The 72,089-nt window shown below is 41.8% G+C and overlaps 1 protein-coding gene across 4 annotated transcripts; it reads right to left on the reverse strand.

Moving 5' to 3' along the window:
• Window positions 1-28,797: 28,797 nt before the first annotated feature.
• Window positions 28,798-58,228, reverse strand: osr1 (odd-skipped related transcription factor 1). Of its 4 annotated transcripts, none has more exons than XM_008118150.3 (3): window positions 58,039-58,228; window positions 35,659-36,339; window positions 28,798-29,933 (listed from the first exon to the last, which is right to left on the reverse strand). In XM_008118150.3, the coding sequence occupies exons 2-3, from the start codon at window positions 36,303-36,305 to the stop codon at window positions 29,798-29,800; spliced, it is 783 nt and encodes a 260-aa protein (XP_008116357.1). In that variant the 5' UTR covers window positions 36,306-36,339; window positions 58,039-58,228; the 3' UTR covers window positions 28,798-29,797. The 4 variants fall into 4 exon arrangements, with proteins under 4 accessions (XP_008116357.1, XP_008116364.1, XP_008116370.1 ...); XM_008118157.3 differs by having other exon boundaries at window positions 58,043-58,177; XM_008118163.3 differs by lacking the exon at window positions 58,039-58,228 and adding an exon at window positions 45,952-46,164.
• Window positions 58,229-72,089: the final 13,861 nt, after the last annotated feature.

Below are 72,089 nucleotides of genomic sequence, written 5' to 3' on the forward strand. Positions count from 1 at the left end.
TATCCTCACTCTTTTAGAATTCAATATTTAATTAACATTTTTTCCAAGTCACCAAAACTGTCTCATTGAAATCAGTAGGACATATTTCAAGCTAGTCATGTATAGGACTATAGTATTTGATACATAGGAGTCATGTATTCACATCAAATCTAATCACTGATGCTAGATTATATGGTATTTACTTATTTAAAATAGAGATGGCTAGATAAATGGCTATTCTCCTTTGTAGAGATCAATATCTTCTCAAGCCAGTTTGGAGAAATAAGAAAACATATGGAAGTAAAGAATAAATATGTTAAGAGAATTAACATATTTAGCATTTCAAATCAATGTTGAGGAAGTCAATATAAGGAGGGCTATTTTTTCCACATGTGGTGGGTCTGTAAGTTGGAAAAAAGTTATTGATCTAAAATCTACATGTTAATAAAATGATTTTGCAGGGTATTGTGGATAAAGAAATTGATTAGGAATACAGATTATTTCTTTGATTGATAATAACAGCAAGAGTATTGTTTGCTCAAACCTGGATGTGAACTGAAGCATCAATGACAGAAAAATGGCTTGTTAAATTTTCTGAGTTAGTCTGATTTCCCAAAATTTTAAAGATAAACCAAATGATTTTTTAATATTGGAAATTATTTGTGGATTTTCTGAGCAATAAGAAATCTAACAATGTGTTTACGATTATAATTACTAGAAATTCTAGAAGGATTATTTAGTTGTGCCTGTAATAATATTTTCCTTTTTTTCCTTTTTTTCTGTATAGTTAGGATGGCAAAGTCCAAGCCCCGTTGTGTTTAAGCTATATGTCTTGTTTTCCTTTTCCCCTTCCTTTTCTTTTTCTCTTTTTTCTTTTCTCTATTTCTTTATTTTATGAATGGTTATTATTTTGATTCTGACTGTCAATTAGAGTGTCTCTGTTAAAAAGAAATCAGTTTTAAAAAGAACTCCCAAAATACTGTGATTTTTTATTACAGGAAAGTAGAGCTGCCAATGAGCAAAGTCCAGCTTTTTTCTTCCATCTTAGCAACTTTCCTTCCATTGTACTATTTTACAAAAAATCAGAAATGATAATAAGATAATAAATGTCATGCTTGTGCTTTTGGCCGGGGGTGGAGAAAGAAAAAGACATAATGTGGACACATCACAACCCTATGTCACAGCTAAAGTCCTGTACTCCTCCATGTTTTCACCTTTCAAATTCATTTCCAATGCTGTAAGAAAGGGATAGAGAGAAAGAAGACATCTAAAGGAACCAAAAAGTTTCCTCTCCAGACAGTGGAATTGCAACTCAACTCCAGCTTAGCCACAATTATTTTAATACCGTAAAACCACCAGACTTTGCTTGTCTTGAACATGTCTGCATTTTCCCATGTGCAAGAAGACTCTCACGGTGGATTGGAAAATAGTAATCATCCATCTCCAGAAGCAATATCTGCTTTGAACCAAAATAATAGTAAGACACCTAACAGTGTTCTTGAAGTAGAAACAGGAATGGAGCAGTTCTTCAGATGTTGATGGACTGCAAAACTTCTAATTCTACCCAGCATAGCCAATGGTGAGCAAAGCTGGGACCCAACAACATCGGGAGGGGCACATGATTCCCATTCTTGCTTTAATAGGGAGGAACTCTGTGCATAGCATTCCATGCTAGTAACAAGAATGCAATGAATAAAGACATATAGGCAAGCCCCGAGGTCTGACTTACAAATGACCCATAGTTACGAATGGGGTGAGATAACACAAAGTGAGTGAAAACTACCCCTAGTAAGGGAAATTCACTCCTTAAAGAGTTATTATCGTGGGGAAAAGGTGTCTCCACTGAAGCTTTACCGCCAGTCCTTGTTTCCACGACAAGCCACATTTTTCAAAATCCAATTATCACGGGGACAAAAAGTGAGGTGAAATCTTCTGAACAGGGTCACACAGCAAAAATAAAAGCACCACAGAGGGCCCGTCCAGACAGTACCTTTATCCCAGGAGCTCCCACAGAAAACAGGAGGGTGGCCAGACGCCGTTCCCTGTAAACCCAGTTGCAATTAGTACAAAAGGCAAAAAATGCAAAATTTCCAGGTGCAGGAATATCGCAGTTTTCAGCCAAATATCCAGATCTTCATATGTCTGTATGTCCCTGCAATTGGAAATCACAGATTATTATTTTTTAGATCTGGGCTTGTTCTCAGGTTTTAGATGTTTGTTCCTGATTGGTCAGTTCCTAAAAAAGAAGGTGACACTTGAGTAGAAGGCAAAAACTTTGTCCTGGAAGAGGAACTTTTTCCTTCAGCTGTTTAATGAAGTTTGTGGCAGAAAAATGAAGTTCCTGGGGTGCAACAAGTACTTTCACATTAAGTAGTACACAATGAAACAAGAACAGACACTTTCAAATCAGGAACAGAATGATATTTTTGCTGTAATTAGTCAGACCTTGTTGAATGGCCATCTGTGCAGACAGGTTTTGTAGTGTACTTGTGGCAGGGAACAACAGGATGATGTTGCCGGGTTATATATGTTGGTTCCTCATTAGGTGTATACTGACAACATGGGTACAGTTTAGTAAATGGCAAAAACTTTCTACTGGCTGTTGGGACATGAATGTGCTGTAGAGAAATGTAAATACTGAGAGCCAAGGTCATGCAGGTGGCTAATAGGAACAGCCATGTATAACCCAGGAACCCTATTGTTCCATGCCACAAGTACACAACCAAATCTGTCTGGACAGATGGCCAGGCAGCCAGGCTCTAAAAAGTGTTAATAATGACAAAGTTCTGTTCCTGGCCTGAAAGTGTGTGTTCCTGTTTCATTGTGCAGTGCTGACTTGGGGAATTTTGTTCCTACCCCATGAGATTTGTTTGTGTGGCAGATACTTCATGAAACATCTGGAGGGCACAGCTTTTCTGGTCAGGATAAAGAACAGAACCTTTGCAGATATCCACATATCTGTATATCCACATACTGTATCAATATATCTGCATCCCAGGCCTTTTTTAAAAAAAGCTGCTGAGGTTTCCAGTGAAAGTCTTGCGGTGGCCATCTTGGAAGCCTCTAAATCTCAGAACAAAGCAGCAAGTCTGGACAACAGAGGCAGAAATCCCAGGACTAAGAGGTCTGTATGTGGACATCTTCTGAAGTCCTGGGATGTTTTGCCCCTGTTTAAAACTCGTGATTTAGTACTGCCTGGAAGTGTCCAGAGGTGTTAACCCTTCCCTATGCTATCTAAAGTGAACAAATATATATGTTTGGCCAGAATTAGACTTAAAATATACTTGTTCCAACTTACATTCAAATTCAGCTTAAAAACAAATTTACTGAACCTATCTTGTTTGTAACTTGGGGACTGCCTGTATATAACTGCTTCTAAATCTTCCTGATAACATAAAAGCACATCTTTAAAGGTGAATCTACTTCACGTTCAATTTTATTCAAATGGAATCAGCACAGATTTGACAACTGTGTCATCTTTCTCCAGAAAATTCCTAATTCTTACTGAAATCTAAATATTAAATTTGAGCAATTATAACTATCAGCTAATATTTTTTTAAAAATCAAATAGTTTCATATTGCAGAAGCTAGACAACCTCCCACAAAAGTGTATGAAAGAAAGCCCTTGAAGTGTATCAGTTCTCTGCGGTTTGTATAGTCCTGGCCTCAAGCTGGTTCCAGGATTTTCCTTTGTCATATTTTGCACACATCAGCTAATATGCTACTGAATCTAAGGCAAATTGCAGCTGAAAACCAAAAACAGAATGATAAAGAAATACTTCTCAAGCTTTCAATGTAAGGAACCAGCACTGAAAGCTAACATTTGTGCCCGCTGAATCCAGGTGAGAAGGGAACAAGTTTTTCTGCTGCTTCAGAGACTAGGACACAGAGCAGTAGTCTCTATCTTCTGCAAAAAAAAAAAAGTCTCAGTAAATAACTTTGTTATTTATTGGAATGAATAATACATTACTGTATTCACTAAGTAGCTATTGTGAAGAATGCACCAGCAATTTCAGAGCTATAGAAAAGGGACCTTTTTTTTTCTTCCCCCCCCCCTTTTTTTTTTTTTTTTTTTTTTTTGAGTACTGCTCCCAGAGTCTCCTATCTAACATGGCCACTCTGGCTGGGATTTGTCATTCTCAGAAGTAATATTTCCAAACAATCTTTTTGCCAGCTATCACAGAAAACCTTTTTGATTCTACCTTCCATTTTCTTTTAAAGGGGCTTTTCTGTGTCAGAAGGGACTGGAATGTCTGCATCTCTGAAGTACGGATATAGAAAGGAGTAGGGAATCTGTAGTCCATTCTAATATTTTGAAACCCTGTTCTCATCATCCCTACATAACGTAGTCAGTCGTAAGAGATTATGGAATTTGAAGTCCAAAACATTTGGAGAGCTGCACATTTCTTACCACTGTATAGTTTACAAATGCAAACCAGTTCTTGTGGGAGACATTATGGGAATCACTGTATAGCTATATGTGCCAATTTTTTAAACCTCAATGCTGGTGGAAGGAAAGTCTTTGGAGGTTTGTTTGTTTCACTTTGTCCTTCAGTACAGAGTTTCTGAAATCTTAGATGTCTCCCAGGCCAGTCAGATAAATGGGTTTGTATTGTAATATATTATTCCAATTACACATGGGAAGATTTTCTCAGCTTTTGGGGAGCTGGGATAGGGGAAATAGGGATCATGGCATCTGAAGGATCAAAATCAGCTGCTCCAGATGATTTCTTAAAAGCTTCCAACTTGTCATCTCTACTTACATTTAGCAAGTTTCCAGTGAACGATTGGTTGCTCCATGCAGGCTGATTTATATGGAAAAGGAAACATATTCGTATTAAGCATATAATGAGGACCATGGAACATTATTCTACATTTGCTGGCAGCCACAAGGGGTTTGGCAACTGGCTTGAAAATGACCCTACCATTCATGGCTTAAACACATGTGATAGCTGGCCCAGTCATTGCCCAACTGCTGATCTGTTGGAACATTGGACACAAGATAGAGATTCATTGTGGTTCTTCATTCAGGTGCATGAAGTGCTTCAGAAAAAAGGTCAGTTAATTTTTGGCAGTAACCAATTCTCCTTTTAGGAATGCTAGGTCTCAATTATTAAGAAATAGACAAAAAGACACAGCTTAAGGACTACTTTTTATTTTTATTTTTTTAATAAAAAAAAACCTAAATAGAGACCCCATTTTTCAGTCTGGAAAATATTTAGTTCTTATTGCCACCTAAATCAAAAGCTCTTACTTAAACCCAACAAGTTAGCCTACTTTTCATCTGTTTTTTCCCCCTGCACATAACTAAATTTCTCCTAGTTAGGCTGTCCTTCAAGAATCGCAGAACTGTAGAGATTAGATACTAAACGGTAATTTCAAAATTAATGTGAAAGAATAACATCTCATCTATCTTGGAAGTGAAGATAAGGAATGATATAGTCTGTGGTCAATATTTCAGATGAAGGCAATGTTAAACCACCTCTGACTATTCCTTTCCTAGGAAGAAATAATGAAATTCTTGAAGTCACTGGAGGTTAAAAAGCAACTTAAAGCCACATAGGCTTACACTTTTGTCAAAAGTATGGAAATAACATTTTATTTGTCACAAGTTTTTTTCATGTCTAGTTACTTTTTTGATGGTAATAGTCAAGAGTGTTCACTAGTGTTGTGCTTTTGTATGGAATTGCTGTTCGTTTTGTGTAGTTTCATTCGTGTCACCTCATTTTCATATTTGGTTCCCGCTAACGAAAATGGACCACCTATATGACACAAATTTTCATCTGGCTAATGAAAAACATGAACATTTTTGTGCCATTGGAGGCAATGGGAAGGCTTCTGAGGCTCATCCCTCCCCCTAGATTTTTGGGCTAGAGGGGTGAAAATCACCACACACAGAGGGCATTTCGATCGCTTTTAGCCCACCAACTTTTAAAACGTTTGGATCTTCCTCAGAGTACAATTGTTATTATTGTTATTATTATTATTAACACCCATTGGCACACATCAGATGTAATGCGGAGTCTTTCCTCTCCCAGGCTCAGCTTAGATTCCCAGAGTAGCTAGTGACTTTCATTTTTGTGTCATCTCTCGTTTCCTATGAAAATGTCATCATTTGTTTTGTGTAGACAAATGGTTGAAACAAAACAATAGCACTAAGGAAACGAAGGAAAAAAACTTGTGCACATATCTAGTGTTCACTAACTGTCCATGTAACATAGCAAGTTTCCCATCAGTTACCTATTACTGAGCATATTCGGAGGAACAGCTACACTGTATAATTAATGCAGTTTGACACTACTTAAACTATCATGACTCAGTGCTATGGAATCCCAAGAGCTGTAGTTTTGCAAGGTCTTCAGCCTTCTTTGCCACAAAGCAATCCTGTGTTTATTCTTGTGCCCGGTCTCCAGGACATTTTATTATGCATGTATATGAGATATTCCATTCCAAAATTTAAAATAAAATACAAAATGCTTCTGGTCCAAAACTCTTTAGATAAGGGATACTCAACCTAACTATAACCAATTCTAAAAGTTAAAATTTATGAATTTTGAAATGTTTCTGTACTTCTTAGCTACCCCGTCTTCGGAGTGTTATGTGAGGACAGTCAACGAAATTTGAAGCCTAGTCTCCAGAGTCATAGCTCAACATTCAGACCACTGTGCAACACTGATTTTATCCTTTTTCCCCTGAAAGTCTTTTTGTCTTTAACAGCATGCTAAAAACAAAAAGAGGCAGGTAGAATATGATCACCTATCCACTGTGAATACCTCTTCCCATCAAATTTGGCCAGTTCAGACGTGGAAAATATACTGCAATCCTCAGCATTCCTCACCATTGGCTCTACTGACTAGGATGGGTAGGGTGCTGGGACATGTTGTTAAGCAACCTCTTGATGGCCTCATGGTTCTCTCCTCTGTTATAAAATGTTAACATGAGGAAAATTAGCTGATTTGAATGGCAGTATAATTAAAGTCTTGATCCCATTGAACTCCTTAGATAAGCATTTCATGTGTTCCCACTTGAGGCTAGAAGATTATTGGATAATCTTCATGAGAATAATTGTACCGGTCCTGATGTGTTTAACAGTTGGTGGTTTCTGTCTTCCCTGTGGTGTAATGTTTCAAGTGATGCACTGTTGTAACCCAGCATTTTGCCAAAAGTTGGTCCCATAAAACAAAGTTGCCTGGCCTTTGTGGGTTTTCTCGGTTTCAATAAAGCTTTGTAATTGGCAGTTAGCAAAATGAGTCTATGATAGGAATGAGATTACTCTTGTGATGTATAATTTGTTCCTTGTAAAATACATTAATCACTGCCATAATGATATACCTAGCAAATTGCATCCTATTTAAAGGGTGTGTCCTTTGAAACATGTATGTTCTCATTGGTGTCTCCAAGAAATGAAATGCTCCGAGACAAGCTTGCGGCTTGTTTCTCTGTGTGTGGCGTGTCATTAAAAATGGAGCACTCAAAACACAATACAAAGATGATGACAGTTGAGTGGCCTTTGATAATGTTTTCCATTGCAAAGGTAACTCTTTTTGTTGTTGCTTTCAGTAGAAGTGTTCCATTTTACACCTTGGTATATATATATATATATATATATATATATATATATATCACTATTTCAATCCTACTTAATTATTTTTCCTCTAAATCCCCTTCCTCCTCCCTACAATAAAACAAAAGATATGTTTCAAAAAAAATAAATTAAGAAAGTTTAAAATGGAGTTCCTGCCTCCCCTCTCAAAAACATATTAAGTGCATTCTTGTGTTGTTCCTCTTATCACACTAAACATAAGATCTCACCTTTCATCTTCTAATTTCATGTATTTCATGTAAATCTTCAAACCCCACAAGTAACGGCACATTCTCTTTCTTTTAAATATAATTAATAAAAGGTTCTTTTTCTGCCATTTCTAGCATTTTTATTATCCAGTTTTCTCAAGAAGGAAAAATTGCAATCTTCCACTTTTGGGCATAAAGTATTCTTGCTGCCAAAATGATGTAGTGCAGTATTTTAGTGTTCAGCTTTTGATTCTGTTCAATCCCAATAAGAACAAGTTTGGGTTACATTCACAAATAATGGGGGGTATATGGAACAACATGGGCAGTCTGCTATGATACTCCTACTTCTTGAAGGATCTTAACCTAAATGTGTTAATTGACTTATCTCTTTGAGACCCTGGAAATAGTGCCTGATTTTTTTTTCAATCTCATTTTCATGAGATACTGCATCATGAAAATGATCTACTGGCACAAGATATTCATTTTTCAGCACTTATTGTAAAAAAAAATGCTGCATTTTTATGCAAATTGTCTGGCTTCATGTTAGAGCCATAACAAATGCATACATTTTCTTTACATGTGCATATGCTCTTTTGGGCACCATAGGAGCCAACATTATCCTCCTCCCTTTGCAACACTCAGTGTCCCCACCTTCAGAAAGCCACTGCATGGATATTTTGTACAGATTAGGTAGAATCATAGAAGCAGCTGGCTACATTCCTATAACCAGACATGAAAGAATGAGATCAATATTGAGATCTACTGGCGACTTCTGGTGGTTTCAGGGCTGCTGTTATCATTTTGTGGGGACATAGCCAGACTCTTCTAAAATCTTGCCTCCTTTTCATAAAGCAGCAAATGACCATGCTTCAGAGACAATTATGTTAAGTTATAGGGTTGGTATGTGGCTTAGCTGTGTGCTCAACACTGATCCATGCAGTATTGCAGATACCTGATGGATTGTACAAGACACATTGATTTTCTAGTCAAAATGGGGTGTTTTTTTGTGTGTGCAAATGATTTTTTAAAAAGTCAATGTGCAAATAAATAAATAAAGACAAAGCACAAAATGCTTGCAATCTCATTCAGCAGGGAGAAAACTTCAAGTTATTAATTCTAGCAAGAATGACACAGGGGAAGGATTACATTCCTAACAGAGTTGCCAGTTAGAATAAACACAGTCCTGGAATAGGTAGACCCATAGTCTGATCAGGCTAAGAGGCAGCTTTTAAGGAGGTAAGTCATTGCCTCACACCTGTTCTTTAAAGAAAACACTCCCAAATAAGCATATTACTAAAGCCATGGCATGTCAAGTTAAATGCTGTATACAAATAGAATTAAGGATTAGCACAATTTTCACAGTAATTACAATGGATACATTTGTTTACTTCATTGCTGTAGATTGACATGGACAACTTAGCATAACTTCCCATCTGGACACTGATAGTTCTTCTTAACTCAATTCAATTAGTTAGATTGGGAGATGCTACTGGGACCATAGCCAAGGATCTTGTTTACAAGGGGGGGAAAGGGTATAATCAATAAAGCTAGTCCACAGCAAGCAATCTGTAGATTTCAGCAGGTAATTGAGTCCCCACTGATCTTGTTAGATCTCAACTCCCATCATCGCCAAGCCAGAAAAGCCAATACGGAAGGATGAATATAGTTGCGATCCAGAAGCATCTGATAAACCTTATATTACCAAGCCCTGCTCTCCTAAAAAAGAGTTTTCAGATCTCTGAAGTTCAGATGGGTACCTAGAATTGCAGCAGTTTGCTCAAGATCAAGACATTTCATATGACATCTTCCACTTCCCACATTGGAAAAAAATGGACAGCATTATACCTATTCTGTTTTAGTGAGCATCTGTAGGACTTTTGAGCTAAAATAGGTATATAAATATTGCTTGGATGCCTAAGATTGACAAGTCACTTGATTGTTCTGGTGAGTTGTGGGTAGAAAACAGTCCACACCTGGCATTTTTGCAGCTGTATGAATTGCAGATCATGATGACTAGTTGGGTTATAATCCCAAGAACATAAAGCACACACATTCTCTTTCTTGTTCAAGGCATTCCAGCTTCTCAGAGGTCAATGAGATTCTATATCCAACTTAAGTTTCTCATTAAGGTAAGGTAAGGGGAGCTGGAAAGAAAGTTGCAAAGTAATTTGAAAGGCTTTCATGTATGTTTGAAAAATGATTGGGCCCGTATACAGCCACTTTCCTTTTTTATATGGCCTAGATTAACCAAATAAATTTGTTTTGAAACATTTTCCTATTAACTGAAGTTTCCCAGAGGTAGCCTGATATTTGCATTCAGGACTATCAGTAGCAGCTACAATACAATGTAGGCCTAATATACCAACCGCTGCAGCAAAAGAGCTGCTGGGGAAATCAGGCACATGTTCCTTGCAGATGTTTGACCTGAGGCTATTCGTTCTACCTACAATGAACTCACTGGGGATCTGCAGGCACTAAGTTCAGCAGCCACATATAAATGAGCTATCAGCAAGGTTTCCCACTAGAGGTAGCTTGCAGTTTAAAAGTGCTGAGCTTTTTTTAGATTTGGCAATAAGTTGCCCCAGGACAGTGATCATCATCATCATCATCATCATCATCATCATCATCATCATCATCAGTAATGAATTGTTGTTGGTTAGATGATTGGTTGATCTTTTTTTAGCATAAGACTCAGAACCTTGGATAGTTACTTTATAAATTCAGTTTAAAACCCGATATGCCTATAAATCAGTGCACATATGGATGGATGGATGGATGGATGGATAGAAATGTTAGCTGTGAACATTCTCTTCCAAGTCACAATAAATTTGCAGAATCTGGATGAGAATTATGCATCCTTCTAGTTTACAATTGTTGAACAGCAACACCCAAGAATTCTCCCCATTTGTTATGCTGGCTAGAATCCAACAAACCTGGATGATCTCATGATCCCCACCCCGGTCTTACATGAAAAGTGCCTGCATTCTATTAAGTTTGGTGAGGTCTAAATGAATGAGCAAAATACTGTTGCCAAAATTCAGCAAAGAAGCCAAAACTAACTCCAGATAAACATGAAATGATGTCTCAGGGCTGACTCAAGGGATAAGATATTTCCTGAGTTGCTGTGCATTCTCTGGACTGTATGGCCATGTTCCAGAAGCATTCTCTCCTGATGTTTCACCCACATCTATGACAGGTATTCTCAGAAGTTGTGAGGTCCGTTGGAAACTAGGCAAGTGGGGTTTATATATCTGTGGAAAGTCCAGGGAGAAAGAAATCTTTTCTGTTGGAGTCAAGGGTGAATGTTTCAATAGATCACCTTGATTAGCATTTAATGGCCTTGCAGATTCAAAACCTGCCTGCTTCCTGCCTGAGGGAATCCTTTGTTGGGAGGTGTTAGCTGGCCCTGATTGTTTCATGTCTGGAAGTCCCTTATATTCAGGGGAATTCCTGCCATAGCTGTCAGGAGAAAATGCTTCTGGACCATGGCCATACAGCCCAGAAAACTCACAAGAACTCAGTGATTCTGGCCATGAAAGCCTTCGACAACACAAGATATTTCCTTCAAGGTCAATGTCTCATGGCAGAATTAAATATTTTCCTCACTGGTTTATTTCATAGAGCAAATGTCCCAGTGGCAGAAGACAGTTGCATAGAGGGACAGGGTACTTCAGAGGGGCTCCTGTATGCCAGTGCAAAGGCATTCCATATAGCTGTTTGATGTTATCCTGCTTCAAGCAGAGATGAAAAAAAGATCAAAGATGAGGTGGAGGACATAAACATTACAAATGAGAGACATCATTGTCTCTGCTCCTTGTAGTAATGGTTTTAATATCACTCAGTACTGCAGCCAAAGAAGTGTATTTAGATCTAGAAAAGCTCATGCTAAAGTAAAAACTAATTAGTCTTAAAGGGTTTGTCATAAAGGTATTGTTGTTTTTCTTCTCCCCTTATCATCCTTGTCATTAGATAATATCTTTTCCTTCTTTCCATTTGCCATCAAATGGAAATGAACTGTCCCTTACTATGTTAAAAAATAGGACATTTACTTTGTTGTTGTTTTTTTAAAAAAAGAACATACTGATGCTTGTTAGTGATGGTTGTTTTTTCAGTTCAGACATTTAAGTTTTGACTACCACTTCTTTGTGATTCTCTTGATAGCCTCATTTTTCAGAGTATTTCAAAACTGTGCTATGCATCTACAGAGGAAAGCAAACAGCTGGAAGTCAACACTTCCCAAAAGCTGTATACTGCCTGTCAAAGATGCTGTCTGGGCAAAAGCAGAACACCAGTCTTCTGCCTGGACTTCTGCCTCCGCTAGCAAAGACTCCAACAAATGAGCACTGTTTGAATCATCCTCTTAGCGCCGTCTGGCAGAATCCTCAATTCCGTGAAGATGAAGTATTTCAAAGGACACAAAGGCTAATTGCTGGTTTATTTTCTGCTGTAAAAATTTGACAAGAACAGTGTTCCCTTCCCAACTGAGCCATGGTAGACAGACACATAGAGGAGGACAGGGTGGGATGCCAAGAAGAAAGCCCTAGACAGGAAGCCAATGTGGCCCCGTCTGGCCTACTTGCATCAAATCTACTTGTTGTACTTGTTGTTTATGATATCCCACAAAGAAGTCAAGTTGGGTGAAAGAGTTGACATCAAAACAGTCCCTGGACAGCCAAAGTATCTTTCACAAAACATGGAAAAGCTAATTAATTAGTTACAAGTGCACTAGACTTCGCATACTTATAAACTGTAATGATGTCAATGATATCACCTAACTTGACTTTTCCATAGGCTCCAACATTCCCCAGAGAAAAGCTGAGCAGACCACAAGGACAAAAAATGGAAAGAGGAATGAGGAAAGAAAAACTGGGGCATCTGAAAAGCAGCTGAAAGGAGGGATGGCGGAGGATGTATCAGCTGGAAAATAGTAGCAGTAGTAGTAGTAGTAGTAGTAGTAGTATGTTGTTGTTGTTGTTGTTGTTGTTGTTGCTGCTGCTGCTGCTGCTGCTGTTGCTGTTGTGCCTTCAAGTCATTTCAATTTATAAAAATCCTAAAGTGGTCTTCTTGGTAAGATTTGTTCATAGGAGGTTTGCCTTTGAGTGTGTCATATCCGGTGGGTTTCCATGGCTGAATAGGAACTCAAACTCTGGCTTCCAAAGCCATAGTCCAGTGCTTTAACTGCTACAGAACAGTGGCTCGCATGAATATCACACGATATTGTAAGTTATTATAGCTGATAATTTATTTATTTTAAAAAAAATCATTTTCCATTTGCCAAAAATAGCTTCAGCAATGCTCTTTTGTTATTTAAAAAGATTTGAATACTGTACTATAAACCACTGGCCTGTGGTAGAAAATATACCTTTCTTCTGTCCATCTTTTTATCTCAACACCCAGATCAGAGCATGAAATAGTAACACAAACAACATTAGGAGTCATCCCATATTAGACTTATAACCTAATATGAAAATCTAACTTGCTTTGCATATATGTTTAATGCACCGTGTCCTTATTTCAAGGATTTCAGTGTACTGCTGTATAGACCATGAAGTTTACATTCTTTGTAATATACACTGCATACTTGGATAATTCACAATTATAAACTCATCTCAAAAGTGCAGGCATATTTTGAAACCATCAAAGTATTAGTTCAAAAAATTCCAATAAAATACAAACAATCTGTGTTTTCAGGGGGAAAATCATTTCTAAAATTTGGAGCAGGATTTTTATTCTGAAGCATCAAAAATAGGTAAGATTGACAAAGAGATAAGGTGGATTGTTCCCCCCAAAAATATCAAAACTCCCCAGACAGATCCATCTGACAGCTGTGTGTGAAGGTGGAAAAGAACTTTCCAAAGTCTGATTAGCAGTTGTACAGAGATGGAATTCTGCCCTGCATTCAAACTGAACTAACTCCATAGAACCTAATATTTCATTGTGTCTGGCACAGAAAATCATTGGTATTTTAGTACATTGCAAACTAAATTAATAATAAACAACACTTCTTCAAATATGCAAACACAACTACTGAAAAATATTTTAAGAGATATGCTTCCATATCTGAATGAGAAAGTTTGGCTAGACCATGGGTGGAAACTTGCCAATATATACTGGAAGAAATCCTTTAAAACTTTCTTCCTGTGGGCAGGTCTAGGGCCAGACCAGCTGGATGTCTGGTTACTTGTCTTCCCACCATCCTTCCCTGGCCACTCAATAGGTAGGTGGGATACTCGAACAGAACAAAGAAGATGGCTAAGGAAGGGAGGTATCAGAGAACTTCTCCATCTGTCTTGATGTAAATATTAAATATTCAAATTTCTTACTGTGTCCATCACTAACTGGATGACAGCCGATGTATTCTTTCATGTCAAACTTAGATTTTAGATCATTCTTCATGTCTCTAATGATCAAAAGGAGTCAATTCCCCTGAGTTTTTCTCAAAGCTACCTCTTAGGAAGAGGTTTTTTTTTTGTGAACCACTGTTATCTGACCTACCTGCTTCTTCATCCAGTTTACCCATGCATTTTCTGTCCATTGCTGAACTTTTCTTATGCTGCCATTGTAACTTTTGATTCAAGTTTACTCAAAAGTCTTCCGCAGTCTGCTATCCTCTAGATCAGTGGTTCTCAACCTGTGAGTCCCCAGGTGTTTTGTCCTACAATTCCCAGAAATTCCAGCCAGTTTACCAGCTGTTTGGATTTCTAGGAGTTGAAGGCCAAAACATCTGGGGACCCACAGGTTGAGAACCACTGCTCTAGATATACTGGAGTATCATTTTCATTCTGTCAATACATCGTGCCCATTGCTGTTACTGTTTTAACTGATTATCAAATGCATTTAATGTTAGCTTAACACAGCTTCAGACTTCCATAAAGTCAGGCCTCCCTTCTGAAATATCTTCCATGTCCTAGACTCTCACATGGTATGACATGCCAATAAATTGACAAAATGAATCCTCTGGAAATTGGGACGGGGAATGAATTTCACATGAAGAAGACTACAGGAAAATGTGTAGAAAAGGATTGATGGGTCCTCCCAACCTCCTTTTTTCCCTCCATCTAAAATGACGCCAGATAAAAATTATGGCCAACTAAGTGTTACTATTTAAAAGTCTGTGAGTGAAAGCAAAGAAACAAGGTACATGTATAGATAATGGTTGGAGTCTGAAGTTTGAAAAATTGTAACTGGAAACAGGACAAAAATGATCTGGACAGCAAGAATAAGTCACTGCTGGAGCAGCCCACCAAAGGAAACAGTAAATTCATCATCACTTGCGATCTTGAGAAATTGAGACTGGCTTGCTTTCTGAAAGATATGCTCTATTTCAAGCACAAATTGTTGGACTCAATAATATTCACTTGCATCTTGGAAAGACAACTAATTCCTTCCAGGGGAAAACTGCAGAGAGAAAATTCCACCACCTGCATTGAAGAAGGAGGGCAGACTAGATCCTCTGATGATTTAAGATAGCTGAAGAAATTGTACAAATAAACAATAACTTTCTGGGAGAGGGGGCTTACTTTACATTGTCTTCACATCCTTCCTTTCTATGCCTACTAATTTTATTTTTTGGAATAGGCTCCATAACACAGTAACCGGTCTAGAATATTGGCAGACATCTGCACTAAAACTGCTTAAGTGTATTATTTGGCTTTAAGATTCTCAGACTCCTGAAAAGTGGGATGGGAAACCCAACTAGCTTGGAGAGGTACATCTCTTTGTTACAACAGAAAGAAGCAGGAAGGTTCCCCTTTGGATTTCTATAATTTGAAAAGACTTGAAAGCTCCCAGGAACAAAATGAGACATAGAACACTGCTTTTTGAAAATAATGATAGAAAGAATGGATCTTGAGATTCTGGGCCTTGCACCTTGCTTGGGAGGTATGCCCCATCTTGCCATGTCTACAGATGTTCACATTGTCCTCGACTCAGCCATTTTCTCTTTAGCTACCTTACCTCACAGGATTTCCAGGAGGAGAAAATATGTGGGAGGGTGAGTGGAGAACATGTAGACTGCCCTGAACTGTTAGAAAGAAGAGTAGAAATAAAGTTGCATGACTTCACTTCACTGGGAAACATTTTTTTCTTCTATTGGGTCCTGAATTAATTCAGCAGATTAATTTGTCTTAGCTTTTGGATTCAGGCTCATTTATGACTTGAATGGAATATTCACAGCTTTGCCAGAGGCTGGTATTCTGTGCTAGGCTTGCAAGAGCATCGGGCCAGGTTCATCAGGTCAAATGTTTGGTCCTGGAATGTAAATCCTGCTGTCAGATTAAATTGGCTTTCACCCAAGCAGCATTTGGTTGTAACAAGTTTATGGATCTCAGCCGACCTGCGGAAGAAATCTCATCCTCTAAATTTACTTGTGTGCCTTTTATGTTGCTTCTTTATAAAGGAACGTCAAGCAGAGGACAGATAAAAACTGGAAACTATTTTAATCTATGTCCAAGCGGAGGAGGTGTCCAGCTGCAGACCCACTTGGAGAAATGTTTCTTTTGAAATCAAGGGAAGGCTATCTTTATTTTAGCAGCAAGCCAAATCTGCAAGTGAATGCTGCAAATATTTGTCCAGAGTCAGCCAATTGACTTCAGCACAAAGTCTCCTGCAAAATCTATTGAGTACAATTACGTTTCTCAAGGGATCTAGCTGACTCGTGGTGCTCTATCCATTTATAACCATAGTACATTTAGTTAAGACAGAAAGGTACACTATGTTTCAGGTTTGAGAGGAATTTCATATTCACTCAGATTTTCTTAATTAGAAAACAATGGTATTCCCTTTCTGCTTCCATTGCTACAGATTCTGAATCAAACTTTACTGCCACAGTGTGCATGCAACACACCTTTCATAAATCAGACCTCTGATCACCTATTTGCTGATCATCCTGGACTCTTGAATTAAACTGAAAGCAGATTTTGCATTCAAATCTAACATTAGTATTTATGTTTTCCAGATATTGGAAATAACTTGTTATTACTGATAAAATTAACTGGTGTACAATTAATTCCCATTTTATAGCAACTAACCACAAGTAACTCACATAGTATTATCATTTACTTAGGGATGACATCAATTATTTTTAGGATGTAACTAAACTTTCAAGTTTCTTGTCCAGAGATAGGGAAGTAATTAGTTCCAAATAACTGCTGGTTTTAACAAATTATTGATGATTTACTATGAATTCCTCTTTTGTAATAATTGAGTTATAGATAACTCACATTGTGCTGTGCTTAGATATGACTTCATTCATTTTGGGGATGTAAGTATAACTTTTAAGTTCCTCCATCAGTAAATCGTGATGGAAGAATATTGCATTGTACAATGCTCATTCATGCAATATTTCCTGCTACTTCCAAATGCTGGGTTTGTGATCATCATCTTGGAGTGATGAGCAGATACATGAGAGAAGAAAGCTGCTAGTCAGAGTTGTGTAAAGGTTGTCATCTGCACTGTAGAACGAATGTAGTTTGATACCACTTTAACTGCTATGGCTAATTTGATGTAATTCTTGGAGTCGTAGTATAATGAGGCACCATCCCTCTTTGACAGAGAAGCCCAAAGACTTTGGAGAACAACAACTCTCATTATTCCCATAGCATTGAGCAATGGAAGTTAAAATAGGGTTAAACTGTATTCATATTACAATGTAGATGAAGCTTAAATGAAATGAAGTCCTGGCTATTGAATCCTTCCTATGGTTTTTTAAGATTGATTATTTCTACTGAAAAATTGGTCACATGTCCATATGTCTGTTTAAGCCAGTGGTTCTCAACCTGGGGTCCCCAGATGTTTTGACCTTCAACTTCCAGAAATCCTAACAGCTGGTAAACTGGCTGGGATTTCTGGGAGTTGTAGGCCAAAACACCTGGGGACCCTCAGGTTGAGAACCACTGGCTTAAGCACTCCATCATATTGGGTGTATATCTCTTCTTTTGTTCAGTTCTTCAGGTTATCTTATCTCTGGACCTAGGGAAAGGGCATAGTTCTGTTTTAAGAATAACTACCTTTTGCTGCCCCAGAAACCACATGATGGTTCCAAGATCATTAAGAGAACTGGTTTGGTTCATAAAAGCACCATCTAGCAATAATGGATTCATAGATATGAAGTGCACAAACGTTGGCAAGTCAGTATACTTTCGTGACACATTCTTCTTTAGATTCTGTCTTTCAGATTCTATATCAACCTTCTTCATCTAAGATCCTCCAGATTTGTTGGTCCACAACTTTGATACAGGAAGCTGATGGTACCAGGCTTTCAATGGCAGTGCTACCTAAACAAAGATAACTTTTAAAAAGTATTTTTGCAGTTTTGAAAGACCCAGAAGGAGCCAGTTTCAGCAAAAATCCACTCAGGGGGAATGAGTTACTCTGGTTTCCACCTATTTCAAAGTGTTTTGATTTCTAAGTTCCAGAAATTTTTTAGTCTTTAAAAACACTGGCCTAAAAAAGGGAAAAAGAAATCACAGCAGCTTCAGTGAACCTTCACTTGTAGTACTATTGGCTTTGGAAAGTTTCTTGCACCTTCTTGTCATTCCACGGGAGGAAAAATCATAACACATATACAAAGCTCATATTTTTCTTCTACACTTGCCAGATTTTCCCCTTGTCATGTTCCATATTATTATGTCCACTGCATTCATTTTTCCACTTTGGCTTATAGTTGTCTCTGTCTGGTCCCATCCTCTGGAATCATTGGCACGTATATGTTGCTGCTTAATTTTGACAAGTTCTTCTTCCATCTAGTGAGCTCTGACTGACAACAACATTCATGATCATGATTTGGAGGATGAAGGTATTTTCCATCTCTACCCAAAGATTCTCATTGGTCAACCTACATCATCCAGAATGGAAATTATGTCTTCTTGAACTATGAGTCTTACCCACTCAACCTGAAAAATGGAAGAATCCCATGGAAGAATCCCATGTAGAACCATACTACCAAGACCAGCACCAAAATAATTATTTCCTTCGTTTCTACAGTGAATGATCCAGCATTACATGTCAATTCTGATGTCAATGTTCATCGTTTTTCCCTTTGTGGTATGTTGAAAAAAAATGTGTGCTGAGAGAATCTTTGGCAGCACATAATGTTCAGTCAAGAAAAGCTCAAAAACTGAATTTCCATGACTTATTTCAGAAGTTTATTTCAAACTGACTCTCTCCCAGTCCCTGTAACCTGGACCATTGTTCCACCCCACTTCTACTCCCATTCCACTAGCAAAAATTGTGTGATAAGAGGTGTTTATCACTTCTTGGGTGATAAAACCCTGTTGGGGATTCACAATCCATAGTGGAGGTTTTCTACCTTATCCTGAATTTCCCCTTCAGAATTCAAAGAGGTCCTAATCACAGCTGAAAAGAACTGATCTGGGGGAAGTTACCATTTGACTGATCACGTTCCTGGACTTGGATCAGGAACTCGGTTTTATTTATTACTCTGCTAAAAAGATGACAGAACCCGAAGAGATAACTTGTCTTTTCCATCCACTCCTGACATGTATGAACTATAGAGAAGTCATTCCCACTTACAGATTTCCTGCTGTAATGTTTTATTTAAAAAAAACAGAACACAGATAGGTGTGTTTTCCTATCTTTTCTTGACACCTCTGAAATTTGTAGCTCTTGTTTCCTTTCCTGGAGCTATATATAAAAGATTCAGCCCACGGTTTTAGAGTCCAATACCACTCCTAGATGCTTGGCATACTTTCTTGAAGGCAGCAGTATCTATTTGCCCTCCCCACTATTATTAAATGCTTTTAACCACAGGTATGATAGTGTTGTCATTCATAGTTCCTACAAGTAGATAAAACTAAAAAGTGAAGTATAAAGAGTAGCTATCTGGGATTCCCCCAGCACTGCATTCACTCTCCCTACATGTTTCTATTATTCAATTCATTTGTTTGAGGAGGAGGGTTTTTCAAGCCAACAGCCATGGCTGTTGAATATCCCTTACTCATACTCATGATAGACTGTTTGGGGCATCCCCACATAAAGAAATCTTTGATTCAACTGAATTTTTGTGGTATTATGTACATTTTGTTCCTTTATACACCTTCTGCAACTTGCTTCTTTTTGAAAAGACAAGTATCAGTTGGGCTACAGAAATAAGAGCACTCATTAGCTAAATACATGAAACAGAACAATAACAGTTTTAGTCATAATTGTCTTGTGGGACAAGCTGTGAACTGACAAGATGCTCTGGAAGCCTGAATGAGATGTGGGAGAATATTTCCTTGTATGAGCAACTTGAGTCCTGAGTTCCTCAAGAGAAGCCCTCCCCTCGGCCCCACCACCATTGTAAGCAAGGTTGATGGGAACGCAAGAGAGGGCCTTATTGGTGGCTACCCCTAGACTCTGGAGCTTCCATCAATAGACAAAAATATTTTTGTTTCAACAGGCTTTTAATGCAGAACATTTTTGAAGAATGGGCTAAAAAGTGGTGTATTCTCAACTGGTTTTGAGTTTAAATTATTTTTAATGCATTTTATCAAGGAGAGTGCTGAACTATTTTAATACTGTGATTACCTCATGTTCAAGTCTAGAAATTTTAGTTAAAAACCCAACCCCCAAATTTGGGTCAACTTCTTCATGGTTCAGAGAGAGTACTAGATCTTATTAAGAAAGGAACCGTTGCCTTCTCTGAACAGAGTGGCAAAAGTCAAGAGCTTAGTCTATCTTGGCAGAACCTGGAAGAAGCACTGACCACCTCTGTTCTCTCCACCTCTGATCTTGGTGCTTTCCTCTCTCTTTGGAATGACCCTCAACTTATCCACAGGTCATATCAAAATCCATAATTTTGATCCTCATTCACCCAACTTATACATGAGGTAGACTTATACATGAGTGTATGAGGTAGTTTAATTCTATTTTAATTTTAATTTTTGTATCTTTTTAAAACATAGGTTGTTCTTTTTAAACTGTACACTGTCCTAAGTCCCAATTTTGGAAAAAGGGCAGAATACTAATGACTGTTGTTGTTATTTTAAAAATCAGCACCAAAATGAATGACCATTCTAAGATGATCTTCCTTGGAAGAACATTCCACATGTGAGGCCACTGCTGAGATGGCTCAGTAGCCAACTCTTCCACCACTGTTGCTAGTGACATCCGGAAAATAGTCTTTGAGTATGACGTTAATAATCAGGCAGGAAGACAGAGCTGCAGGTACTCCTTCACGTAGACTAGTCCTAAACCACTTAGTTCCTTAATATAGGTGTATGGAAATTTATCAGCAAAAAATAAATTAATATTGGAAGAGCCATGGACCCAATCCAGCCAATAGGACCAGTTTCATCATCCCTATATCAGATGACATCACCAACAATTGCAAACTGATTGATTACCAGTTCAGCTGAAGCAAAGTGGGGTGTATGGGGAAGCAAATCATGAGCTCATGAATGTTTTCCCTGTCCAACTTTTAAAGTTAATTATGATGTTCAATTATGAGGTTAGGTTTTGGCTGTTGCAGGGAATTTGAATGGATGCATGTACACTTTTCCAAACCCCCCACCTCCATGGCCTACATTTCCAGTTTCCAATAAAAGAAGAAATGACTGGAGGAAACTGTGAACCTAAGGTGTAATACCATAGAAAAACTCAGAGTTCAAACTTCAGCTAAGAGACAAAAAATGTATCAGTGCCAGTTAATCGAGTCAGCCTTCAAGTAGCCCTATCATTTAATTAATATAGTCCACAAAATCCCCCTGCTAGCATCTCAGATTTTGATAGCTTGAAAACAGAAAACAGGACGGGGGGCTGATAGTGCCTTGCCTTCCACTAGTATGTGGTCTGGAGCATAAAGTTTCTACCCTCATCTGTTTCACAGAATGTCACTAAAGCAAGCAGATGTACTCTGATCAAATAAATTACTATATAGAGATGTCTCTATAAAAATCTAATCTCCACCTTCCAAAAGAACTGACAGACATGCAGCTATCTCATTCTGGTAGCCTTCAGAACTTCCCCAGATGAGATAAGTGTCAAGAGAAATAGAAAGAAATTGAGATTATGACCATATGTGAGTTCACTGATCAAGTACAGAAAGCAGAGAATTTTGATATTTAAACAGAGATACTATGGCAGCATTTCCAAAAGCGGTGGTCATGTTAATCTATTGCAGCAAAGCTGTATTTCTCTTATCAAATTCACAGAGTACGATCCAGGCTGTTAGGAATTACATGATACATGTGGTTATGAGCAGATCATGGTGAGGTCAGAAAGAAATATGGCACCCTACCTCCATTTATGTTCAGTTTGGAAACATCACTTGTACTCTTCAAACTTCTTATCAAATTCCAGTGAAGTACAAATGCCAATTTATACATGGAACACATACTTACCTCCACAAGCATACACATTAACAAGTGGAATTGCAGATGATGTCAGAGAAAAATAAATGTAAGAAGTAAAACTAACATTTTTAATGGCCATTCACAAAACTGTTGCTGATAATGCACACGTGAACAATTTGGTAGCCAAGAAACTTCAAAGGAAGATTACAGTAAGAGAAGAAGAGAGTGTCAAGTTACAAATCATCAAGATATATCAGTCTATTCCCAGATGTCTGAATTAGGATACTGGGTTCTTGACTTGTCTAGTATCAGGATTTCTATTTCATCAGCAACAAGGAGCTCTACAATTGCACAAGATTAATGGTATGATTGTCTCCATCAGCCTTGTCACACTACACAACAACTGTGTTATTATTTTACTTGGAATGCCATGGTTCCATTCTGGGCTTACAGTTTAGGGAGGGGGTTTTCTATTTTTCATCAAATGCTTCACCAAACTACAAACCTTAGGATTCCATATATTGTCACCATGTCAATTAAAATGGAATCATGGTGTTATAATTCTACAGTGTGAAAAAAGGGGGGGAAAGAGACTGTGGTTTGAAAAAACGTGAACACATTCCTATGCACACTGCATATGCCTAAAGGCCCTTCTACACTGCCATATAATCCAGAATACTGAGGCAATAATCTACATTATCTTCTTTGAACTGGACAATCTGAGTCTACACTGTCAGATATTCCAGTTAAAAGCAGATAATCTCTTACAGCTGTGTAAAAGGGGCCTTATTTGTATTGCAAGAAATGAAAGAACAAAACAATATATAAAATGAAGGACAATTTTAATCCACCTAAATGTATCAGTTTTTCAATGGGAAGTGTGGGCCTGCTTTTGGTTGATGAGAGAGTAAAGTTAATTAGGATTGTTGTTGTTAGCCTTCAAGTCACTTCAGACAGTGGCATATGCTGCCCCGGAGTCTGGTGGAGTCTCCTTCTCTGGAGGTTTTTCAGCAGAGGTGGCATGGCCATCTATCTGGAGGGCTTTGATTGTGGCAGGTGCGGTTATAGTTGCCACTTGTATCTCCTTTTTCTTCCCAAGGAAGGAGCTGCAGTGAAGGGCAGTCTTTTTGGAAAACTGGGCATAGGACGAAGGCGGGTCAGAGAAGGGAGGGAGGGAGGAAACCAGTCAGGCTCTCAGTCTCGAGAGCCCACCCGTCCTACGGTGGCAACAGTAAGCTCCTAGGACAAACAGGGCAACTGGGGAGCCTTCCTTTACAAAGAAATAAAGAAAAAGTTGGAAGAGGAGAACGAGACAAGGGGCCACTGGGATGGGATTACCAAGGCTGGAGCCACCTGAGAAGGCAATGCTTAATCGGGGTGAAGGGAGGAACACACCTTTTCCGAGGCACTGACCTCCAAGATGGAAGGAAGGGAAGGAGGAAGGAAGTCAAGGAAAGGAGGGAAGAAGGAAAGGGGGGAGGGGGAAGGAGGGAGGAAGGGAGGGAGGAAGAGAAGAAAGAGAAGGGAAGGGAGGGTCGGTCTGGAAAGAGAGGGCTGGTGGAAATTTGAACAGGGGGCACAATTGGCTCCCGAGACGGACTTTGAACATGCCTGGTTTATGGCATGTGTGCGTGTATGTGCATATGTATGTGAGTGTGTCTGTGTGTGTCTGTGTATGTGTGTGAGTATATATCCTGCCCTGCTGCTCTCTAGAGACTAATGCTGAGCTGAGGGCTTGCTCTATCCCCAACAGTTTCAAGAATACCCTACAGTATTTGACTGTAAACTGCAGGCCCTGATTCTAAAAGATTCTCTTGGCACAGCAATGGAGGCAGTAGACATGAAGCAATAACAATTTAGCCAGTTGCTGGATGGTAGGTAAGCCTTCCATAGGGACAAAATAAACTTGCTTGGAGAACAAGTCAATGACAGTCCATATAGTGTTGTAACCTTTGCTGTCCAGCAATTCTACTGTGAAGGGTGAGGGATATGAGGTGGTGAGAGGGAAAGCAACTTTCAGATGGAACTTTATGCCCTGCCCTGCAGCTCTCTAGAGACAAAATTACCTCACAGGCAGATTAGAAAACTTTTCTTTCTCAAAGCATGCAGTACGGTTACAAAGCAAAGTTCCATCTGAAAGTTATTTTCCCTCACCCTGGCTCTCCCCTTCACCATGCCTGCCCCATTTCTATTTTTCTATTGAGACCCTCTGTCCTGGTCAGCTCTCCCTTGCCTTAGGTATGCTACTGGCCAAGGCATGATCTACTTTCATGCTTTCCCACAACACTAGGAAAGGAGGTCATGACTCTATATATATATATATATATATATATATATATATATATATATATAGAGAGAGAGAGAGAGAGAGAGAGAGAGAGAGAGAGAGAGAGAGAAGTGTCTCTATCTCATACCTCTCAAAATTGATAAAGTAAGGAGCTACAGGTAAAGGTAAAGTCCAGTCATGTCTGACTCTGGGGGTTGGTGCTCATCTCCATTTCTAAGCCGAAGAGCCGGCATTGTCCGTAGACACCTCCAAAGTCATGTGGCCAGCATGACTGCATGGAGCGCCGTTACCTTCCCGCCAGAGCAGTACCTATTGATCTACTCACATTGGCATGTTTTCGAACTGCTAGGTTGGCAGAAGCTGGAGCAACAGCGGGTGCTCACTCTTCTCCTGGGATTTGAACCTGGGACCTTTCGGTCTGCAAGTTCAGCAGCTCAGTGCTTTAACACACTTCGCCACCAGGGCTATAGGTTTAATAAAACATGCTATAATCAATTTTTGAGGTGCCTTGGTACCATTTGCTGGGCAAACATATGCAGGATCGATCTATAAATAATTCATTTACTTTGTGCCAGAATTAGATTGCAGCATTGTATACCTATAGTCTGGGACTTCTTTCTGAGACATCTGGACAGAATCAAAAATGGCTGTTAGTCAAATGGTTATATATTACTGTCCATATCAATGGCCCCATCTATACTTTCGTATCATGCAGTTTAAAACTGCCATATAATAGTTTGACGGCATTGAACTGCATTGTATGAGTCTACACGGACCATATAACACACTTTCAAACTGCATTATATAGTAGTGTAGATGGAGACAGGGACAAGTGTGCTCCTATTACTTATATGATAATGTGAGATGGATGAAGGGTGTGGATGTACTCATAACCTTTTAGCAGACTTCCCACCTGAGCAACTGTTTGACCACTGTGTAAGCAGAATCTGTATCTGATTGCTCTTCTTGTTTCTAAACATGTGTTGGATTGCACTGCTGTTGAACATTTTTGTTTTCAAGGCAGGTTCTATATAATGGTACAATGGCATGATTAAGGGGTGCAAACACCATCAAAAGGGATAAAACAAAAGACTGTCCATCAAAATTTTCTGCAGTGTTTCAGTAAAAACTTACTGTTTTTCAAAATATTCCTATAGATATAATCACAAAAACATTTCTTATAAACCCAGCTAACACGTACTGCAACTCTTATGTTCTTTTACTCTTTGAATCTTCAAATGTGCGTAAACTCTGGTCTGAGCTGTTCTTGTTACCCATTTACAATGGCACTTCAAATCACATGGTTTCATCTGTGTGTACTGTTTTGTTCATTGATGCCAGGAGTTTTTTTATAGTCACTGATTTTGTTAAATTTTCTGGTATTTTAACCACAATGCTGTGGCATGGTTTGGTAGTGAGGTCAAAGGGGGTGACATTGTACACTTGGTGGAAAGCAGGTGTACCAACTCCCCTCCTCAGATTTGGTAAACATCCCATTGTCACTTCAGTCTTTGATTGGCCTCCACACAATCACACTGAAGTCCAAAAGAGAGATTGTGTATTAGACTCATTTTCACATTACCATCTATTTTTATATTATGTTAATGCTCAAAAAGCCCTACCAGCTTAAAGCTAAAAAAAAACCCAGTCCCTTCCTTGTTCCTCTTTTCAGCTTTGAAAAAGAAGCAAGAGTTGCATACATTTTTGGAAAATACAATTTTTCACTTATCCCATCTGTAAGATTAAATATTGTCTACATTCTTTAGTATATGTAAGTGCATATATACTTACACATCCTTTGATTCAATGTAATGTCAAATGATAACTATTAATTGCATGACAGCTCTACACTACAAAAAAACCCTCTGCTGCAGTGGCACCTGAAAAGTTTTCATTGTTCTGTTTTGTTTTCTCAATTCCCGAAAGGTGGTAGGACAGACTGGAACACTTGAGGTTGTAGGTCAGGGTGGGAAGCTATAGCCCTTCAGGTTTTATGGGATTGCAGTTCCCATCATCCTTTGGCTTTGATGGCTCAGATCGATTGATATTGTCGTCCAGATACACCTGAAGAGCTATACTTGCCTATCCCTGTTATAAACCATGGTGTAGATGTTTGACATTTTACATTTCAACACTGACCTGCTCTCCACTTGCCTCTCTGGATTTGAGTGTGGACCAGAATCTAGTTCTTCAGATTTTAAACTTCATCTCCATTTTATCGGAATCCAATTTAACCCTAGCTTGGGTGGAGGGGAGGTGTCTTAGAAAAGACAGGCTTTTAGTCTGACCTAGCACAGTTCACTGTGTTGTGTTATGGCATAGATCAACTTTCCACGGCCTAGTGTGCCTCCAGGTGTGGACTGTTGTATATTTTATTATTTAAGAATTAAATCTGCTCCTTTGGAGCCTTTCAAAACTGCTCATACGTATCCAAGGAAGCTTACAATATAAGGTATCATGTTAGAAAAGCACCTTAAATGTAAACAAACTATTAAAAGACAGTGGAAAGAGGATAAAATTTCAAATACCGAGCAGCAGCAAATACCACTAAAGTAAAATACCAGTGTAAAGCCAGAAAAATCAGGCATGCTGTTAAAGCCCTTTCAAAAGCGATCAGAAATGAGCCCTTTATCTCTTGAAGGTGAATTTTGTAGGACAGAGGCCTTTTCACAAGTTTTGGAGATGTTATTTCAGGGGAGTATTTTCCCAGAATCTCTCAGCCAGCATGGGGGCCTATGGAGGTTATAGTCCTTAAAAGGAACTTTTCCAAGCTCTATACCTTTTTTCTAGCTTGTCAGTCTAAGTGGCCAATGAATAAATACAGCATGACTTGAGGGCCCTTAAAGATTATCTTAAATAACCATGTTGGTTGCAGTTTGCTGGTATCTATCTAATGTACAAAGCAGGCACAAGAGTGAATAAAGGTAGCACAGATAAACCATAATGTGTTTAGATCCAACGACAGTCAGGTTGTGGAAGGAAGTTCCATGATCAAAATCCTGAGAGAAATGAAAACTACAATCCAAAAATAATTTTGCTCATATTCTTTTGTGCCTTGACGTCTACAGCATTCTGTTGACGTCTATGCGTGACAATCCCTCACATGAAGAATGATTGATTACAGATAACACATGTGTGCCACTGGTTTTGATTACTCTATTCCAGAATAAGACCTAATTTGGAAGAACTAAAAAGGTAAATCAGCTTCTTGCTGGATTTAAGAACATTTGTAGCCTAATTTTTGACTACTAGATAAATGATAAAAGAACAGCCTCTGATTTATAGATGGCAATCCAAATGCTAATATGGTTTGGGATGTGTATTATGTTTTATGGAGAAATCACCACTCCATTTTTTTTCCTTTCACCAAGACTTCCAAGTAAAGGAAATATGGGGAAATATTGGTTCTGCAGATGTTCTGAATTCCCATAATTCTTTGGCATTGCTCATCCCAGGTTGGACTTCTGGAAACTGAAGTCTAAAACTAGGTTGCTGTGAGTTTTCTGGGATGTCTGGCAATGTTCCAGAAGCATTATCTCCTGCTGTTTCTCCCACATCTATGGCAAGCATCCTCAGAGGTTGTGAGGTCTGTTGGAAACTAGGCAAATGGGGTCTATATATCTGTGGAATGTCCAGATGGGAGAAAGAACTCTTGTTAGCTGGCCAGCTAGCACCTCCCAACAAAGGATTCCTCTGGCAAGAAGCAGCCAAGCTTTGAAGCTTCAATGTCATTCATTGCTAATCAAGCTGGCCAAATGCAACATTCACAAATGCCTCAAACAGACAAGAGTTCTTTTTCCCACCCTGGACATCCCACAGATATATAAACAGACCTCACAACCTCTGAGGACGCCAGTGGTTCCAGCAATGAAAGCCTTTGACAACACATTGAAGTCTGAGACATATGGATAACCAAAGGCTCACCCACCCCTGAAATACAAAATTATAATTTCATGCAAATCCAATGGATAACAGTCATGTCGTCCTCCAGATATTGTTGGATGGTGATTCCTACCATTTACACAGCTGGCTAAGACTGCTGGTGGTTACAATTCAACCAACATCCAGAGGGGCACACTGTTCCTTCCCATCATTCCTCTACCTAGTCATCTAGTCCTCAATAAAGTCCATGGAACTTACCTCTGAATACACGTGTATAGTTTCAAATTCATTTTAGGGGTTTATTAAAAAAATGTACATCCCAAATCTCAATTATTAACTGTAGAGCTTGGATTACAAATCCCAACCTAGCCCAGTTAGTGTGGCTGCATGATAGCAATGGATTCTGCAAGCTCTCATCAAAGAAAAAATCTACTTTCCCAAGTTCTGATGGACAGATTCATTTTCCAGAAAACAATAGCAGCCAAGAGCATTGTACAATCATAGAAGAATTGGCTTTTGTTAAACATGTTTAACCTAGAGAATAAAATGTCACTTGACAGCAGCTTGCCTGTAAAATACCAATTTATTTTTTTAATACTTAAAAAAACCCAAATAAATCCAGTGATAAATGTTCATTATCAAGAATCAGCATAAAGTGCCAAATAGCAATAATCTTAACCAAAAACATATTGGAATGTCTCATATTTTTACACTGTTTCCCCCCCAAAAAAAAAATGACTTTAGATAAAGCTCTCAGGATGAGATTTGTCAACCCCACCTCCACAAATCCATTCGCTCCTCACCCGGACTCATGCTATGAACTAAAAGTACCACTCAGCTCCACCACCCCACTGTGTGCAGCAGTCTCTTGGATTTTGGATGGCTATTGCTTTTGCTTTGTTTAAAGATATCCACAAATTGCAAACCACTTCCCAAGGCACTAGAGCAGAAACACATACGCAAAGCTCCCCAGCACCACTGCCCAGAATATGTGGCAGAGGAGACCAAATAATCAGAGAGTGTGTTCAATGCTGTAATGGGGGCAGCAGGATCCCCGTTGGGTGACACTTTATGGGACCATTTTGACGAATGCCTCTTGTTTTCAAACTCAGTTTATCAGTGGTTTTCCTTCCCATCACAACAGCAATGCCTGAAAATCTGGAGCAAGTTACTGTTATGATTTCCTCTTCTGAAGCAGCTGAATTTTACTGTCTTCAAACAGTCAGACGCAAGCACACACACAAAGAAAAATGTATTTAAAAACAACAAAAAAAGCAAAAGCTTCAGGAAGCTACTTTCGGTGTTGTTTCGCCTCTGAACGTGAAGATTCCTCTTCAAAGCTTGAGCACCACCTTTTGACGGGTCATGCAAGAGTTGCACTCTGAAGCACCCAGGTTTCAAAAAAAGGCTGTGTTTGCATGTAAAAAGGGCTTGTGGCATTCATTTTCCTTTCCTTTAAAGATATTTAAATTAATCATGGTTAGTGCTCCCTGTTGTCTATGTCAAGAATTTGATCAAAAATATAGAATTTGGAGGAAGGTTAAGTTCATGGGGATGAGAAACTTCAGCACTTCATCTTGGAAGGTTTCAGTTCCTTTACTTGTGTGTGCAGCGTCTTGTGAACAGCAAGAGTCCTGGACTGACAAAATCCTTTCCCACATTCTTGACACTTGAATGGTTTTTCTTTGGAGTGGATATATCTGGGAAGAGAAAATAATAGAATGAGTTGTTGCTTTTTTAACAGCTTATATTTGACATCTCTACTCAAATACGCTTTTGTCTCAACTTGCAGGGACTTATGGTCAGAACTGGAAGGAATGGCTCCCATATACCAACAGGGAGCTGCTACCAGTAATCTCTGAGCTTAGCCCTCCTCCACCATCATTAGATTTGTTCCTCAGGATTTCATAAGATGTACTACGCAGATCTCAGGATTTCAAAAGATGCATTAAAAGTAGATTGATAGCACTATGTTCCTGCAGTATGAAATAATCCCTAGATATTTGACTCTGAGTCAGTGTATACCCCTGCTTCAACAGATGCAAGTGTACTATAGAATTAGTGCAATTTGACATCTCTTTAACTGCCATGGATCATGGAATCCAGAGATTTCTGGTTTGGGAAGGCACCAACACACTTTGGCAAAGAATACTAAAATATTTCTAAACCAACAACTCACGTAATTCCACAGCATTTAGTTAAAGTAGTGTCAAACTGCAACAATTCTACTGTGCAGGTACACCCAGAGAATTTCATTCCACACAAATTGTCCCATTCATTCAAAAATACAGCCCTCTTCTATGTTGTACATATGGAAATGCTGCCTCCATTGAACACAACAAATCACGTACAATCAGAATGTCGATTCCTCAAAAAAATCGTTGGATTAGAATGCATATCTTACACAGCAACATGTATGCACATCCCATTGTTTTTAATAGACTCAGAATACATGTCCTTAAGCAAAATGAATCATATTGCTTTCAGTGGTGTTTAACCTCAGGAAAATATGCCTAGGAAGAATTCCAAAAAACACATAACTGGAGGATAATTTATGTTCCTGAGTTCAATTGCATAATGCACATGTTGGGCCTTTTCGCATCACACCATTATAGCACTATGAGTCTACTTAACTGGCAAGTCTCCATACTTTGGAATCCTAGGCTTGTAGTTTGGTGGGTCACTGACTGAGAATTCTCTGACTGAGAATTCAAAGTACCAATCCCTAAATTACAAATGCCAGAACCCCTATGGTATTGCCATGGTAGTTAATGTGTCTATAATGGTATGCTGTGAAAGGACTCATTGATTCTCAGGCTGCCTAGTATGAAGTCCAAAGAAAGTAAACAAGGGTAATTCTCTGATATCTCCTGAATTGCTCACATTTAACTAAAACTAATTACTGAGAGGTTTTTTAAACATTATCAATGCAGCAATGTCAAGGTGAAAACTTCTTGTAGTTGTAACTGCATTCCTCCTTCCAAAAGCTTAGATCTATATGCAGGGCCAGCCCAGGATAATGTGCTGCCTGAGGCAAAACAGCAAATCACACCTCTCTCTCTTTTATCCAAATAAAGCTGAATAGTATCCAAAGCCAGTCAATTTTTGACACTTAAGACAGAAAATCTCCACATGTTTGCCAGTAACAATGCAGTTACAATAGAGTTAATAACTAAACATTTCATGACAAACAAATCCCATCTACACTGCCATATAAAATCCAAATTATTGCTTTGAACTGAATTCTATAGCAGTGTAAGGTAAAGGTAAAAGTTTCCCCTTGACATTAAGTCTAGTCATGTCCGACTCTGGGGGTTGGTGCTCATCTCCATTTCTAAACCAAAGAGGGGCTGTTGTCCAAAGACATCTCCAAGGTCATGTAGCCAGCATGACTTCATGGAGCACTGTTACCTTCCCACCAGAGCGGTACCTATTGATCTACTCACATTTGAATGTTTTCAAACTGCTAGGTTGGCAGAAGCTGGGGCTAACAGTGGGAGCTCACCCCGTTCCTCAGATTCTAACCGCCAACCTTTCAGTAAGCAAGTTCAGCAGATCAGTGGTTTAACCCGCTGCGCCAGCAGGGGGCCCTTATATGGCAGTGTAGACTCAGATAATCCTGATTATATGTCTGTGCATTGGTCCCTTCTACACTGCCATATAAAATCCAGATTATCTGCTTTGAAATGGATTATATGGCAGTGTAGATTCATATAATCCAGTTTGAAGAAGATAATGTGGATTATCTGATTTGATAACATGGATTATATGGCAGTGTAGAATTACATATAATCCAGCTCAAAGCAGATCATCTGAATTTTTTAATCACAGTGTAGATGGGGCCTCAGAATTGATTATTTGAGGCAGCTGTTTCAAACTATCTCTAATGGTAGGACTTGTTCTGCCTGCATCTGAGAAAGTACAGGCAGCTATCTCTTCTCATCTCTGAAAACAAGAATCATCATAAAGCTGCTGTTCAACTGAAATGGTTACTAACTTCTGTGGCATGGCAGTCTATAAATTAAAGAACGCTTAAATCCCATAGGAACTATTACTGGTGTTTTATTTTTGAAAGTTCCTTAGAAGTTGACTCATCCTTTCCTGCTCAGAATAACTGTCAGCAATAAAACAGGGAGTGCATCAATTGGTGAGAAAGGCATGAAACATTCAAACTAGAATAAATGGTGTCTTTTGCAGGTCACAGTGGGCTTTAAAGCCCACAATACTGGGCTTGTTCCGTGTGATACATCTGCACTGGTTTGAAACAAATTTATCATGGTTTCTTATTTAAAAAGAAAGGTAGGGATTATGTTTTTTTCCTCAACATTCGAAGTATTCTCCTGATTTCTTGGTTGACAGCCACTCCAGTCTGAAAATGATGTAAAGTAAGTGAACATAGCATTTTGCCCAACCAGAGCCCTTCAGATATATTGGAACACAACTCCCACCATCCCCGACCAGCCTAGCCATTTAGCTGTGCTTCTGTGGAATGAGGAGGTGTCATGACTGACATGTCTGGAAGGCAACTGTTGATGGTATAGTCTTCCACAACTTTTGTTAGCATTGCAAGGTCAGCCAACAGCCAATTATCTTTTGGTAGTATCTTTTTAGTCTGTACCAGAAGATATCTATTCTTGCAAAGTGGAAGGGGAGTATCAGAAATTCAGGGTAGAAATGAAAGGAGGTATTCAAAAACATTTGAAAAGCGGTTGAAAAATTCAGGTTTCAAATATGTGTAAATTCACATGTGATTGTTTTGTGCTGAAAATATTTCTGCACATAAATTTTCTATGCAAAATATTTTGTTTGCTGTACAAAAGAATGCTGTTTTCTGTCCAAATCTTTTACAGAATACATCCCAAATTGTCAGTAGGGTACAAAAACGGCATGCATTTCAAAGAATTTATCACAAAAGGAAGATAATTGTTTAAATTATGCATTGTTTCCTTCTAGAAGAAAATTAGTGAATTAAACTTCTATATCAGGGAATAGATATTTGTTTACCACCAAGACAGATACCTATTCAGAGTCCTACTCAATTTACCCTCTGTATGTCAAGTTATTATTATTGTTTAGGTTTTAATTGTTTGTTGACTTTTTTATGTTTTCATGTAGTTATGATGTTTTACTCATTGATCTGTATTTTAACTGTTGTTGTTTGGGCTTGTTCCCATGTGAGCCACCCAGAGTCCCTTCGGCGAGATGGAGGCAGGATACAAAAATAAAGTTATTATTATTAATAATAATAATCTTCATGGAAATTGTGGAGGAAACGACTGGTTATCTACTATACGAAGAAGCAAGCTTTCCTTTCTTGTTGCTAATGTAAGTGGTGTTTTACAAAGATCATGACTATTTTTGGCATTAACCATAGCATCCATGCTATAACAGTAAATGGAAGCAGTAAAGATGGTGTCTGAGAAGGAATTTGGGGCAAAGTTCTGGAAAGTGAACTCATTAGATTGGACCAGAAAACCATGAAACAGGTAGAATCGATGTATGTCATTTTGAAGCAGAGCAAATACAAATGATGGAACTGGCAAAACCGTATCTGACTATTTATTGTTTAAGAAAACCTTGTGAAATTAATGTGATTGCCATAAATTAACTTGAAGACAGACACACACGCACACACGCACGCACACACACACAAACCCACAACTACTCAAATCAGCCTTCCTGAACCTGCCACTGTGCAAAGTTTTTGGACTCACAACCCCATGAATCTTAGCCAAAGTGGTTTGGCAGTATCAGAGTAGGAGAAGACCAGAGTTCCCATCACATGAATTAAGTCTAGATCTTAAAACAGAGGTGGTCAACTAGCGACTACAACCTTTATCACCCATTACAACTAACTGTGCTGAACAGCACTGATGGAAGAATTTCTGGATAACTATAAGTTACCCTTCTTTTTCTAAAATTGCCAAACTCTGCCAATTACATCTTATAGATCCTGCATTTGTTTGCTTGTTTGCATTCAACTAGGAACTCTTTTTTAAAATATTCTAGAAAAAAAATAAGAAGCAATCACAAAGCAAACCCAACAGATGAGGAATAGGTTTGGGCCCGGATCAGTTTGACCGAAAGTGGTTTGTAATATTTGGTGGTCTGTTTCGTGTAATTCCTGAAAACAGAACGGGGAGGAGGGAATGAAAAAGCTGGGCAAAATGGATCAAGAGAGCTGGATTTATCTACTACTGGAGAGGATGGAGTTAAAGTCTGCAATATACCTGAGGCGGGGGTCTGACACATTTCCTGCTTTAGCCCTGCTGGGAACTCGCTTTCCCAGCAGCACTTGCATGGGACAGGTATTGAAAAATCTCCAGAATTTCTCTTGGAACATGATGTAAGTTGAAGTTTCTCTCTCTCTCTCTCTCTCTCTCTCTCTCTCTCAGCCAATAAAAAGCATGGTCATGTCCATGCTGATTGGCTGAGAATGGACACAACTGGTGACTACAATTGCCAGAACCCTTACAGATTGTCTTATTTTTGAAAATGTTATAGTAAAAACTTAAGATAATTCTAAAAAATCAATAGATTGGTAAATTATTCTAAAACTTGGCATGCCTGCAGTTGTAAATGGGGTCTAAAACTGAGGAAGGTTTCATGCAGATAGGCCTTAAAATGACTGAGGATTGAGCCTCTAAAGTTTCCCATTGTAGCCAATGGGCCAAATCTTTGCTGAATGAAACCTAACTTCCGGTAAACAGAATGAGGGGTTAGCTGAAAATGGATCCCAAAACGGTATGTCTTTTGGCTGAATTGCACAAGCCTAATAAGGAAAACAAAGGATATAGAACCATCGGATTTGTATGTGATCTCATTTCAATTTTTAAAAACCATGTTCTGGCAAATATATAAACAGCATAGAGTTACGTTTTTGAGTTTAACATGGGCCATTTATCAATGATAGTTAGATAATTCCATCTTTCCACCAAGTCCCCTAACTATAATAAAACACTTAAAGCATAAAATTACACTTTATTAAAATTCAATTAAAGCATAAAGCTTTACTATAAAGTATTTCATTTGTGTAAATAATTACTAAAAACAAAAAATCTCATTAAACCATGATGCGGAATGTGTACCTTTCCAGATTTTGCTGATCTACAATTCCCATCAATGAGCAAAGCATCCCCCCCCCCTTGCTGAGTTAAAAGCAAACTACATTTGAACTTTGAACTTCGTTTCCAGAAATTGAAGTGAGCAGAAGGCAAAGGGGAAAAGTGGAAGACATACAAACTGGGACATTGTGAAGTCATTTGAAAAAGTAGGATAGCAGAGGATTAATAAAGATGGTTTGAGCCAAATTGAGACAGTTGAAGGTTATGGAATAATCAATGACCACTGAGGGTGGGAGTTGCAGTTTAGCAACATCTGAAAGGCCACATGTTCTCTACTTCTGCATTCAAACCAGGGACATACCTGTGATCCCTCAAGTGATCTTGTCTTCTGAAGGCCTTGTGGCAAATGTCGCATGTGTATGGCCTCTCATCTGTGTGGGTTCGTTCATGGATCAAAAGGTTGTAGGACTTGGTGAAGTGTCTCCCGCAGAATTTGCAGACAAATTCCTTCTTGGTTTTGGAGGGTAACCTGCCACGGGTAGGTTTCTTCTCAGGGGAAAGTTTGGTGACATCAAGCAAGGAGCCTAAGCCGGGAGGGGAGCCTTGGCTCTCCATCTGTCCCAGTTTGGCGTGGTCCTCTTGGGTGGCTGCCACGGCAAGATTAGCAAAATCAAATCTGGGCTTGACTTTGAGGGGCACAGTGGCAGCTTCGTGCTTGGGATGGATGACATGGGGAAAAAGAGGGAAAGCTGGCAGCTGGAATCGGGCATCCACCAGGCTGGCGACACCAGGCACTTTGGAGAAGGAGGAGCGTGGCAGGTGCATGGCTGGGTAGCCCAGGGTCCATTGGTGAAGGTGGACAGCATGGAGAGCACTGAAGCCATATAGATTTGGCAAGTGGTCCGAAGGCACTGCAGGAAGGCCATTGAAAGCTTGAAGAAAGGAATAGTTGGTGAGTTGCAGGGAAGGGTGGATGGGCACCGGGGCAGGCAAAGTCTTGCTACCCATGATAGCGGAGAAGCCTGAGAAAGGAGCCAAGCACCTGCAGGAAAGGGAGGGAGGAGGGAAAGAGAGACACACACTCTTCATTACTGAGGGTGTAAAGTATGTTTTTTTAATATATATATTGAGCATTTACTTTGCATGAACACACTTGCCCTGAATAAAGAAGGCGGAAACTATTACAGCATATTGCTAACAGATCGAGATGCTAATCTGAAAGTCAAGAGTTCAAATCTTTGTCTGGGCAAAGGAACCAAACTCCACTTCCTCTCCCCCACCCTCCCACATGTTACTTTTTAAGGCTACAACTCAACATTAGGCAGGGAATGGTGCCATTTTTGGACCCTGGCTCCCTCAAATCTTCCAATCAAAATGATCAATGGGAATTGTAATCCAAAAGTAATCCTCTTCAAACTCTTCATTGCCTAAAAACGGGGATAAGAATACTGGCTTGACTGATTGATGGATTCCCAACACATCTGGCTGAAGTTGGTATTTTTCAAGATGGTAAAATTCAAAGACATAGAGAGTCATGTTAGGCCCTATTTACACTGCAATATAAAATCCATTTTATCTGCTTTGAAATGGATTATATGGCGGTGTAGAGTCATCTAATGCAGTTCAAAACAGATACTCTGGATAATATGCTTTGATAATCTGGAGTATATGGCAGTGTGGAAGGAGCCTTAGTCTGGATCAGTCTGCAAAAGACTCTTGTACCACCTTGAGAGAAAGAAGTTGGTAGCATAAGATTTTCTAGGCTTAAGTCTACTTTGTTAGATGCATGTAATGAAGAAGGCTTAAGTCTGCAAAAGATTATACTACCAATTTCTTTCTGTCAGTCTCTGAAGTGCTGCACAATCCCTTGACATACCAATTTGAACCTCACAGACATTCACATTGACAGACATCAATAAGTCTGCATGTAACCTCTTCTACACTGCCATATAAAATCCAGATTATCTGCTTTGAAATGAATTATATGGCAGTGTAGACTCAGATAATCCAATTTAAAGCAGATAATGTGGATTATGTCTATGTGATCAAAGTCCTTCCTGGGGGAGAGATAAAAAAAAATATGTTTGTTGAGATCAAAACAGTTGCCCACATCATTCATGGTGTAGTGATACACAGAATTAGTTCACTTTCTCTTATCCAAGACCCCTTCTGCATTGTCATACCTTAGGATCTGATCCCAGATTATATGGCAGTAGAGACTCATATAATCCAATCCAAAGCAGATAACCTGGGATCACATCCTAGGATATAAATAAGTACAGTGTAGAAGGGGCCCAAGTCTCAATTTTGATTCAATTCTTATTCAGTTCATAATGCTAGATAATCTTCATTGGGTCTCTGAAGAACAGCCTATGCTTTGCTAGATGTTGTGTGGTAAGGAGAGTGGAAAACAAACAAGCAAACAGCTTTGTGTTGCCCTCTAGCAGAGCAATAAATCAAGTTTTATTTTCCCTCTTGACAGATGTATTTCCCCTCTTGCCAGATGTGCCCATATCTGGCAAGAGAGAAAATAAAACTTGATGTATTGCTCTGCTAGAGCGCAACACAACTGTGGCAGCATCTACACTGTAGAATCAATACAGTTTGACACCACTGAACTACCATGGTTCAATGCGATGGAATGGGGAAGTTTGTAGTTTGGTGAGCCACCAGTCCTCTTTGGCAGAGAAGGCTAAAAATATTGTAAAACTGAAACTCCCAAGCTTCCAAAGCATTGAGCCATGGCAGTTAAGGTAGTATCACATTGCATTCATTCCTCAGTGTAGATAATTGTGTGCAGATAATTGTTTGTTTTGGACTCTGCTTATATTACTCCTAGCAAAATATCAGGTCTTTCCCACTGGCTGCTATAATTTTCCAGGGATCCAACGAGAGTTAATAATGATAATCCATAATAAAAGTAAAAATATGCAAGTATTTGTGTGGCTAAGATAACAACTTGCACAGAAAGGCTCCCACTTCCTCAAACAGCTATAGCTCCCACTTCCCAGGAGACAGCAATGGCCCTCCCTTCAATGACACTGCAGGTTATAGCAAGCACTGTAAACATGTCAAAAAGCCCTGTCAATGTCAACACATCACACTGCCCACCACTCAAGTGAAGGCTTTCCTTCAGGGACAATTTCATCCTCAATTTTCTGTTTTTCCTCCACCACAGACATTCCAGTGTTCCTTACTCTTTCCATTGGTGTGGAATTTGCATGTCTCTGTCCACTACCTCTCCCATAATCCTTTACTATTCTTTTCTATGGCACATAGCAAACAGAGGAATTGATCAGCCACTGAACATACTGGAGGGGTTTGGGGGACTGACTCAACATGATGGAAGTTGTAATTCACCCTGCACTGTGACCCCCACAGACAATAAACCTGGACCACATTTGGCAGCAGAGCCCCAGGTGGATTAGTGGGTTAAAGCCTTGTGACTTGAAGGATGGGTTGATGACCTGAAGGCTGCCAGGTTCGAATCCCACCCGGGGAGAGCTCCCTCTATCAGCTCCAGCTCCATACGGGGACATGAGAGAAGCCTCCCACAAGGATGGTAAAAACATCCAGGCCTTGCAGACGGCCAATTCTCTCCCCTGGGCCAATTCTCTCCCCTGGGCAACGTCCTTGCAGACGGCCAATTCTCTCACACCAGAAACCACTCAGGTTGCTCCTAACACACACACACACACACACAAAGCAGAGCCCCCAAAACCATTGCAAAATACTAGAGAGGTTTGGGGAGAATTGACCCTGATTTATAGGAATTGTAGGTACTAGGATTTATAGTTCACCTGCAATCAAAGAACACTTTGAAACCCACCAAAAAGGGAATTGGACCAAACTTGGAACACAGAACCCTCATAACCAGCAGAAAATACTGGTCTTTGGGGAAATCTTTGGAAATCTTTGGGGAAAAGTCACCTGGATATGGGAGAGTTGTAATTCACCTACATTTAGAGAACATTGTGAACCCAAAAGCAGAAGGATCTGGACCAAACTTGACACTCATACCTGATACACCCAAATTTTATTACAGGAGGCGTTTGGGAGAGATTGACCTTCAGTTTTGGGAGCTGTAGTTCACTTACAACCAGAGAAACTGTGACCACCCCCCTCACCCCCCCCCACACACACACACCAATGATGGACCATAATCAAATTTGGCACACAGAACCCCATGACCAACTGAACATACTGGAGGTGTTTGAGGGGAACTGACCTTCATTTCTGGGAGTTGTAGTTCACCAATATCCGTAGACACGGTCACCACCATCTCAATAGACCAAGACCACACTTGGCACACAGAACCCCCATGACCAACTGAACCCACTGTAAGGGTTTGAGGGGACTGACTAACCATGGTGGGAGTTGTAGTTTACCCTGCAGTTGGATCGCACACTGAACTCCACCGAAGCACTATGATGCAGCCAGAGCAAACTTGCCCAACATAACAAGTACTTATGGAGTGCCGGGGGTCAACCTGGCATGGTGTGAGTTGTAGTTCACCCACAACCGCATGCATTTTGTAAAATAAAAAAAATACTTTTTCAAATAACCCCAGCACTATATAAAACACTATCTTGCACTACAAGCCCCAAAGCAAGTCCAATACCCTCTTTCTTCCCACTTATTGGAGAGAAGGGGGGGGGCAACACGCGTTGGAAGCAAGGCACGACTCCCCTTTTTCCCAGCAAAAGGAAAAAACTTGCGTTTGTCTCGGCCAGAAGCTGCTGTTTCTGCCCGACGAGGCCTCCTTTCTCTCCCTCTCCCTCCTCTTAAACTCTGACCTCCAATTTGCTTCGGAAAGCGGAGGACAAGGCTAGAACAGGGCCGACTTCAAAGCTAGGCCTCTGCAACTCGCCTTCGGCGGGAAACGGCTTGCTTTTTCGAGGGCGGAAAGTTTGCTGGCTGGTCTTTGGCTCCTGGAGTGTGTGTGCCTTTAAGTCGCCTGTCGACTTCTGGACACCCCATGAATTGCATTGGACTTAGTTCAGGTCCTTGTTCCGAACGGGAGATCATCCTTGTCCAGGTCTTTACTGGGCGAATCTCACATCCAAATACCAACCAGGATTTAGTATCTAAAGTCAGGCTGCACCTCCTGCCTATGTTTAATTTATTACTTGGGAGTCAGAGCCATCTCATTGTCCTAGGCCACCGACCTCGAAGGAAGACAATCACAGGCTTCTCTTGTTCAGATGAGGTTTGTCATTGTATTGCCGAAGGCTTTCATAAACTGTATGGCCATGTTCCAGAAGCATTCTCTCCTGACGTTTCGCCCACATCTATGGCAGGCATCATCAGAAGTTGTGAGGTCTGTTGGAAACTAGGCAAGTGAGGTTTATATATCTGTGGAAGGTCCAGGATGGGAGAAAGAACTCTTGTCTCTTTGAGGCAAGTGTGAATGATGCAACTGGCCACCTTGATTAGCACTGAATAGCTTTGCAGCTTCAAAGCCTGGCTGGTTGGTGCCTGGGGGAATCCTTTATTGAGAGGTGTTAATTGGCCCTGATTGATTCCTGTGTGGAAATTCCCTGTCTTCTGGGTGTTGTTCTTTATTTGCTGTCCTGATTTTAGAGGTGTTTTTTTTAAATACTGGCAGCCAGATTTTGTTTATTTTCATGGTTTCCTCCTTTCTGTTGAAATTGTTCACATGCTTGTGGATTTCAGTGGCTTCTCTGTGTAGTCTGAAGTGGTAGTTGTTCGTGTGGTCCAGCATTTCTGTGTTCTCAAATAATTTGCTGTGAATAACGTATGTCTACCAGTAATTTTAAAAACTCTAAAATCAGAACAATAAATCAAGAACAACACCCAAGAACTTGGGAATACCAGACAAGAAACAATCAGGGCCGGTTAACACCTCCCAGCAAATGATTCCCCAGGCAGGAAGCAGCCAAGCTTTGAAACTGCAAGGCTATTCAATGCCAACCAAGGTGGCCAATTGCAACATTCACACTTGCTTCTAAACGACAAGAGTTCTTTCTCCCACCCAGGCTTTCCACAGATTTATAAACCTCACCTGCCCAGTTTCCAACAAACCTCACAACCTCTGAGGATACCTGCCATTGATGTGGGGGTTTTTTCGTGTTAGGGTCAACTTGAGGAACTGCAAGTTGCTTCTGGTTTGAAAGAATTGGCCTTCTGCAAGAAAGTTGCCCAGGGAACAACCGGATGGATGTCATTTTTTTTTTTTACTATCCTTGTGGGAGGCTTCTTTCATGTCCCCACATAGGGAGCTGGAGCTGACAGAGGAAGCTCATCCACACTCTCCCGGGTTGGATTCGAACCAGATCAGCAACCCAGCCTTTATGTCAGCAGTCCTGCCAGCACAAGCTAACCCATTGCTCCAGCGGGGCTCCTATAGATGTGGGTGAAATGTCAGGAGAGAATGCTTCTGGAACATGGCCATACAGCCCGGGAAAACTCACAACCACCCAGTTTGATACCGTTTTAACTGCCACAAGTCAGTGCTCTTGAATCCTGGGAGTTGTAGTCTGACTAGGCAGCAGCACTCTTTGGCAGAGAAGGATGAAACCCTTGCAAAACTACAGCTCCAAGGAAACCATCGCATTGAGCCATGGGAGTTCAAGCGGTTTCAACCCGTATTCATTCTACAGTGCAGATCCACCCTTTGTGTGTGTGTGATGGGCAGGAGAGGGTGCTCAAGGGAAGTGGGCATCCGACCTAAAAACAGAGACTTTCTTTCTTATTTTAGAAGGAGGGAGGCAAGGAAGGAGAAACGCAATCTGCTCGCCCGGGGTTTCTTAGGTTCCCGGATCATCGCACTCCAGAGCTACTCCGAATCCACCTTTCACACCACTTTACATAAATCAGCTTTAAAAAAGAGGGAGGGAGAGAGAGAGTAGGAAAATGGGGAGGAAAAGAGGAAGGGGAGGGGGGGAGAGGGGAGTCTCGCAGCTCCGAGGAATTCCATCGCATTGACCCAGAATAAACGGGGGTGACATTTGGCCAGGATTTGCCTTTTCTAATTGGATAAATTTGGTATAGTGGCAGATGGAAACAGCACAACCTGCCTCCAGACCACATCTCTCTCGCACACCCTTTTACACAGGCAGGCTCCATTAACTGTTTAAGGGAGAGGTTTGAATCCTACACTGTCCTATATCTCAGGATCTGATCCCAGATGATCTGCTTTGAACTGGATTATACGAGTCTCCACTACCAGATAATCTGGGATAAAAAGATAATTTGGGATCAGATCCTGGGATATAGGGCAGTGTGGGAGGGGCCCAAGCGGCTCTTTCCCAGATAGTTTTATTTCTACAACTCACTCACCAACACAATTGAAGCATTCTCTCCTGACGTTTCGCCCACATCTATGGCAGGCATCCTCAGTGGTTGTGAGGTCTGTTGGAAACTAGGCAAGTGGGGTTTATATATCTGCGGAATGTCCAGGGTGGGAGAAAGAACTGTCTGTTGGAGGCAAATGTGAATGTTGCAATTGATCACCTTGATTAGAATTAAATGACCTTGCATTGATTAGAATTAAAAGACAAGTATCAACTGTCACAGTAATACAGAATAAAAATTGAATGTCATTCAACATATATTTAGTTCAATGCACCAATATGAATACAAAAATAAAGTCATTGCTATACAGTAAGACATAAGACTGTTACGTCCACAGTAAAAGCAATATTTTTCATTTGTAAGATGAATTGACTCCTCTTCTCATACACATCAATTGTTTTTATTTCTTTACTAAGGAACTCATCACACTAGATCTCACCCACTTTAAATCCGCTTTAGGGAGGGGCCTTTAAACAGCTCAGCCAGACAGGTTCTGGGCCTCACCAAACCACAAACCCCAGAATTCTACAGGAGGCAGAAACCAGATTTAAAGTGGATTCATGCTCCAGTGTGATGAGGCATTAAGAAATAGTAGACTCCAAAATGACAACCGTTTTTCGACTCAAAAGTGTCTTCATCAGGTGGAATGTAGTCTATTATCTATTCAACTCGATTAACATTGAATAGCATTGCAGATTCAAAACCTGGCTGCTTCCTGCCTGAGGAAGCACAAGAAGCATCAGAGAAGCTTCCTGAGAAGCCATTGAAATCCACAAGCATGTGAACAATTTCAACAGAAAGTAAACACAATCTGGCTACCAGTATTTTTAAAAAAACTCTAAAATCAGGACATTAAATAAAGAATAACATTTAAAAAAAACCAGAGGAAATCCAGACAAGAAATAATCAGGGCCATCTAATCACCTCCCAACAAATGATTCCCCCAGGCAGGAATCAGCCAAGCTTTGAAGCTGCAAGGCCATTCAATGCTAATCAAGGTGATCAATTGAAACATTCACAGTTACCTCTAACGGACAAGAGTTCTTCCTCCCAACCTGGACCTTGCACAGATATATAAACCCCATTTGCCTAGTTTCCAACAGACCTCACAACCTCTGAGGATGCCTGCCATAGATGTGGGCGAAACGTCAGGAGGGAATGCTTCTGTAACATGGCCTTAGAGCCCAGAAAACTCACAGCAACCCAATCATCATCATTATTATCCTGATCCTAAACAGAACCTGGGAAAGTTTCTGTTTGGACGCAGGATCTCAGATCTGTGGCGCTGAGTTGATTCAAAACTTCCCTTCTGCACAGAAGAAGAAACTTAATCTTGATCTCTTCGATTTGCTCGCAGAAAGAACTGTGTTCTGGATTAAAACTCGGTTGCAGACAAATCGTTTCCCTCCTGCAAAGTTTGTTTCTCTGTTTTACATAAGTAGCAGGTGATGTCTTCAAAACGAAAATCCTCGCCGCCTGGCCAGGTTTGTTTCTTGACTCTTTCTTTCCAGATTATTGAACAAATAAATAAACACAGTGTAATCCAATTTGAAAGGGAGAGCGTTAGACTGTGACCCTAAAACCAGGACTGGGATCCCCCCGGGCCATGTATAACCTTGTGAGGGTCACACTCTCTCAGCCTCAGAGGGAGGCAAAGGCAACCCTCCTCTGAACACATTTTGCCTCTGAAAACTGTGATAGGGAGGCTGGAAACGGCTTGAAGTGGCACAAGTCCAAAACTCGCAACAAATTCGGGATCAGTATTGTGGTTTGGATAGGAAGGCTTGAGAGATAAATCCTCACCTCCTCAAAGTAAATCTCGCCAAGTATGTCAGCTCTTACTCCTAGGTTTGTGCCAAACGCCAGAAGAAGGTTCAGATGGTTTCTCACTCAGGCCCCTTCTACACTGCCATATAAAATCCAGATTATTTGCTTTGAACTGGTTTAAATGGCAGTGTAGACTAAGATAATCCAGTTCAAATTAGATAATATAGATTATCTGTTTTGATCATCTGAATTAAGGGGCTTCAGGTGCCTCAAGGTGAATGCATTCCTTCGCGATCCCATCCCAAAGCCTTTTATTTACGAACGTGCTGCAATCCACACTCACAATCCATTTCCTAAAGACTTAAGACTGAGTTCTCGTGCAGCTACTTAGGAGTAAACCCCACGGAACCCAGGAGAAGTGTCTCTGCAGTAAACACGATGAAGAAAACGCCTCTCAAAAAGGAAATGGGTGCAGGTTGTCTTTCAACACGCACGCCAACGGGATTGCATTGCTCCCTTCCGTTTTGGTGGGAAAGGGAAAGCGTTTTCCAACAAAAGGAAGGAGGGGAGACTGAGGGCCCTTCCACACAGCCCAAGAGCCCAGCATATCAAGGCAGAGAATCCCCCCAAGATCTGCTTTGAACTGGGTGATCTGAGTCCACACTGCCATATATCCCAGTACAAAGCCGATAATCTGGATTTTATATGTATGCAGTGTAGAAGGGGTCAGAGAGAGGAGAAAAGAAAGAGGGAGGAAAAGAGAGAGAAAGATGAGGGGAAAGAAAAAGAAAGAAGGAAGGAACCAGAAAAAGAGGGGGGAAGGAAGGAAGGAAGTAAAGAAAGAGGAAGGAATGAGGAAAGAAAAAGGTGGTAGAGAGGGCCAAGAAAAGGGAAGAAAGGAAAGAAGGAAGGAAGGAGGAAAGAAGAAAAGAAAGAAAGAAAGAACGAAAGAAGGAGGAAGGAAGGAGAAAAGAAAAGGGGTAGGGAGGGAGAGAAGGAGGGAAAGAAAAAGAGAACAGGGAAGGAAAGAAGGAGGACAGAAATAAGGAAGGAAGGAAGGAAGGAAGGAAGGAAAGAAGGAAGGAAGGAAGGAAGACGGAAAGAAGAAGGAACGAGGAAAAAGAGGGGAAAGAAAGAAAGAAAGAAAGAAAGAAAGAAAGAAAGAAAGAAAGAAAGAGAAAAGATGAGGAAGGGAGGGGGAAAGGGCGGGAAGAAGGAAGGAAAGAAAGAGGAAGAAATGAGGAAAGAGAAACGGGGTAGGGAGGAAGAGAAGGAAGGAGGGAAAAGTGAAGTGAAGTGAAGAAAGAAAGGAAGGAAGGAAGGGGTGGAGAGAGAGGGAGGAAAGGGAAAAGGGAAGGAAGAAAGGAAGGAGGGAAGGGGGAAAGGAAAGAAGGAAGGAAGACAGAGGGAGGGAGGGAGGGAGGAGGAAAGGAAGGGAGGAATAGAAGACAGAAAGAAAAAGAAAAGGGAAAGAAAAAAAACGAGGAAGGCAACGAAAGTGAGATAGAGGGAGGGAAGTACAAAAGAGGAAGGGAGGGAGGGCGGGAGCCAGCAAAAAAGTTTGAAATACCGTCTACAGAAGCCTCACGAAAGGACTCCGAGACGCTCTTTCAAGCGTCTGAATTCCTCTGAATCGCGGAGTCTCCCTGGCGTTTCTCCTCCTTCTCCTCGAGTTTTAAGAAACAGGGCGCTTAAAACACCAGGACGAAGCAGCCCGGTCTCGGGAGGGAAGAGGTGGGTCTTGAGGCCTGGTCAAAGGGGCTGGCCCGCCTCCAAGGTCGCTTCTACACCGGAGAATGAATGCGGTTTGGGTTTGAGACAACCAGGGAAGCATCCATGGGGATCGTCCTTTTGCAAGTCTCCTCTCCCCAAGAAGCGTGGGCCTCACCAAACGACACCCCCTTCCAGGGTCCCGTGGAAGCTCAAGTGGTGTCAAACGGCATTCATGCCCCCCCCCCCAAAGTCCCCCCACTGACACTTTCGCTCCGCACAAGCGATACAAGTCTCGGGAGGTCAGCACGGACCCCCCCCCCTTCCCCCTCCATCTCCTCTCCCCCCCCCCCTCCCTCCCTCGGCGTCACTCCACCTTTCCATTCTGCTTCATGTCAACAGATCCTTATCAGCGTTTCTTGCTTTAATGAGGAGCGCCTGGGAGTTGTCAGACACCTCTCCTCAGCCTCCCCCCAGCCCTGCGCCATTTGCTAAGGCAGTAAACCATCGCAAAGGAGAGCGGGTGGAGGGAGAAATTAAATTAGCCCTTGAGAGATAGAGGGGGAACTACAGGAGCCAGGGCGCGCCCGCTCCTCCTCTAGATTCAGCCGCAAATAGCTTGCTTTCCCGCCCAGGGCCCTTCCACACAGCCCTATAACCCAGAATATCAAGGCAGGATATCCCACCATATCTGCTTTGAACTGAGTCCACGCTGCCATCTATCCCAGTTCAAAGCAGATAATTTGGGATTTGATTCAGCTGTGTGGAAGAGGTCCCATTCTTGAGCCTCGAAAGAAAAAGCAAGTAACCATCTGTAGAATCCAGAGCCTTGTTGGTCTCTAGAGATATATACCTCCAGATGCAGAAGGACCTTGAAGCTCTTCAGGCCCAAGATTTGGCCCTTCTTGTCAAACCTAAAAGGGACATTTTATTAGAGAGGCAGGATGGAGAATGAACGCAGCTTGAGTTGGCACCACTATCACTGCTATGGAAACCTAGGAGTTGTAACAATAGGTAACAATAGAGAAAGACCTTGTAAATTATTTGAGAATACAGATAATATTGGACCACTTGAACAACCACCAGGTCAGGCTACACAGAGAAGCCATGGAAATCCACAAGTATGTGGACCATGTCAACAGAAAGGAGGAAACCAGGAAAATGAACACAATCGGGCTACCAGTATTTTTAAAAACTCTCTAAAATCAGGACAGTAAATAAAGAATAACACTCAAAAACTGGGGAATTCCAGGCATGAAACAATCAGGGACAGCTAACACCTCCCAACAAAGGATTCTCTTAGGCAGAAAGCAGCCAGGCCTTGAAACGGCAAGGCTATTCAATGCTGATCAAGGTGATTAATTGCAGCATTCACATTTGCTTCCAACAGACAAGAGTTCTTTCTCCAACCCTGGACCTTCTACAGATACATAAACCTCCCTTGCTTAGTTTCCAACAGACCTCACAGCCTCTGAGGATGCCTGCCATAGATGCAGGCGAAACGTCAGGAGAGAATGCTTCTGAAATATGGCCATACAGCCCGGGAAACTCACAGCAACCCAGTGATCCCGCCGTCCACAACACTTATGTTTGCTGTGTGTCTTCAAGTTGGTTTCCGACTTTCCGGTTTCAATGGGGTTTTCCTCATAATTATTTGTTCAGAAGAGGAAAGCGTTTACCTCCCGTTGAGGCTGAGAGAGTGTGAATTGGCAAAGGCATGAGTTTTTGATATGCTTGGCAGTGAAGTCGGGTTGAGCGAGATCCAATTCACTTCGGATGGAAGCTGCTCTATGCCCCGCTATCAGGGAAGTTAGACCCAAACAATATGCAGAGTTATCATCTACCTGAGTTTCAACGGACCCCACACTGCGGCCTTCCTGGTGTAATGGTTTGAGCGTTCGACTCAGGCTCAGGAAAACAAGGTTCGATTCCCTGCTGAGCCCTGAATCCGTAAGACAAGTTAATTCTCTCACACCAGAAGCGACGACGTGTAGTATGTTCTGCAGTCTCTTCTGACACGATAAACATAAAGTAGGAAAGCTCTGCTTCAATTCAACCCATCTTTTCGTCCATCTGCTCAGGATGTTTTACTAGGTCTTTCTCCGTCTCTGCCAAAGAGGGCTGGGGCCTCACCGAAGTACAACTCCCAGGACTTCGTAGTATTGAGCCACAGCAGGTCAAGTGGAGCCAAACTGCATTCATTCTACGGTGCAGATGCATCCAACCGTTCAAATCCCTACTCCACCAAGTCACAGTCAATCAGCCTCAGGAAAAGGCAGCATGCAGATAAACTTTGGCTAGCGTAAAATATAAGTCAGGCTCGAGTTGAAAGCATCTAGCGACAATACATTTCTTGGGTTGCTGTGAGTTTTCCGGGCTGTATCGCCATGTTCCAGAAGCATTCTCTCCTGACGTTTCGCCCACATCTATTATTATTTTAAAAACTCTAAAATCGGGACAGTAAATAAAAATCAACATTCAAAAACAGGGGAATTCCAAGAATGAAATAATCAAGGCCAGCTAACACCTCCTAACAAAGAAGTTACAAAAAAGCACCTGCAGCTTGCAATAACACTATATAACAAAATTTGGAAAAAAAATCTGTTCCTTGTTGGAAAGTGTTATTTCCTGTTTAATTATGAGGTACTCACTTTGGAAGTAGTTGTCATACTCCAGAAACTTCGCTTTGGTGGCTGCCACAAACTATGCTGAATGGGTTGAGACTCTGTGAGATATTCATTGAAAAACTAGAGCAAAGGGCCCTTCCACACAGCCCTATAACCCAAAATATCAAGGCAGAAAACCTCACAATATCTGCTTTTATCTGGGGTCGCTCAGTCCACACTGCCATGTATTCCAGTTCAAAGCAGAAAATGTGGGATTTTATTCAGCTGTGTGGAAGGGGCTAAAAAGGGCTGCAAAACCAAAGTTTTTGTAGTTTAATAAACTTGCCCCATGTTTTATGATAGAAGCAATTAGGAAATGCCATGTATAACCCAGGAGGAACAAAAAATACATTGTATGGTGTAATCTGCACATAGAAACCACTTTCTTCAATACGGTTTGGAACTGCATTAAAAGGTCAGTCTAGATGGGGCCTCAATCAAAGAAGAGCTCCAGCTGCTTCTTGGGGCACATCTACATGAAGTTTACCATAAAGGAACTGATGTGAGGTAAGGCAGGACAAGGCCAGCTTAAGGATTTCTTGACATGCATTAAGCATAACTGGATAGTCAGAATTCTGTGTCAGAATTCAAAGCAACCTCCTACTTTGCATCCTATGGTCAGCAGAGTCCATTATCAAAACAGTTCACAATCTGCAATGTATTGATGTATTGCCCCTATACCAAGGAGTCTTTCCCGGCCCCCTTGTGGCTGCTTTTAGATTGGGTAAAAAAGTGGAATTCTTTTTCTAATTTTATAGCCAACTTGTGGTTTGGAAGTGGAGGATTAATTTTTTTTTTACAGCCGAACAACAACAACAAACAAAATCGTTTCCTGGGTTGCTGTGAGTTTTCCATGCTGTATGGCCATGTTCCAGAAGCATTCTCTCCTGACGTTTCACCCACACCTATGGCAGGCATCCTCTAAAATCAGGACAGTCAATAACTCAAAAACAAGTGAATTCCAGAGAAGAAACAACCAGGGCCAGCTAATCAACTCCCAACAAAGGATTCCCCAGGCAGGAAGCAGCCAGACCTTGAAGCTGAAAGGCAATTCAATGCTAATCAAGCTCTTCAGTTGCAACATTCACACTTGCCTCCAACAGACAAGAGTTATTTCTCCCACCTTGGACTTTCCATAGATATATAAACCTCCCTTGCCTAGTTTCCAACAGACCTCACAACCTCTGAGGATGCCTGCCATAGATATGGGTGAAACGTCAGGAGAGAATGCTTCTGGAACGTGGTCATTCAATCCGGAAAACTCACAGCAATCCAGTGATTCCATCATGAAAGTCTGCGACAACACAAAATCTTTTCCTGTTGCCTTGTTTTTCAGGGGGTTATTTGGGGCGTCGATTCAGGAAATTGCACTGGATAGACTGCTCTGGTTACCATGGTTTCCTATGGGCGAACAAATCGCGAAGGATACATAGCATATTTTCTGTATCTCAAAAACTAGAGCCGAGAGTGGGAAATCGGTGCCATTTTTGAAATCGGCAGGTTCAATACACCCAGAAACAGGGCCAGCATTTGAGGCTCCAAAATGTGTGTTGGCCCAGTGTTATCCACTTGCCTTGTGCCTTCTTATTTTTAAGGGGCGAAAGTTAGAGTCGGAAATCATACATATCGCATTCATGGACCATCCTCCAACCCCGAAACACACCCCCAACTCCCCCAGTCGTTCTCTGGCTTACATTACTTCGATGGACTTTGCCTGCATCTATGGCTGGCATCCTCATAGGTGTGAGGTCTGCTGAAAACTAGGCAAGAGGGGTTTATATATCTGTGGAAAGTCCAGAGTCCAGAAAAATCTCTTGTCCGTTGGAGGCAAGTGTAAATTTACAATGGAGGAAACAATTGAAATGAACAAAATCTGGCTACTAATATTTTAAAAACTCTAAAAGCAGGACAGTAAATAAAAAACAACACTCAGAAAATTGGGGAATTCCAGACATGAAACAATCAGGGCCAGCTAACACCTCTCAACAAAGGATTCGCTCAGGTAGGAATCAGCCAGGCCTTGAAGCTGCAAGGCTTTTCAATGCTAATCAAGCCGACCAGTTGCTACATTCACACTTGCCTCAGACAATAGTTCTTTCTCCCACCCTGGACTAAGCCCCACTTGCCTAGTTTCCAACAAACCTCACAACTTCTGAGGATGCCTGCCATAGATGCGGGCGAAACGTCAGGAGAGAATGCTTCTGGAACATAGCCATACAATCCGGAAAACTTACAACAACCCAGTGATTCCGGACATGAAAACCTTGGACAACACAAAGAAATAGATGCTTAAAACTTAAAACGGAGAAGGAGCGTCAGGAGTTCTAATGGGTAGAGGGAGTTGTGGGTTATTTTCTATAATTACTCCGGAGTAAATTCTGTTGAACCGAAGGGGAGCTTTACATCCAAATAAATCTGGAGCGGTTTATCCCAGCAAGTCCTGAACTTCAGGCAAATCCTCTGAAACGCCTCCCGTTCAGTACCTTATACCTGAAGTATTCTTCTGAAGAGGAATAATAATGATGATGATAATGATAATAATAATAATACTCAACCTCAAAAAGCCTGACTTGGCTTCGGTGGTCCACGCCTTAGTCACATCTAGAATGGACTACTGCAGTGCACTCTACTGGGGCTGCCTTTGAAGACAGCCCGGAAACTGCGGTTCATGCAAAGGTCTGCAGCCAGGTGATTAGCTGGAGTTGGTTATAGGGAGCATATCATACTCCTACTAAAGCAGCTCCACTGGCTGCAAAGCCTTCAGCACACAATGGAAGACATGGCTTTTTCCGACAAGCCTTTGACCACATTTATATTCTTTAGAAATATATATGAGGATCTTCAGATTCTTTATCAAGCACTTTACAAGACTGAGATCGATTACTGTTGTTCTTACCTGCAGCAATCGCTGTATTGTACTGTTTTTAATCAGGGGGCACGGTGAAGTTGTGATGTTTATGTTGGCTACTTATCGTTTCCTATTGTTTTTGTTTGGACTTTTTGTATTTTGCATTTTGCACCTTGAGTGATTTGTGAGCCGCCCCCAGTCCCTCTGGCAGATGGTGGTGGGGTATAAAGTTTATTCTTATTATTATTTTGGTGCATCAAATGTTAGACCTGGATATATTTGACCCAGGGGTTTCCCCTTCTTAGCTCTAGCTTTGGAGAGACAGAATCATACAATCATAGAGTTGGAAGAGTCCACGCGGGCCATCTAGTCCAACCCCCTGCCATGCAGGATAACTCCCAGAGCATATCCAATCTACTAGTCTGTTTACATCACCCAGATAAAACCGTGATAAAATTACCCTAGTATCTAAGGAAAGAGGGAGATGATGCCGTCTACATCCAATGCAGTTTTCTGAATCGGTGTCCCAAATAACAGGCCTAAAAATCAAGAAAGGATTTGCAAGTCGGGTGTTGAAATCGTTCTAAATAATTTTGCATGAAGAGCACTGGGAAAAAAGGTAGGGGGTTCGAATCCGGGGAGTGGGATGAGCTCCTGTCTGTCAACTCCAGCTTCTCATGCAGGGACATGAGAGAAGCTTCCCACAGGATGGTAAAACATCAAACATCCTGGTGTCCCCTTGGCAAGATCCTCGCAGACAGACAATTCTCTCACACCAGAAGCAGACTTGCAGTTTCTCAAGTCGCTCCTGACACGGAAAAAAAACCCTTAGAAAACCAAGATAACATAACCCTATCTCACTGCCTCACCACACCAGAGCATGGAACCTCTTTAAATCCGGTTTCTGCCTACTGCAGAATTCTGGGCTTTGTAGTTTGGTGGGGCCCAGGACCTGTCTGGCTGAGCTGTTTAAAGCCCCCTCCCTAAAGTGGATTTAAAGTGGATGTAAAGTGGATCCAAGGTCTAGTGGAGAGCTGATGCGGTTTATATCCAATGCAGTTTTCTCAATCAGTGCCTCAAATAACAGGCCTGAAAACCAAGCCAACAAGAAAAGAAAATGGTTCTAAATAACACTCAGGAAGTGCCAAGGAAAAGCCCTTAATGCGCACCAGTGCTTTCCGATTCGTATCAGCCCCATCCGGGCCTCCCAATTGGATCCAGGATCCTCTGTAGAGCGAAACAGGTTGGAAACTGCATTCAATGGGGAAATGTTGCTTAGCCGGGCCTCCCCAAAGCTTTTCTGTATTATAAGGGTCTATATTGACCCTGATAGTGCAGCGCAGACTACATGAGATTTTTTTTTTCTCGTTCAGGAGCGACTTGAGAAACTGCAAGTCTGCAAGTCGCTTCTGGTGTGAGAGAATTGGCTGTCTGCAAGGACGTTGCCCAGGGGACTCCCGCATGCTTCGATGTTTTACCATCCTATGGGAGGCTTCTCTCACGTCCCCGCATGGGGGATCCAGGTCCTGCAGGGACAAGGATTTAATCCAGGCATGGGCAAACTTGGGCCCTCCGGGTGTTTTGGACTTCAACTCCCACCATTCCTAACAGGCGGTCGGCTGTTAGGAATGGTGGGAGTTGAAATCCAAAACACCTGGAGAGCCCAAGTTTGCCCATGCCTGGTTTAACTCATTGCGCCACCGGGGACTTCACGACATTAGATGGCAGCGTAAAATTTTAGCTGCTCTTGATTTGGCTCCAACTGTCTTTCCTGGTGGAAACGGAGCGGAGCCTCTACCTGCGTTTTTCGGGAAGCGAGGAAAAGGCGGGTTTTCCCGAACGACGTGGCTCTAATTGAGCGGAAACGAGTTAAATGCGTCCCTTCGCGAGGGGCTTGAAGGAGGCCAGCCTTTGCAGAGCTGGGCTTGGGAAGGAAGAAAGAAGAGTGGGTCGGGATTATTTCTAAAAAATCAAAACATCTCCTGGTGTCGCGCAATCAGGGTTGACAAGTCTGAGCGGGGGGCGGGGGGGGGGGCTATCCCGTGTTTGCCCACACGAAGGCTCAAGACTATAGGACCCTGGGAGTTGCAGTTTCCCAAGGGTGTTTCCGTAGCCTTCCCTGTCCAAAGGACAACTCCAAGGATTCCTTGGAGGATGGGATCGCAAGACTCAAAAGGCGCCCGCCGAAGAGAGTCAGAGAGTCTGGCTTTCGCTACTTAAAGGAACAAAAACAAAACCAATAGTCGGTTGCAACGAATTTACACAAACACTGAGCTTTATTCATTTCCTAGTGAAGGGAAAAGTTTTCCCCTGACGTTAAGTCTAGTCCTGTCTGACTCTGGAGGTTGGTGCTCATCTCCATTTCTAAGCAGAAGAGCAGTACCTATTCATGTACTATCATTTGCATGTTTTCGAACTGCTAGGTTTGCAGACGCTGGGGCTAACAGCGGGAGCCCACCCCGCTCTCCACATTCTAACCCCCGACCTTTCAGTCAGCAAGTTCAGCAGCTCAGCGGCTTAACCCGCTGCGCCATCGGGGGCTCCTCTATTTCTGTATTTTTTTCTATGTGGCGCTAAACTCACTTCAAGGCGCCCCTCTGAGAATGGCTCATTCCCTCTCTCTCTCGTTCTTCCATCTTTCTCCCTCCCCCTTCTTCCTTCTTTCCCTTTTTTCTTCCACTCGTGGCAGTTTGAATCCGCACCAGTGTAGACCCTTATAATGCGGACTCAAACTGCCCCTGCCATTATATGGCAGATTGGCAGTCTCTACCCATCCAGGACATCTGGGCTGTTTCTCGTTTGCTCCTCGTTTCCTAAAAGTGTGGGAGACCTTTGTCAACAAACCCCAACCAGAACCCTTCGTGGCACTGAGCCTCGGCAATTCACGTGGGGTCAAAGTGCGTGAAATCTACAGTGTGGATGCACTCAAGGAAACAGCTGGAATGCTGAATATATATATCTGCAGAGAAGGGATTCTCTGATCTTCTCTCCCGGGTAAACTATAGAAGTGAAGCGGCTGAAGAAGCAGGTCCCAAACACTGGGAAATGCTCGCGCCGAAAGGAAAGACTCCTAAAATAATACATAGATCCATTGATCTACAAATCGACAGGAGAAATAGACACATCTATCCGCAAATCCGCACCTTTTGCACACCAAGGTGGAGATACAACATGATATTATTTTTCTCAGCGTTTCTTGAGGAGCAAAACCCACGTTCTCCGCCCAAATGGATTGAGAGTTAAGACACAGGCTGCCCGATAATGCAGTTTGAACTCGTCAATGGTCAGCCTCTGTGTCAGGAGACCCCTCCTCTTCCCCCATGGGTTAAACCTTTGTGCCGGCAGGATTGCTGACCAAAAGGTTGGAGGTTCGAATCTGGGGAAGGAGATGAGCTCCCGTCTGTCAGCTCCAGCTTCCCATGCGGGGACATGAGAGAAGCCTCCCACAGAATGGTAAAACATCCATGCGGCCCCTGGGCAACGTTCTTGCAGACGGCCAATTTTCTCACACCAGAAGCAACTTGCAGTTTCTCAAGTTGCTCCTGACACGCAAAACAAACCTCTGGGTCAATCCAGCCTGGAAAGCAGTTTATTCGAAGGGTCTGGGTGGATTGACGCAGCGGGGGAAATCCCAACGGCGAAACTATTGTATTGTTTCTCATAAGTAGCCCCAAGCTCAGAGAAAAGGAGCTTGAGAAAGATATTGTCGAGATCAAAGCTAACCTAACTCTGGTAGGCCTCGCTTTAAAAAAATTAATCTATTTCTATCTGTCCTCTTTTCCAAAATGTCAAGGAACACGAATTTTTCCCTTTATAGAGATGGAAACTTTCAAATTAATAATAATAATAGTAGTAGTAATGTTTTTACAATTCGCCTCGAATCCCTTTAGCGAGATGGTGGCGGGATATAAATAAAACTAATATTAATTATTAATAATAACAATTCATTATTCTTATTATTTATTATTATTTATTATTTATTTATTAAGAGATGTCAATTATGCACCTGTGGATTCGGGTCCTGAATATCAACTGTGCCCAGTCAACAGCCGATCTCAAAGAAAGGGAATCTAAACTAGATCAATGGAAACCCTGGGACCTGATTTTATTATTTTTCTTTTTCCGCTTCGGCGGCTCTGACACATGGATTCCCCTGTTTATTCACTCGATTGCCTGTCTGTCCCGCTCAAACCAGAGGTCTGAAAAACAGCCTGAAACTACGACTCTGTAGGCCTGGGCTGGAATCCCTGCTTGGCCATGGAAAACCCGGGGTTACACTCTCTCAGGCCCCTTCCACACAGCTGAATAACATCCCACATTATCTGCTTTGAACCATATGGCAGTGTGGATTCAAGATAACCCAGTTCAAAGCTGATGTTGTGGGACTGTCTGCCTTGATATTCTGGGTTACATGGCTGTGTGGAAGGGCCCCAGGATGGAAGTAAACTGCTTTCTATCCCAGGATCTGGTCCCAGATTATCTGGCAGGGTAGACTCATCTAATCCAGTTCAAAGCACATAATCTGAGATCAGTTTCTGGGATATAGGGCAGTGTAGATGATCCAACTTCAGGTGCGAAGACAGGCAGTGGAACTCTCCTATGAAGGACTTAGACGCTAAAACCGTGTTATTGTTTTGGATTTTTAGAGCCTTTCGAATTCCTACTCAACCCTATTAACGCACTGGGTAATTCTGGGAGAGTCACACTCTCTCACCGCCCTTCCACACAACCATATAACCCAGAATATCAAGGCAGAAAATCCCACAATATCTGTTTTGAACTAGGTTATTTGAGTCCTCACTGCCTTATATCCCAGTTCAAAGCAGATAATGTGGGATTTTATTCAGCTGTGAGGAAAGGGCCTCAATCTCAAAGGAACACCCAAAGTTCCTTCTGCCAAGAAACCCTTTGAAGAGGGCCACAGTTAGACGCAACCCACGAAAACAGAATCGGTTTGGATGGACAGCCTGTTTCCGAGTTTAATACAAACGGGGCCTTGTGGTCTAGCAGCCCTTTCGGTTCTTCTCGTTCGTTTCCAGATGTGAAGTGGAAACAAACTAGACAACACACAACCCGGACTTCGAAGGAAGCGCAACTTCCACGGCACACCAGCCATTCCTTTCTTGGGCTAGAGGTCGAACCGCTATTTTCCCTCAGCCTGATACAAAGAGAGAAAATGCCAAAACGTACTACTGTACTTCACCAGGTTGTGCAGTGGAAGGAAAACCACAACATCACAGTTTGGCATTGTAATATTCTGCCACTCTGCCGGTGCATCTACACTAGAGAATGAACGCAATTTGATACTCCTTGAACCTCCACGGCTCAATGTTATGAGATGTTGTGTGTGAGTCAGGAGTGACTTCAGAAACTGCAAGGGCTGTAGTCAAAAGGAGGGGGGGGGGGGTTAGGGGTTAACCCCCCCCCCCCGAAATGTTTCAGTTTTTAAACCTGGTTTACTCATGAATTTTAACTGATTAACAAAATCCCCATGAGTGTCCATTGAAGTTTATCTGTCTTGAATATCCACTGAAGTTTATCGATGGAGCCTGATTTCTACATTATTTTGCATTATGGAACTACTCTTTGCTAATAATAATAATAATAATAATAATAATAATAATAATAATAATAATAATAATAATAAAAGGTTTCACTCCCTCCCTCCCCCCAATTTTTTTTCTGGCTATGGCCCTGGGTGTGAGAGAATTGGCCGTCTGCAAGGACGTTACCCAGGGGACTCCCGGATGTTTTAATGTTTTACCATCCTGTGGGAGGCTTCTCTCATGTCCCCACGTGCGGAGCTGGAACTGACAGAGGGAGCTCATCCGCTCTCCCTTATCTTTGCCCTGTCGGTGGGCAGTGCTGCTGGCACAAGGATTTAACCCATTTCGCCATGTTATGGGATGATGTTTTGCAAAAGTCTTCCCTGCCTAAGAGAGCTGTTGCCTCCCCAAACTACAAACCCTCAGGACTCCATAGCATCGAGCCACAGGTAGTTAAAACGGGGTCAAACCGCATTCGTTCTCCAGTGTAAGGAGACCCCTCCCACTCCCATTACCTCTAGTGAGGACCTGGATCGAAGCAGGCTTCCTCCGCAACTCTGAGGGACAGTCAGGGAGTCTTTCTAACCGTGGGCAGAAAGTTGGGGCTGGCTGACCTGGGGAAAGGCGAGGCATGTGCCATCTCTGGGTGGCCCCGCAATGTAAACCCTCCCGAGAGCTTCCCAAGGAGAGCGTTTTTCTGTCACACCCGAGAGAAGGAGAGGCAGGTGCCCCACGTTTCCCCTCCGCGGAAAAAAAAAGGGAGAGAGAAAAGGACAAGGACTGAAACCAGGGACCTCCCGACCGCCCAAGAAGCAAACTTGCCTCATTTCAGGAAAAGAGGCGAACTACAGGGGACGCTGATGGAGTTGGGGCGCCGGAGTATGTACCTACTGCTCTCTGTCTTTGCTCCGGGCGAAGGTCCCAGCTCTTCCCAGGTCGGGCCCTGAAGTTGGGCAACTTGGAGGGCTGGCCCTTCTGTGTCCTTCCTCGGTGGAGAGGGATGGCGGAGGCTAAGGGGGAAGACTGGGAAGGAGAGGCTCTCCCTCGCCTTGCCTCTGGCTCCGGAGGACTGAGCGGACGCCTTCCCGGGGCCGCCTCCTTATTTCAAGCCCCGGTCTCCCTCCCTCAGCCCCCTTTCCTCTCCTCCCCGCCCTCCCCACCCCGAGCATGCGCACTGGGAAGCAGGGCAACTCTCTTTCCCAAAGTGGGGAACTCGGCTCTCTTCTTCCTCGGCTCCCTCCAAAACAACCACAGGGGCACCCAGAAGCCAAAAGATCTCTTTGACACTCCACCCCGCCTTTTCAGAAAGTCTCTTCGACCATTGCAATCCTTCTTAAAGGGTACTGAGGTGTATAAGGTATTGATCTGTGTGCTGTTGCTTGTCCAGCGGATGCGTTTAACGAAGGACAAGAGGGATCTTCTCACCTCTGGAGGAGGCTACCGTATCCCACGCAGCTGTGGACAAGTCTACAGAGGGACCACCACACGCAGCATTGCCCAGACACGAATCAAGGAACATGAAAGGCACTGCAGATCAATTCAACCAGAGAAGTCGGCTATAGCAGAGCACTTGATGAACCAACCCGGACACAGAATACTATTTGAGAATACAGAAATGCTGGACCACTCTCACAATCACCATGCCAGACTACACAGAGAAGCCACTGAAATCCACAAGCAGGTGGACAATTTCAATAGGAAGGAGGAAACCATGAACATGTACAAAGTCTGGCTTTCAGTATTTAAAAAACCCCTCTAAAATCAGGACAGTAAACAAAGAACAACACTCAGAAAACGGGAATTCCAAACAGGACCAGCTAACACCTTCTAACAAGGGATTCACCAAGGCAGGACAGAAATTAAAGAAAAACATCCAGAAGACAGGGGAATTCCAGACTAGAAACAATCAGGGCCAGCTAACACCTCCCAACAAAGGATTCCCCCAGGCAGGAAACACCCAGGCTTTGAAACTGCAAGGCTAATCAAGGTGATTAATTGTAACATTCACACTTGTCTCCAGCAGACAAGAGTTCTTTCTCCCACCCTGGACCTTCCACGGATATATAAGCCCCGCTTGCCTAGTTTCCAACTGACCTCACAACCTCTGACGATGCCTGCAGAGAGGTGGGCAAAACGTCAGAAGAAAATGCTTCTGGAGCATGGCCATACAGCCCAGAAAACTCACAGCAACCCAGTGATTCCGGCCATGATAGCCTTCGACAACTAAATATAAATTAAGGAAAGAGAGCTCTAGGGGCCTCGATCTACTCATTTATCTGGAGCCACAATCCTAGAGTTGGAAGATACTCCAGTCCAACCCTCCTCTGTCATACAGGAAAAGCACAATCGAAGCACCCCCGACAGAAGGCCATCCAGCATCAGCTTCAGAGGAAACTCCACCATGGGGGGGGGGGGATGTCATTCCAATGGTCAACCCAGGGAATAAAGCGGGGTATAATAACTATGAACGAAGCTAGCAAAATAATCATACTTTAAAAAGGAAATCTTGCGTGGAAATGACTGGGTTCCCCGCCTTCACCTGTGAACAGCCCCTGGAGCCCAACATCGCCTAGTTGATAAATTGATTCCACTTCACGGATCCGATCTCCTTTAGAGTCTCCCCGCCATCCTTTCCAAATATTCCAGAGTTTTAACAGCCCCCCTTCCCCCTCCCCGGTTCTTCCAAGGAAGAGGCGGACGGAGAGACCCCCCTTCACCGCCGATGGGCGTCTGGACTGCAACGAAGGCGAACCCGCTTCGACGGTTTGGGAAAGGAAACACATCTGGGCCATTGTCCGGGATAGCTGCATTCAAGTGCCGATCATAAAATGGATTTTGAAACGTTTCTTCTCGAAGGAATAGAAAAGTTGATCGCGGTGGCTACGCTGGCAACCTGTCCGCCCTCAGTGTTTGCGGTTTCAAGGCCGGAGCACGAAGCGCCGGCTTCAGGCGGTTCCAGCGAAGCCACAAGTCCTTAGAGACGCCTTCCCTTCGCCCTTCAGACCACTGAAAGGCCCCGGGGCGCAATGGGTTAAACCCTTGTGCCGTCAAGACTGTGCTGACCGACAGGTCGGGGGTTCGAATCCAGGGTTCTCTCACACCAGAAGAGATTTGCAGATACGAAAAAAAAATCCCTAAAATAAATATTGAAAGTGTTGGCCTACACACTGAAACAAACAGGGTTCGGAACCGTTCGCCATCTACCCGGGAACACAAAACTAAAACCTTCAAGGCTGAGGGAGCTTTATAGAATTAATGCACGTTAACATCATTTGAACTGCTGTGGAATCGTGAATGCTGTCGTTTGACAAGGTCTGTCGCCTTCTTTGCTGGTATCTCACCAAACTACAAATCCCACCATTCCCTACCCTAGAGCTGTAGCTGTTGAAGCGGTGCCCAACTGCGTTTATTCTACTGTGTAAATGCGAGACAATGAAGGGTGAGAGATGTCATGCTGTAACGTTTTCGTTCCGTTCCTCTCTCGCCTTCTGTTCCTCTTCCTCTGCCAGAAATAATAATAACCAGCGTGCTTCGAGTTCAAATAATTAATCATGTAATATTGTCGAACGTTTTCATGGCCGGAATCCCTGGGTTGCTGTGAGTTTTCCGGGCTGTACGGCAATGTTTCAGAAGCATTCTCTCCTGATGTTTCGCCCACATCGATGGCAGGCATCCTCAGAGGTTGTGAGGTCCGTTGTAAACTAGGCAAATGAGGCTTATATATCTATGGAAGGTCCAGGGCGAGAGAATGAACTCTTGTTTGCCTGAGGCAAGTGTGAATGTTGCAATTAATCACCTTGATTAGCATCGAAAAGCCTTGCAGCTTCAAAGCCTGGCTGCTTCCTGCTTTGTGGAATCATTTGTTGCGAGGTGTTAGCTGGCCCTGATTGTTTTTTTTGTCTGGAATTCCCCTGTCTTCTGGGTGTTGTTTTTAAATTTCTGTCCTGATTTTAGAGTTGTTTAATACTGGTAGCCACATTTTGTTCATTTTCATGGTTTAATTATGTAGTTTAGTCTTTTTTTTAAACCCTCCAAGTAGATAACGTTTCCAAATTCAGATTTATAACGCGATCAGAGCCGAGATTTAACATGACAGTCACGTGGGGATGAATGACACCCTTGAAAAGGCTCCAGTCAATATCAGACCTTTATTTTTCCCAAGGGGAGGGATGCAAGGATATGACCCTAAACGAATCTTGGAATGAAAACCATCAGGCTACATCTAGACTGCCATATAAAATCCAGATGATCTCATTTGACCTGGATTATATGGCTGTGTAGACTCATATAATCCAGTTCAAATCAGATAATCTGGGTTATCTGATTTGATAATCTGGATTATGTGCTTTGATAATACAGATTATATGGCAGTGTAGACCAAGCCTCAGTGGGCAAATGTAGGGTTGAGCTCCATACCTGCTTGGGCGCATCTGCACTGTGTAATGAATGTAGTTCAGCACCACTTTAAGTGTCATGGCTCAATGCTGTGGAATCCTGAGATTTGCAGTTTGGTGAGGCGACAACACTCTTTGGCAGAGAAGACTGCAGCTCCCAGGATTCCCTAACATTGAGCCATGGGCAAGCAAGGTGAGGTCAAATTGCATTCCTTTTATGTGTTCTATGCTTTCATGGCCGGAATCACTGGGTTGCTGTGAGTTTTCCGGGCTGTTTGGCCATGTTTCAGAAGTATTCTCTCCTGACGTTTTGCCCACATCGATGGCAGGCATTCTCAGAGGTTGTGAGGTTTGCTGGAAACTAGGCAAGCCGGGTTTATATATCTGTGTGATGTTCAGGGTGGGAGAAAGAACTCTTGTCTGCCTGAGGCAAGCGTGAATGTTGCAATTAATCACCTTGATTAGCATCGAAAAGCCTTGCAGCTTCAAAGCCTGGCTGCTTCCTGCCTGGGGGGGGAATCCTTTGTTGGGAGGTGATTAACTGGCCCTGATTGCTTCTTGTTTGGAATTCCTCTGTTTCCTCAGTGTTGTTTTTTATTTACTGTTCTGATTCTAGAGGGTTTTTTAAAATACTGGGAGCCAGATTGTATTCATTTTCATGGTTTCCTCCTTTCTGTTGAAATGGTCCTCCTGCTTGTGGATTTCAGCAGCTGCTCTGTGTCGTCTGACACGGTGGTTGTGAGAGTGGTCCAGCATTTCTGTCCTCAAATGATATGCTGTGCCCAGGTTGGTTCATCAAGGGCTCTGCTCTGGCTGGCTGCTCTGGCTGGATTAGTCTGCATTCGTTGTGCCGGGAAGATGGGTGGCTTCGTTTGCCGGTGTCCAGCGGATCCTGGGGCATGCAGAACACTGAACAGCCCGGATCCGGGTCTTTGCACACCGCGATCTCTTTTCGGAGGAGAGGGATCTATTTGTGTAACATTCGTATTTGGAAGGGTCTCGCGCCCCGGGCGGCGGATTTTCAGAAGCCGAAGTGAAACACATTGAGCGGGAAGGATTACCTCCGGAGGGATCACTCAGGCTCCAGAAACGGGCAATTACCTTGCAAACCGCATTATAGGACGGTGTGTAGATCCAGCCTCAGTTCCGGCTCCTGTCTACAAGCCTGTCAGTCTACAAGAAGATGGCATTTTCCCACACAACGATCAGAACAAAAAATATTATCACCAACAAGGGAAGGGGAAAGAGCCCATTTAAAGTCCATTATTTTATTTTAATTTCAAGGGAAAGGGCGTATGTGAGGGTTCCATTTCCAGCTAAGAGATTCACCCGAGAATGCTCAGAACCCTCCTTACGAAAAGAAAGAGAAAGAAAGCCTCTCCGCGCAAAAGGAGAGCGGCCCCATTTGAGTCAATGGGCTTCCCCTCAGTTTATATATAAGACAGGAGCCGTGTCCTCTCAATGCAGGAGGCGCATTTATTTCCTCGGATTTTTCGGACAGCAAAGAGCAGACATCTGTGTGTAGAAACGCCTTTTATTATAACACTATGAAGGAGTCCCCGGTGGCGCAGCGGGTTAAACCGCTGAGCTGCTGAACTTGCTGACTAAAAGGCCCGCGGTTCCGTTCCGAGGAGTGGGGTGAGCTCTCGCTGTTAGCCTTAGCTTCTTCCAACCTAGCAGTTCGAAACCATGCAAATGTGAGTAGATCAATAGTACCCTTTGGCATAGAAATAGAGAACAGCACCAACCCCCAGAGTCCGACACGACTTAATGTCAGGGGAAAACCTTTACCTATGAAACACGAGTTTTGTTCCTAAGTTATGAATGTCATTTCCTAATTGGTTCTATCATAAAAAGGTTAAGGAAACTGCAGAAACGTTTTTTGCGGGACAGTTTGCAACACACTGTTTTTCGGTGAGGAACCAATTCAACATATAGAAGACCCCAGAAGAGCTGCAAGGCCAAGAACAAGCCAGGACAGCAAGGACAAAGAAAGATCCACCCAGAGGAAAAGTGTTCTTACCATATATCAGTGGTTCTCAACCTGGGGTCCCCAGATGTTTTTGGCCTAAGACTCCCAGAAATCCCAGCCAGTTTGCCAGCTGTTAGGGTTTCTGGGAGTTGAAGGCCAAAAACATCTGGGGACCCCAGGTTGAGAACCACTGCCATACATGAAGGGAACCACTGACCGCAAAGGGAAGCGGATGAAGAAACACAACCTGCAACCTACAGACCCACTAAGAAAATCCAACAAATACTGCGTTCAGCAAAGGACAAGAGGGATCTTCTCACCTCTGCAGGAATGTACCATATACCATGCTGCTGTAGACAAGTCTACAGAAGGACCAGCAAACGCAGCGCTGCCCAAACACGAATCAAGGAACAGGAAAGGCACTGCAGACTCACTCAACCAGAGAAATTAGCCATAGCAGAGCATCTGATGAACCAATCTGGACACAGCATATCATTTGAGAACACAGAAATGCTGGCCCACTCTCACCACCTTCATGTCAGACTACACAGAGAAGCCATTGAAGTCCGCAAGCATGGGGACAATCTCAACAGAAAGGAGGAAACCATGAAAATGAACCAAGTATGGCTACCAGCATTTAAAAAATCAGGACAGTAAATAAAGAACAACACTCTGAAGGCAGGGGAATTGGGGACAGGAATAAACCAGGGCCAGCAAAGGATTCCCCCAGGCAGGAAACAGCCGGGCTTTGAAGCTGCAAGGCTTTTCAATGCTAATCAAGGTAGCCAATGGCAACATTCACACTTGACTTCAACAGACAAGAGTTCTTTCTCCCACCCTGGACCTGAATTCTGCAGTGGGAAATGATGCACCCTGGAGTCATAAGGGCCAACAAAACCTCTCTTATTTCTTATTTCTTTGTCAGTTGTCCCATTTTGGTGTTCCTTTCCTTCTGGATAAATGCTCCTCAGATCTGGCTATAAATTTTCCCACCAAGTGAATTCAGGAGAGTCTGCCGGTGGAAAAGGTAGCTTCTTCTCTTCGGCTGGATCGATACTACCCGATGTTCCAGGATCCAATACAAGATTATCTGCTTTGAACTGGATTATGTGAGTCACTACTGCCATATAATCTGGGATAAGAATATAATCTGGGATCAGATCCTGGGATGTATGTAGATCCAGCCTTTGCTGCTGTTTGGAAGCCCAATTTGAAAGAGGTCCAAGTTCTGAACATGATTGTCCACTTTTCCATGGCAGGGGTTTGTGTGTTCTCTTTCAACTCTATAAATCTATGGGTGCACCTGCACTGTGGAATGAATGCGATTTGACACCACTTTAACTGCCCTGTTTCAATGCAATGAAATCCTGGATATGCAATTTTTTTTGCGGGGGGGGGGGCACTCTTTGGCAGAGAAGGCTTATGACCTTGTCAAACTGCAACTCCCAGGATTCCATAGCATTGAGCCAGTGGTGTCAGACTGCATTCATTCTACAGAGTAAAGCCAGCCTTACTTCCAGGTGTATGAAGTTTCACAGGATGGTGGACACTGCAGGTCGGAAACACTTTTCTGGTTTTTATCTCTATGTCTTGGTAAGGGAATAAGGACAGGTTTTCACTACAGGATCAAATAGGACTCCCAGTTTTCCTCAAGCAGTCAGTGATGGGGTATCATTTCAGCATGGATTGCCTTGTAAATTGCCCCTTGTTGGGCCTAATAACAATAATGACAATGATAATAATAGATTGCTCTGAATTTTCCAGGCTGTATGGCCATGTTCCAAAAGCATTCTCTCCTGAAGTGTTGCCCACATCTGTGGCAGGCATCTTCAGAGGTTGTGAGGTCTGTTGGAAACTAGGCAAGTGGGGTTTACACATCTGTGGAAAGTCCAGGGTGGAACAAAGAACTCTTGTTTGTTTTAGGCAAGTGTGGATGTTGTAACTGGCCACCTTGATTAGCATTTAATGGCCTTGCAGCTTCAAAGCCTGGCTGCTTCTTGCCTCAGGGAATCCTTGGTTGGGAGGTGTGTATAAAATCCACATTGAACTGGATTATATGTCAGTGTGGACTCAGATAATCCAGTTCAAAGCAGATGTTGTGGATTATCTGCCTTGATATTCTGGGTTATATGGCTAAGTGGAAAGGCCCTAAGACCCTTGGATTTAGACTCATAGGGCTCTTTCTGCATGTGTACTGTATGTGCACTACATGATTAAAGTGAGAGCAGCTTTAGGACTTTGTAACTTCCTGTAGGACTTCAAGCAAAAGCCAACTTTGGACATCTACCTTTGCAGGCATTCAAGGCTGCAAATGAGAAACAAATGCCACAGAAGCAAAGAGATACATAGATTCATGTTTAGGATGGAGTTGCTACAGTGACCGGCTTTCTTTCTCCAAAGTAAAGACATCATTTGAGTAGAGGATGGTCTTTTGTGGTACAGAGTGAACAACATCCATGATTTTGATTCATTTTTTCCCTGAGAGCATTTAATACAGGAGCAATGCCTCTTCCTGTTCTGCACTACATACAGCATTTCTGTGGTCATTTCTTATTTTGGAAAGTTTTTATACTGGCTGTAAAAGTTAATTCAAGATTCCACATAGGTCACATTCAGGGCGTTATCTTGGCTTGGGACCAGGTTTCTGAAACATCAACACTTCTCATATGAGTCTGTTTAGTGGGTGAAATCCACATAAGAAATCCTGTTGTGCACCTTCAAGCATAGTTTGAGCATTGGACTATGATTCTGGAGAAGAGGGTTTAATTCCTCAGTTGGTTATGGAAACCTACTGAGACACTTTGAGTGGTCACATACTCTCAGCTTCAGAAAAGCCTATATTAAGGGTTGCTTTCAGATTGCCATAAAATGGGAATGACATGAAGGCACAATAGCACCACTACTCCAACAAGTAAATTCAGCCCTTCACTGGAATTACAAGCCAGGTCCCCTATGAAAGTGGAGAAACTGCAAATTTAAAAACTGTGCTTTTTAACATGAAAGATCTCTCTAAACCCTTGTACATTGTCATATAAAATCCAGATTATCTGCTTTGAACTGAATTATATTTTTGCAGAATTATGATCTTTAGAAAGGTATGGCCTTGTTAGAAATCATAACCTTTTTGAAAAGTGATGCCACAACCTTTTGGGAAATGGAAATCTCCATAATCTTTTTGAAAATGGCATTTATTACCATTTGGGAAAATCAGGACTCTCCCTGAGAAGAGTTTAAAACTCAGTCAACCTTCCCCTTAGCGGTAAATATCCACTAGTATCCATGCAAGGTAATTAGGTTTCTCAGTTGTTAAACTGATATACCTAGATATCTCTTTGAACTGTTAGGGGCAAAGATATGCCAATGCACAAAAACATATATAAAACAGAGTTTCAGAAGTGTTATTTTCAGTTGCCTAAAAAACCATCTACTCTCCCTTAAAACATCTTGGTTTAAATCATGCTTTCAAGGTAGATGTCTTCAAAAGTAACATAGTTGGTTTACTCACAAACTTCATGTATTCAGAATATAGGTACATTGCTAATCAGTCCAGTTACATATAAGATTTGAAATAGTTTTTCTGTGCAGGTAACACAGGACCTCTTTCTTATAATCAACAGTTTAAAGTCCAAAACATCTCTCTGTTCTGAGAATCTAATAGAGTCTCTGTTCTCTAAAGCATTCTGTTTCTACTGGAGTCTAAACTGTACGGTTTCTACTAGCGTCTGAAAGCATACAGTTTCTAAAATGGAGTCTGAGTCCTGAACAGTCTCAGTTCTGATTGCATGGTCTGCAGACCCTCCCACAACATAGAGTTAAGGAAAACTGCATATACAGCACAGTAAGCAGTCTGAATTATATTCATAAGTAACTAGTGGAGGTTTGAAGAAGGTTGCTATTTCCAAAAAAATAAAATAAAAGTGTAGACTCATATAATCTAGTTCAAAGCAGATAATGTGGATTATCTGCTTCTATAATCTGTAATATGTGTCAGTGTAGGTCTTCCAGCACAACTCAATGGTCAACTTTCACCAGAATAGAAACAAATGGAAGGAGCCAGATATTTCTAGAGATGACATCTAATCAAAGTCGAAAATGATAGAATTCACCAAAGTCAAACCTGCACACGTGGAGGGCCAACTGTGCATCTTTCTCTGAAGCAGCCCCTTGATCATAGACATCTTTCCTAAGATCAGTACAACCAGACCCATCCCTTTTCTGCTTCTAACAGGTGGCCAAGGCTGACTTTTTTTGCATGGTCTTTGGTCTTAAAACCAGACTTGGCTTTTGGTATTGTGTTTATTGTGTGTTTTTGGTGTTAAAACATATAATTGGAACTCTGGTGGGTTGAGAAGCTATAAACAAATTTAAGCAAGTCAATACATCTTCCTTTCCTTTCTCTCTCTCTCTCTCCCTTGTAACTATATTTGAAAGAGGAAACCATTTATTCGCTTTTATGTTACAATTGTGCAATAAAAGGAAGTCAGATGCTGGGCTTTGGAGAACACTTTATTTTATAGCATTCAGATTTATGGATTCTGCCCAAAATGTGAAAAGCAAGAGAAGACACTAAAGGGTATCATTACTATAGACAAAACATTGTCATACCGTATGGGATCTATTGTGTCTCCCCCCCCCCCACCCATTTTTTCCTGCTCATCCAACTGATGTGAGTCCTATAAACATCCCTCTAAAAAAACCTTCTATAAAAAGCTTTTGCTGCTACAAGTCTTCACTGTCTTTGGCTTGTAATTCATCCATAATGTGAACTGGACACCTCGGAGTATTTGAGATCAAGATGACTGAGTTATCGTGCTGCTGTGCGCAAGCGGTGAATATGCATGAGCTGTTTTATAAGGCTGCAGATGTTTTGCCTGCACATTTGGGCCTCATCTCTCTCTGGCCCCTTTGAGGACATCCTGTAGAGCAGTCAAATAATATGAGGATTTAGATGCCCCCAAGCAGTCATTTATTTGATGAATTGGAATGACTCAGTGGTTCCTTTGGAGTCATTACTGTTGGTCAGGTCAAATACCAGCTTTTCAAATGGTCTCTAAACATGCAAACCATAATCCAAGATACTGGTACACATTTTAAAAATCCCCATTGAATTCAATGTGCACAGTTAACCCCCAAAGCCGGTTTGATCTCTTTGGGATTAAGGTCTAAAATCCTTTTGTTGGTCCCAATTAAAATAGGCCCATTGAATCAATGGGAATGTGGAAAGTTAGGATTTTTATACATTCTTTTGATTGACTGGGTCTGGTCTTGTTGGGAGTTAGGACTAACAACCAGATTTAGGGCTATCTGTGACTAACAGCTTAACTATACTCAGAAATAGATCTGATTGAGTCTAGCCTTTTATGCCCTTGAAAGTAGATATATAGCTTAAATCTGCTTAACAGCACATGTGCCTTCAATGCAAGAAAATACAACTGTATACAGTAGTTTTTACCAGTGCAGCTACTGTGGAGAATAATGGGAATACAATAATAGGAATGAATCTGACATCTTTCTGTAGAAAACTTGTATCTGAGCCAACCTATGGGGATGAATCTGGATGATCACCTAGCCACATGATGATACATCCTTCGATGCTGATAAAAATAAATATCACTGCCTATAATGATATTAGCATATGACTAAGTTGCATGTGGCCAGAATTGAACTAAGACTGAAGATGTTTGGGACTAAGATATTAAATCAAAGTATGTCTCATTGAAATTCCGGGATAGAAATATCTAAGGTTTAAGGACCATGTGCCCCTGGTTGTTGATATTGTTGGTCTGAAACTTTTAGCAACTCTAAACAGAATAGTAGATGTGGAGGTAAACTGGGAGCTTGAGCATGGTCACATGTTTTTTAGCCTTAGAGCATTGCTCCATACTCTTGCGTTCAAACAGAGGTTGGATGGCCATCTCTCAAGAGCGCTTTAGTTGTACATTTCTTCCAAGCAGGGAGTTGGACTAAATGGCCCTTGTGTTCCCTTTCAGCGCTATGATTCTATGAACTATTTTCATTTGTAAGATTAACCAAAGCTTGAATCAAATGTTCCAGACTTTGTAATGTCTCTTTATTGATCCATGGAGCAGTCACAAGATTCCTCTGCTCCACTGAAAGGTGCTGAACCAATATTTGGGGACTACCAGGTGTAAATGTGTGATCGCTAGGTATTTGGTCCCTCGGAGTTGGACACTTTGAGGTTTGAACAACAATAAGTAAAATGCAGTGTAAACTGTTGGGTGAGAACAACTAATACAGAAGGGACACCTTCATGCAGATGTTTTCTATCTGCTTGTCTCTCCAGACTGCATCTTCAAATAAAAACAAATGCTGGAAGACATTTCAGTACCCTAAAGACACCAGATCCCATTTGATCTTGGAAGCTAAGCTGAATCAGTCCTGGTTAGTACCTGGATGGGAGGCTGCCAATGAACACAACGTGCTATATGCTATTTTGGTGGAAGGAACTGGCAAAACCAACTCTGAGCATTCTTTGCTTAAGAAATCTTATAAAAATCATTGGATCACCATAAGTCGACTGATAACATGAAGGCACACACATTGCAAATATTTGTAAGAATTATTGAACCCAATTTGATTTTGTCTATATAGTAGTTTGTACTCAAATTTACTACAACACAGTGCAAAGTACTCTTACACAGAGAGCTTATTTTTCCTTACACTGTAACCAAGGAACTAGGATTCAGTTAGTGACATCACATCCCTCATTGTCTTTAATGTACCAGTTAGCATTGTAAAGAGCATTAGTCCCAAATGGGAGTTTAGCTTAAGGCTGCTCATTCGTGGTCCTAGAAACATGATTTTGTGCTATTCATAACCAACTGGCAAAGAAGAAATGGCTTCCAAAGGTTCTTTAGTTTTATTTTTTTACATTAATTTTTATCAGGTTTCCCCCTATCTTATATATGAAGCTTGTGAATCCTTCAAAAGTCAGCCCAACTAACTCCCACTTCCCCAATTTGTTCCAAACTCCAAGCTATTTCTAGCATGGATGGGGAAATATCTTATCTGCTTGCCATATTGCTTTAAGAAGGATAACTTTGTCAGGAAACATAGTGCATAGCACGCCTAATTTGAAAGTAGTATTGTTAAATACATAGGTATTCAAAACCAGATGCTAAGAGTTATGAATGCAAAGCCCCTGGAGCCTGGATGGATGAATTTTAAATAGTTAGCCCTGGGCGGTCATTGGAGCCAAGGCACATTGTGTTTGGACAGGTGATTATCCAAGATAGGACTTCTAAATTGCCTTGACAAGGAGGCTTGGGTGCAGTACTTAGGAAGGCTACCTTCTCCTGTGGCCATTGCATGAAAGAGTAAGGAATAGCCAGGTCTGTGCTGCTCCCATTTTCCAGCACAACCGTTTTTCTGCTTGTACAGAGAAGCGTTGGATATTTCTCTGTATGAGTAGAGACTTCTGCAAAGGTCCACCAGCACTGGATGCTGACAAATCAAGGCAAATCTTAGTTACAGAAGCACATTTAGCTGCCCTTTCCCCTGCAGAACAATTCTGATAAAAACCAATTGAGTGTGAAAATGGCTTAGAGGCTTCATTTGGGGTGAATCATCCAGGACTTCCCTAGAGAACATGGCTAGAATGATCTAAACCTCATTTTGATCAGGTTGTATGAGAACTGCGTGGACCTCCAGATGTTGTTGAGTTGCTCCCAACAATCTTCACCACTAGCTATGATGGCTAGGCAGCAGGGAGTGTCAGTACAACAACATCTGGAACATCTGGCCAGACAATTCCCAGCCTTGGGTTATACACATATCCATGTGCATCTGTCAGGGATGGGAGTAAGGAGGTAGTCTCCCTCGTGCCCTCCAACAGTCATAATCCCAGATTTCCCTCTTTTTGACAAATCACATAAGGCTGTCAGTAGAAGCATAAGAGCAATACTTCTAGAAATACGCAACACATTCTTAAGTACTGTGATTTTTCATCACCCCCTCTCCCCCTGGTTCACCTTTTCCTGGATGTGTTTTTAAATGCCTTTCATTCTACACAAAGTTTTGTTGGAATTCATGGTGTTTCTTATCTTGACTTCAGCATTAGTGCAGATTCCATGTTCTGAAGAAATTTCTCCAGCTGTTTGTAGATCTCTTAATGTCATTGGCCATGATGCTAAGGAACAAAAATGTACATGTGAATATATGCAAAAAAATGCACAGGTGTTGTTAACACTGCAAGCTACGTGCATGAATTTTGCTCATGTATAACTACACAGCTTTCCCTCCACCATGATACATTTCTTTGCTTGCCCCCATATTTTACCCATGTAAACTCATTTCATTTAGTTCTACTTTCAGGTGGAAAGCAAAACTTTATTTCTCATCTACAGGTATTCTTTAGCTAATAAAGTAAGTGTTTTCTGGACATTATTTATTTAACAGTAAACTTGGAACTAGAGTTAGACATAACATGGAAATAATAGGGATAGGTCCTACATCACGCAAAAGACCTTTCAGCAAACCTTTAGTCAACACTAACAATATACACATGTGAAATGAAACAGCAGCATGAGGTAGGTCTTGCATGAGTAAACAA

Source organism: Anolis carolinensis, chromosome 1 (genome assembly GCF_035594765.1).
Source record: "Anolis carolinensis isolate JA03-04 chromosome 1, rAnoCar3.1.pri, whole genome shotgun sequence".
Taxonomy (NCBI): domain Eukaryota; kingdom Metazoa; phylum Chordata; class Lepidosauria; order Squamata; family Dactyloidae; genus Anolis; species Anolis carolinensis.

Excerpts from the sequence above, each read along its gene's own strand:
- osr1 (XM_008118150.3), bottom strand. The coding sequence starts at position 36,305 with ATGGGTAGCAAGACTTTGCCTGCCCCGGTGCCCATCCACCCTTCCCTG. Across the intron at positions 29,934-35,658 it reads GATCACTTGAGGGATCACAG|ATATATCCACTCCAAAGAAA; the intron begins GTATGTCCCTGG and ends TTCTCTTCCCAG.